The 51,302-nt window shown below is 45.2% G+C and overlaps 3 protein-coding genes across 3 annotated transcripts; 2 read left to right on the forward strand and 1 right to left on the reverse strand.

Moving 5' to 3' along the window:
• The first annotated feature begins 12,311 nt into the window (after window positions 1-12,311).
• MIEF1 (mitochondrial elongation factor 1) lies at window positions 12,312-27,549 on the forward strand. Its single transcript, XM_001362267.4, has 6 exons — window positions 12,312-12,461; window positions 13,085-13,262; window positions 13,381-13,643; window positions 14,232-21,472; window positions 22,550-25,902; window positions 26,486-27,549. The coding sequence occupies exons 1-4, from the start codon at window positions 12,312-12,314 to the stop codon at window positions 15,036-15,038; spliced, it is 1,398 nt and encodes a 465-aa protein (XP_001362304.2). The 3' UTR covers window positions 15,039-21,472; window positions 22,550-25,902; window positions 26,486-27,549.
• On the forward strand, window positions 26,581-27,847 carry ATF4 (activating transcription factor 4). The gene is made up of 2 exons (XM_001366430.5): window positions 26,581-26,806; window positions 26,949-27,847. Exons 1-2 carry the CDS (start codon window positions 26,581-26,583, stop codon window positions 27,761-27,763), a joined length of 1,041 nt encoding a protein of 346 aa, XP_001366467.2. The 3' UTR covers window positions 27,764-27,847.
• Window positions 27,848-30,648: 2,801 nt separating this feature from the next.
• Window positions 30,649-34,194, reverse strand: RPS19BP1 (ribosomal protein S19 binding protein 1). The gene is made up of 4 exons (XM_007503162.2): window positions 34,072-34,194; window positions 33,839-33,934; window positions 33,228-33,325; window positions 30,649-32,408 (listed from the first exon to the last, which is right to left on the reverse strand). The coding sequence occupies exons 1-4, from the start codon at window positions 34,121-34,123 to the stop codon at window positions 32,265-32,267; spliced, it is 390 nt and encodes a 129-aa protein (XP_007503224.1). The 5' UTR covers window positions 34,124-34,194; the 3' UTR covers window positions 30,649-32,264.
• Between the last annotated feature and the right edge of the window lie 17,108 nt (window positions 34,195-51,302).

Below are 51,302 nucleotides of genomic sequence, written 5' to 3' on the forward strand. Positions count from 1 at the left end.
CCAGTGTATTTTACTATGTGCACAGGGAAGGTCATCAGTGCCCAGAGCTACAGGTTGGCCCTCCAGAGATACTCTGTGGAGTAACTAGGTGGTTCAGGGGATTAAGAGCCAGGCCTGGAGGTTCTGAGTTCAAATTTGGCCTCAGATACCTCCTAGTGGTGTGACCCCACACAGTATTGAGTCTAAAACAAAGAAAGGGTTAAAAAAAAACTATAATAAAATAGGAATAATATTGTCCATCTCTTGGTACCCTTGGGAACCATGAACCATGGGCACAGCATTCTTTAGCTAGTTAGTTAGAATAACCTTCTTATAACAGGATTAGTATGCTGCTGACCAGATTGTGAGCCCTGAAGCATGGCTCTGGGCTCTGGTACCATAGCAAGATGTATCCTATTTCTTTTTTTTTTTTTAAACCCTCACCTTCCATCTTAGAATCAATACTGGGTATTGGTTCTAAGGCAGAAGAGTGGTAAGGACTAGGCAATGGGGGTTAAGTGACTTGCCCCGGGTCACACAGCTAGGAAGTGTCTGAGGCCATATTTGAACCCAGGACCTCCTTCCTGTCTCTGGGTCCGACTGTCAGTCCACTAGCCACCCAGCTGCCCCCTTATATCCTATTTCTTAATTGTGTCTGTATCAAAGGATGCCACTGTCCAAAGGAATGTTAACTAATGAAGTGGGCCTTCTGTCACTGGACACTAGTATTTGTAGACAAGTTAGGTTGACGCTTGGTACTAGGAGAGAATAAGTGACTTTCCCCATGGCCTCATGGCCACTGTGTGCCAAAGGCACTTGAATCCAGATATTTACACCAAGCCTGAACTCAGTGCCCCTTGGCCAACTCAGTCAGACTCAGGATCTGAGAAGTTATTGGTATATGTGCATGTGTCTACCCTGGAAGTAGAGAGTTCTTTACCTGTCTCTGTGATGAAACCCCAAATCTTCCCCACTTCCCCAAGTTGGTTACCAGTAAGAGGGCTGGCCTGTCAGGCCTGATACTTCTTAGCTATGGGGACAGGGCTCTGAACCTCTTTGCCCATTTTTAAAATGGGGAGAATGCTAAATTGCCTCTTTTACCAGATTGTTGAGGAGAAAGTGCTTTAAAAATAACTCCCTCTATGGGCAACTAGATAGTACAGCGGATAGAACTCCAAGCCTGGAGTCTAGAGGACCTAGGTTCAAATCTAACCCCAGCTACTCCTAGTGTGTGACCCTGGGCAAATCACTTAACCTCACTTGCTAACCCATACCTCTCTTCTGTTTTGGAACAGATTGATTTTAACACAGAAATTAAGGCTTAAAAAACAACTAACTTACTCTTAGGGGGCTTTATAAATCTCAGAGCACAAAAGCAGAAATCCTTCCCTAATATTTGTTTTGACTATCCTCCCCATTCCCCCATTGTTTCCCTGTTTCCTGCACCCTCCCCTTCCTTATTTAGGTGATAGCAATGGGTAAAGGGTGAGTTTCTAGCCTGGATTACTTGTTGGACCTTCCTTAGCACCTGAGGTGAGGAAGGATGGGGGAGGGTATTGTTGGCTACTTGTGGTTAGGCCATGTTGACTGAGGTGCTCCCAGGCATATGACATTTTATTCATCAGTAAAGTTGCCTTCCTGGTATTCTACTTGCTGCCTCTTCCAGCTTAGTCTTTCCCAGCTTTCAGTCCTTTCATCTGTGTGGCTAGTAGTTATAGTCACATTTTATATAACTGGATAAACAGGTGAAGTAACTTGCCTGAAATTCTAATGACTTGCTTGGTCAGACCTTTCTTCCCCAGATCTTCCTGTGTTTTCAGGTTTTAGGTCATTGGTGCATTCAAAGGTCATCCAGCCCAGCTTCTTCCATACAAATTCTTTGAGACAGCACAGAATTAATTAGGAATAAATTCTACTTCACAAAAGGCAAACTTGACTAGGAAAGGGTGAATCATTTTTGACATTTCAGCTCTCTGGTTGGACTTTTAAAGCTTCTTCCTCCAGGTCACCAGATATATGAAATCACATCTAGCCCAAAGTTAAGGGTATTTACCCTCAAGCAGGAAGAGTTCTTCACAGGCCTGATCTGTTTTCTTTGGATTGTAAGCATAGGCTTGCATTATAATTCTAGAAATCAGGAGGCTTCTCATCTGAGATGGGGAGAAATATAATCTAGAGGCTAAATTCTGGCTGTTGGTTTTCTGGAAGCTAACTCTGTCATAAGATGTTAGAAGTTTTGTTTTTTTTTTTTTAATTATTTTATTTAGGCTTTTTCCATGGTTATATGATTCATGATTTTTTTCCTTTCCCCTTCTCGGATCTGACAAGCAATACCACTGGTCTATACATATATCATTGTTCAAAACCTATTTACATATTATTCATATTTGCAATAGAGTGATCTTTTAACACCAAAACCCCAATCATATCCCCATCAAACTACTTGATCAATCATATGTTTTTGTTCTGTGTTTCTGCTCCCACAGTTCTTTCTCTGGGTGTGGATAGTGTTCTTTCTCATAAGTTCCTCTGGATTGTCCTGGGTCATTCATTGTATTGCTGCTAGTGGAACAGTCTTTTACATTTGATTGTGCCACAGTATTTCTCTCTTGGTGTATACAGTTCTCCTGGTTCTGCTCCTTTCCCTCTGCATCAGTACTTGGAGGTCGTTCCAGTTCACATGGAATTCCTCCAGTTTATTATTCCTTTTAGCACAATAGTATTCCATCACCATCAGATACCACAATTTGTTCAGCCATTCCCCAATCGATTGACACTGCGCCCCCCCCCCCCCATTTTCCAATTTTTTGCCACCACAAAGAGCATGGCTATAAATAATTTTGTACAAGTATTTTTCCTTATCTCTTTGGGGTACAAACCCAGCAGTGGTATGACTGGATCAAAGGGCAGGCAGTTTTTTAAAGTTAGAAGGTTGTTCTTATCAGAGACTCCTTTCTTCTCAGCAAAAGGAACTAAGACCAGAAAAATGCTTCTCTAGCACTAGGTGTCTTTGTACTGGGGGGGCAATAGCCTTCTCCCCCCCCCCCCCCCATACCATCTGTATTTCCAGGATAAGACCCAGGTTGTTGGTGTTTTCGTGCTCTTTTGCCCATTTCACAAATGACGTGTTTTGTTTGGGTGGGGGGATTCCTATAGTTTGTAAACAGTGAAAACTCAGACTTGGAAACTACCAGAGCCATCTCACCATGTTTATTTTAGCTGTGTTGGAGTTGTCTAGGCAAGCTTTATAATGGGTGGAGAGGGCTTGGAAACAGAGTAACACTATGGAAATTCTTGCCTGACCTGTGAGGTAAAAATAACTCTAGTTGGCTTCTTTCCCCAAGTATCCAGCCTAGAATACACACACTCTTAGAGTCGGCCTTCTGAGAGCTCCAGCCCGAGGCTTAGTCCTGCCACATTCAGCAGAATGAAAGCAAGAATAAAGGCCCTTTTCTCTTTCTGTGGCATCTGATCAAATCCCAGAATGTGATTAGCAGCCTTAAACTGGGAGAAGACAACACTGATGACAGCAGAGTTTTTGAAATTATGGAATAGCAAGTTAGCATTTTTTAGAACTAGAAGCCACTCAATGCAGTTCAAGTGAGCAAGAGCATTTATTTATAAATGGTTACTATGTTCCAGGCCCTGTGCTGAGCCCTGGGAATACACAGACTAGCAAAATAATGTCTGCCCTCAAGGAGCTTAACATTCTAATGTAATGGAGAGGATTGTGCAGCAGCTGGAAAAGCAATAACTTGAAGTTAAAGAATGCCACAGCCCAACTTGCATACCAGAGTTATTAACAAAAGGCAAATATTGCTTGTTAAAGTGCTTTTGGAGATATTGGTGGCAGGCAGTAAAAAATCTACCAAGTACCCACAGTATGTCATTCTGATTGTCCTTATCTTATTGCTGGCAAATAGGTCAGCAGTATGAAGAATAATTCTGACCTGAATTTATTCCATCTTGGGACTATTCAGGATACAAACTTGTTTGGGAATTATCCTTGTACCTAAGTATTGACCACATAGACTGACCAGTGAACATTCCTCGTGACCTGAGGACTAGAGACAGGAGACCAAAGCTAGTTGGCATCTTTGATGAGCGAGAGAGGGACTGAGCCGGAATGGCATGGAATTTTTTTTTCCCTTTTCTAGGCATGTCTCTTACTGGAAGTATTTACTCTGATCATCACTATCAGACCTAGATGGACATGTTTATTCTCATTTTTCTTTTTTTCTTTCTTTTTTTGTTATATGTTGTTTTCTTTTTTTAACATTATTTTATTTGGTCATTTCCAAACATTATTCACTGGAAACAAAGATCATTTTCTCCCCCCCCCCCCCCCCTTCCCTCTCCTATAGCCGACGCATGATTCCACTGGTTATCACATGTGTTCCTGTTTCTAACCCATTTCCATGTTGTTGGTATTTGCATTAGTGTGTTCATTTAGAGTCTCTCCTCAGTCCTATCACCTCCACCCCTATAGTCAGGCAGTTGCTTTTCCTTGTTGTTTTTACTCCCACAGTTTATCCTCTGCTTGTGGATAGTATTTTTTAGATTCCTGCAGATTGTTCAGGGACATTGCATTGACACCAATGGAGAAGTCCACTACCTTCGATTGTACCACAGTATATCAGTCTCTGTGTATAATGATTTCCTGGTTCTGCTCCTCTGCATCACTTCTTGGAGGTTGTTCCAGTCTCCATGGAACTTCTCTACTTTATTATTCCTTTTAGCACAATAGTATTCCATCACCAACATATACCACAATTTGTTCAGCCATTCCCCAATTGATGTGCATCCCCTTGTTTTCCAATTTTTGGCTACCACAAAGAGTGCTGCTATGAATATTCTTGTACAAGTCATTTTCCTTATTATCTCTTTGGGGTACAAACCCAGCAGTGCTATAGTTGGATCGAAGGGCAGACAGTCTTTTATCACCCTTTGGGCATAGTTCCAAATTGCCCTCCAGAATGGTTGGATCAATTCACAACTCCACCAGCAATGAATTAGTGTCCCTACTTTGCCACATCCCCTCCAGCATTCATTACTTTCCATAGCTGTCATGTTAGCCAATCTGCTAGGTGTGAGGTGATACCTCAGAGTTGTTTTGATTTGCATCTCTCTGATTATAAGAGATGTAGAGCACTTTTTAATGTGCTTATTAATAGTTTTGGTTTCTTTGGCTGAGAACTGCCTGTTCATGTCCCCTTGCCCATTTATCAATTGGAGAATGGCTTGATTTTTTGTACAATTGATTTAGTTCTTTGTATATTTTTGAGTAAGCCTTTGTCAGAGGTTTTTATGAAGATTGTTTCCCAATTTGTTGCTTCCCTTCTGATTTTAGTTACATCGGTTTTGTTTGTACAAAACCTTTTTAATTTGATGTATTCCAGATTATTTATTTTGCATTTTGTAACTCTTTCTAAGTTTTGCTTGGTTGTGAAGTCTTTCCCTTCCCAAAGGTCTGACATGTGTACTATTCTGTGTTCGCCTAATTTTCTTATAGTTTCCTTCTTTATGTTCAAGTCATTCACCCATTTTGAATTTATCTTTGGGTGTGAGGTGTTGATCTAACCCTAATCTTTCCCACACTGTCCTCCAATTTTCCCAGCAGTTTTTATGAAATAGTGAATTTTTGTCCCAAAAGCTGGGATCTTTGGGTTTGTCATATACTGTATTGCTGAGGTCACTTATCCCGAGTCTATTCCACTGATCCTCCTTTCTGTCTCTTAGCCAGTAACAGATTGTTTTGGTGATTGCTGCTTTATAATATAGTCTGAGATCTGGGACTGCAAGGCCCCCTTCCTTTGTATTTTTTTTTTCATTATTTCCCTGGATATCCTTGATCTTTTGTTCTTCCAAATGCACTTTGTTATGGTTTTTTCTAAATCAGTAAAAAAAAATTTTGGAAGTTCCATGGGTATGGCACTAAATAGATAGATGAGTTTGGGTAGGATGGTCATTTTTATTATATTGGATCGTCCTACCCATGAACAGTTAATGTTTTTCTAATTGTTCAAGTCTTGTTTTAGTTGTGTGGAGAGTGTTTTGTAGTTGTGTTCATATAGTTCCTGTGTTTGTCTCGGGAGATAGATTCCTAAGTATTTTATTTTGTCTAAGGTGATTTTGAATTGGATTTCTCTTTCTATTCTTGCTGCTGAACTGTGTTGGAAATATATAGAAATGCTGATGACTTATGTGGGTTTATTTTGTATCTTGCAACTTTGCTAAAGTTGTTGATTATTTCGATTAGCTTTTTGGTTGAATCTCTAGGATTCTTTAAGTAGACCATCATGTCATCTGCAAAGAGCGATAACTTGGTCTCCTCCTTGCCTATTTTAATGCCTTCTGTTTCTTTTTCTTCTCTAATTGCTACTGCTAGTGTTTCTAGTACAATGTCAAATAATAGAGGTGATAATGGGCATCCTTGTTTCATTCCTGATCTTATTGGGACTGCATCTAGTTTATCCACATTGCAGATGATATTAGCTGATGGTTTTAGATATATACTGTTTATTATTTTTAGGAACGGCCCTTCTATTCCTATGCTTTCCAGTGTTTTTAATAGGAATGGGTGTTGTATTTTATCAAAGGCTTTTTCTGCATCTATTGAAATAATCATGTGATTTTTGTTGGTTTGCTTGTTGATGTGGTCAATTATGTGGATGGTTTTCCTAATATTGAATCAGCCCTGCATCCCTGGTATGAATCCTACTTGATCATGGTGAATGATTCTTCTGATCACTTGCTGGAGTCTTTTTGCTAGTATCCTATTTAAGATTTTTGCATCTATATTCATTAGGGAGATTGGTCTATAATTTTCTTTCCCTGTTTTTGGCCTGCCTGGCTTTGGAATTAGTACCATGTTTGTGTCATAAAAGGAATTTGGTAGAACTCCCTCTTTGCTTATTATGTCAAATAGTTTGTATAGTATTGGAGTTAGCTGTTCTTTGAATGTTGTGACAAGGAAATCACTTTAAAAGACTGATATATATTAATTTAAGGTCGCCAAGGAATTCAGCTATGTAATTCCTAAATGAAAACTCAAGTAAGCCGTCAACCTTTTATAGAGTTTAATTACAAACAAGAGGAAGAAAGGAATTAGAGATAGAGAGAGAGAGAGAGAGAGAAAGGGGAGAGAAGGGAATAGGGCTTAAATACACTTCTGTTTAGGCTGGGCCAAAAGGCCCAAGCCCTTAGATAGCTGGGGCAAAGAAAGGAGATCAGTCCCTATTACTCACGTGACCAAAATGGAGAAACAGTCTCAGGGGCCTCCACCTCCAGCTTCCTTCAGAGCAAGCTTCTCAGAGCACCTCTCCAACCACTCAGAGCCAAAACTCTCCAACCCAACCACCCCTCAGTCCTCAGACCCCTCTCTCTTTAAGCAAACCATCCAAGTTCCCTCCCCTCCATTCTCACATCTACCAATCACTGACCATGTCTTCCCTGTGCCAAAGGTGGCTCTAGCTTAACCCAGGACCGCCCAGAGGTCTGTGGCTTTGCACATGTCTGTTGAAGGTCATATTCTCAAATAATTAAATCTTGATCTTTTGCTACAGCCCTTCCTAAATCCTGTTACCCTGAGTAGGGTAGAGATTGGAATAATTAAATTTTGATATATGCAGCAGCCCTTCCTAAGTCCTGTTAGGACTGAGTAGGGTGGGGATTGCAATTTCCAAGACCTGGTTTTGTCATTCCAAGTATCTCCATTGTATCAATTCTAAAATCAATCATGACTCAAAGAAATTCCTGTTCTATGCTTAAGCATAGGTCAAAGCCCTTTCCATTGTTCAGCAAAAGGTTTCTGTCCTAAAGTAATCTTAAGAAGGGAGGAGAATGACCCTCCCATGCCAATGGGGTTCACATTCCAATAGACTATCAGTAAGAAATTTTCCAAGTATGAAATTTCCTAATGGTGAAATTTCCAACATTTATAAGTCTAAGAAATTTTAAGGTTTACAATGTTTGATAGAATTCACTGGTGAATCCATCGGGCCCTGGGGATTTTTTCTTAGGAAGTTCTTTGATGGCCTCTGTTGGATTTCTTTTTCTGATATGGGATTAAGAAATCTATTTCTTCTTCTGTTAGTCTAGGCAATTTATATTTTTGAAAATATTCATCCATATCACCTAGGTTGGTATATTTATTGCCATATAGTTGGGCAAAGTAGTTTTTAATGATTGCCTTAATTTCCTCTTCATTGGAGGTGAGATCCCCTTTTAATCCTTGATGCTGTTAATTTGCCTTTCTTCTTTCCTTTTTTTAATTAGATTTACCAGTACTTTGTCTATTTTGTTTGTTTTTTCAAAGTACCAGCTTCTAGTCTTGTTTATTAGCTTAATAGTTCTGTCACTTTCTATTTTATTAATTTCTCCCTTAATTTTTAGGATCTCTAGTTTGGTTTTCTTCTGGGGGGTTTTAATTTGTTCGTTCTCAAGTTTTTTGATTTGCATTTCCAATTCCTTGATCTCTGTCCTCCCTAATATGTTAATATATGCACTCAAGGATATGAATTTTCCTCTAAGTACTGCCTTGGCTGCATCCCATAAGGTTTGAAAGGATGTCTCGCCGTTGTCATTTTCCTCAATGAAATTATTAATTGTTTCTATGATTTCTTCTCTAACTAACTGATTTTGGAGTATCATATTATTTAATTTCCAATTAATTTTTGATTTGGCTCTCCATGTACCCTTACCGATCAGTATTTTTATTGCCTTGTGATCTGAAAAGGCTGCATTTATTATTTCTGCTTTTCTGCATTTGAGTGCCATGTTTCTGTGACCTAGTGTATGATCTATTTTTGTGAATGTGCCATGTGGTGCTGAAAAGAAGGTGTATTCCTTTTTGTCCCTATTTATTTTTCTCCATATGTCTATTAACTCTAATTTTTCTAAGATTTCATTCACCTCTTTTACCTCTTGTTTATTTTTTGGTTTTATTCATCTAAATTTGATAGTGGTTGGTTCAAGTCTCCCATTAATATGGTTTTACTGTCTATTTCCTCCTTCAATTCTCCTAGTTTCTCTATTAAATTTGGATGCTATACCATTTGGTGCATACATGTTGATTAGTGATATTTCCTCATTGTCTATACTACCTTTTAACAGAATATATTTACCTTCCCTATCCCTTTTGATCAGATCTATTTTTGCTTTGGCTTTGTCAGATATCATGATTGCAACTCCTGCCTTCTTTCTATCAGTTGAGGCCCAAAAGGTCTTACTCCAACCTGTAATTCTAACCTTGTGAGTGTCAACCCTTCTCATATGTGTTTCTTGAAGACAACATATGGTAGGGTTTTGGGTTCTAATCCAATCTGCTATATTTCTATGTCTTATGGGTGAGTTCATCCCATTCACATTCAAAGTTATGATTGTCACTTGTGGATTCGCTGGCATTTTGATATCTTCTCCTAGTTCTGACCTTTCTTCTTTAGCTATATCCTTTTGAATCAGTGATTTACTTTGGGTTAGTCCCCCTAGTCCCCTCCCTTGATATGCTTCCCTTTCTGGTCCCTCCCTTTTTATACTCCCTTCCCCTCCCCCCTCTCCTTCCCTCCCTTTTTATACTCCCTCCCCCTTCCCCTCCTTAATTTTCCTTTCTTTCTTGCCCTGTTGGATAAGATAGAATTCAGGATCCCACTGGATCTAGATGTTCTTCCCTCTCAGATTTGATTTCACTGAGAGTAAGGTTTAAGTAATTCCATTTCACGCTCTCTTCCTCTTCTCATATGAGAGTTCTTCCCCTCCCCTTCCCATGTGTATCTTTATATGGGAAAGATTATTCTATTGATCCCCCCCCTATTTCTTGAAGTTAATCTTAGTATTATCGTGGTTCCCCCCTCCCTTTTCCTTTCTTTGCCCCCACTTTCCCCAAATCTTCTTAATGCCCCAATCTTTCCCTATGCATGTTTCTTCTAACTACTCTTATGATGCGTACAATTTTTGAGAGTTACACAAGACATTTTCCCCACATATTAATATATATAATTTGATGTAAATGTAGTCCTTATAGAAGAGAGTTTGACTTAAAGAAAAAGATAAGATTTATCTCCTTTTCCCTTTCTTTCATATTTACCTTTTCATGTTTCTCTTGCTTTCTGTGCTTGGATATCGAACTTTCCACAGAGCTCTGGTCTTTTCTTAGCAAATGCTTGGAAATCTTCTATTTTGTTGAATGTCCATACTTTCCTCTGGAAGTATATAGTCAGTTTTGCTGGGTAGTTGATTCTTGGTTGGAGACCCAGCTCTCTTGCCTTTCTAAATATCGTGTTCCATGCTTTGCGGTCTCTTAGTGTGTTAGCCGCTAAGTCGTGTGTGATGCTTATGGGAGCCCCCTTATATCTGAAGCTCCTCTTCTTGGCTTCTTGTAGGATTTTCTACTTTTCTTGGAAGCTCTTGAATTTGGCAATTACATTCCTAGGGGTTGTCTTTTGGGGATTTAGTATAGAGGGTGTTCTATGAACCCTTTCTATTTCTATTTTGCCCCCTTGCTCCAGAACGTGTGGGCAATTTTCTTCAATAATCTCCTGTAGAATAACATCGAGGTTATTGTTTATCTCTGGTTTTTCAGGGAGACCGATAATTTGGAGCTTGTCTCTTCTTCCTCTGTTTTCCAAGTCTGTGACCTTTTCAGTGAGATATTTTATGTTTTCTTCTAATTCATTAATTTTTTGGCTTTGCTTTATTGATTCTTGCTGTTTTATGATCTCACTTTCTTCGAGTTGCTTAATTCTGGTCATTAGGGACTGGTTTTGCTTTTCAGCTTTGTCTGCCCTTCTATTGGATGCTTCCTGCTCTTTCTCTAATTGTGCAGTCTTATCTATCAGACTGCTGATCTCTTTCTCCCATTTTTCTTTCCAGAAGGTTTCCATCTTTTGGGTAAGCTCCAGTTTGAGATCTTCCAGAGCTTGTTGATAGTTTCCTTTTTGGGAGGCATGTTCTGATTTTTTTTGGATTTCCTCCTCATTCTCTTCTTTTCCTTGGGTACTTCCACCATAAAAGTTTTCAATAGTCACCTTTTTCCCTTTCTTCCTGGAGCCTTGATTTTGGGCCATGTGAGCCATCCCTTTGGTGGTTTTATTCCACTTTCTTTTTTGGTTTGAGGTCTGGGTGATGTGGGCGGGTTTTCTGTGAATTTAGGTTGCCTCAGACTAGTTCTTCCCAGCCTCCGAGGTTTCTTAGAGCGCTGGGCCCCTGGTCACAGCCAAACTGCACAGGTGTTCAGCTCCGCCCAGATAATCAGTGCAACCACCCTGAGTACAGCTCCGCGTCCCCGTGCTCAGAGCAGGATTCTCCCATGAAACCGCCCTGAGATGTTGTTTCCTGGCAGCCCCCAGATCCCAAGGACCCTGGAGTGCCCCCCCAGACAGAGACATTCCCCACTCACTCGCTGTCCCAGTGAGCGTTCCGGTAGCTCACTCTGGTTTGGTGGGGGAGGTGGGGGGGGGAAGGGTGGCTCAGTTCACGTTTCTGTGCAAGCTTTACCTCCTTCTTATTATAGTGTGGAAATGTTCAAACCCCACGTACCTTCGCCTCTTTGGGGTACTGGGGAGTCCTTCTGTTCCTCCAAAGGTGATTTTTATGCTCCTTAGATGTAGTCTATTTCGTTCGGTGCTGGGGAGAGGAAGCGTGTGGCGTCTAAATTGCAGCCATGTTTACCTGGAAGTCTATATGTTGTCTATTCTCATTTTTCTGACTGACATACTTATCTCTCAGAACAAAGACTTTGTAACTCAACAGCACCCATAACAGGAGTACCCAAAAATGGTTTTCAGCCTGTTTTGTCTTTTCCACATTTAAGTCCATATTACCCTTCTGTGCCAGTATAATGGGACAACTTTCTTTAAGAGAAATGGAGCCCAACGTAGCCATGCAGATTTTTTTGATGCAGCCAGGTAATTGGAATCAGCTGGACTGTCTGTCATGAGATGAGAGGATATTCATTGAGTTAAACTTCATATGAAGAAAGGGAGACCTTTTCTTTCTATCAGAAATGAGCTCATTCTTACTCCAACCCTCACCTTGCCAACTGTATCAAAAGGCCCAGTTATCTTCCTCTGGAGCAGCAGGGTGAGGAAAGCAGCTTGAGTTGGCTGGTACCCAGTGTAGTGCATTTGCCCATCCAGAAATTGAAGGACAGGCAGGAAGGAAACAGCTGGCTCCATGGGTTGGTGAAGGTATGAGGCATGATGTCAGAAGGGTGATGGGGTTAGTGTGAGCAGAAACAGCCTGGAGTTCTAGAGAGGTTGAGGACTTCACTGGTTAAGCTGTCACTCATTGGTAGCATTGTATATCTTCTTTTGTTCTTTTTTCCCAGGGGAGCAATGGCAGGTACTGGTGAGCGCCCGGGAAAAGGCAAGAAGGATGACAATGGCATTGGGACTGCAATTGATTTTGTGCTGTCCAATGCCCGCCTGGTGCTGGGGGTTGGTGGAGCAGCCATGCTAGGGATTGCCACCTTGGCTGTCAAAAGGGTGAGTGACTCTGGGTCCTTGGTAACATTGGGTGTAGGTGGCACATCTCTGAGAACCAGGAGACTGAAAAGAGCTAATGTCTGCAGAACGCAAACTTGGATCATGTCACTCCTTCCTACAGAGATTCAGATTCCTTTGCCTGGTTTTGGACTTCCTCCAAGCCCTGGAGCTGCTTGGCTTTCCCAAAGCTCACACACATTACTTCAGTGCCTTCTTTTCCTGAACCAATGGCCTTGAGTTCTCCTGCCTCCTATACCTAAATTCATGTTCTCTTTTTTCCTCTTGACCTGCTGAATTCTTCTCCATCCTGGGAAAGTATCTCTTTTGGAGATGGCTTCTCTGGGATCCCCCATGACACTTTTTTCAGAATCTTTCTAATGTGTAGGTATCCATTTTGGGGTTTTAATATACGTTTTGGCATGTTGGTGCTCCAGACTTATAAGTACAAGGAGGTGCCATGAGGAATCCTAGCTTTTCTCTACTTTGTATTTTCCCCCCTGCCCCTAGTGCTGAGCACACAGTAAGAATGTAGCAAATGTTCAGACAAGTAAGGAATGTTGAATGCTCTGATGAATGCCTGGTTGTCCACTCTTCTTCCTCCTGTCTTGGGGGTGGTGTTGTAGATGTATGATCGGGCCATCAGTGCTCCGAGCAGTCCTACCCGCCTGAGCCATTCAGGGAAAAGAAGTTGGGAGGAGCCAAGCTGGATGGGATCCTCCCGGCTACTGAAGCAGGACATGAAGAGCAATCTTAGCAGATCCCTGCAGACTCTGCCTACAGACCCCTCGGCCTTTGACACAGGTAAGAATCTTATTTCTATGGAACCCTCCATTTCCTGCCTCATGGGTCCCAAGGGTGGATCAAATGAGCCATCAGAGCCAGGGGTTCTCATGTGAATTTTTCTTGCTTTCCTTGGCAGATGGTTTCTGCTCCCCCAGACCCAAACCAGCCTCCAAGAGGGGCCAGGCAGACTTGAAGAAGTCCCGACTCCGCCTGTCTCTTCAGGAGAAGCTATTTGCTTACTACCGGACCCGGGCAGCTATCCCCCCTGGCGAGCAGGCCCGGGCCAAGCAGGCGGCAGTAGACATATGTGCTGAGCTTCGGAGCTTCCTCCGGGCCAAGCTGCCTGACATGCCACTGCGGGACATGTATCTGAGTGGCAGCCTTTATGATGACTTACAGGTAACGCACTTTTCACCAAGAACACAGCTGGACAGGAGCAGTTTCTGACCTTGACCTGTTTTCTCATAACATTGGTCATTCGGACTAAAGATGTTCCATGTTTGGGAGAGAACAGCGCCTTTTGCATCATAAACCCAACCCCTTTCAGGACAGATACCCTCTGCCCCAATTCCCTTTTATTCTCTTTTTCTCTTCTTAAATTTGGGACTTCCTTTTAAATCTGTTATCCTTTTAAATCAAGTTATTGAGGGCCTTATATGGATAGGTTCATGGTTAGGCCCTGAAAAAGCTACCAAAGGAAGAGATAGTTCTGTGTGCATGTGTGTGGATGGTGGGGATACCTGCTCTTTCCTGTATTTAGGTCAGGTGTATTTGCTTGGTGAGCAGAGCAGCAGCTCAGTGTGAAGGGTTGTAGCCTCGATCTCTCTCTGATGTATCCCCTTGAGTCTCCTCAGTGGCCATAACCAAGCATTCCACTGTAGTCAGCCACCCAGGGAAGAAGGAGGCAGCTCTGAGTAGGAGAGATTCAGTGGGGCTGGAGCAGTTTGGGGCATCAGCCCCATTTGACTTGGTGTCTTTTCTCCATAGGTTGTGACTGCTGATCACATTCAGCTCATCGTGCCTCTGGTCCTGGAGCAGAATCTGTGGTCCTGCATCCCCGGGGAGGACACGATCATGAACATCCCAGGCTTCTTCTTGGTCAGGCGGGAGAACCCAGAGTACTTTCCCCGGGGCAGCAGTTACTGGGACCGCTGTGTAGTTGGTGGTTACCTTTCGCCTAAGGCTGTGGCAGAGACATTTGAGAAAGTCGTAGCTGGCTCCATTAACTGGCCGGCCATTGGCTCCCTCTTGGACTACGTGATACGTCCAGCTCCACCCCCTGAGGCCTTGACCTTGGAAGTGCAGTATGAGCCACAACGGCGGCTTGTCATTGACTTTCTACCATCAGTGACCTTGGGGGACACCATCCTTGTGGCTCGGCCTCACCGGCTGGCTCAGTATGATAACCTATGGAGGCTGAGTCTGCGCCCCGCTGAAACTGCCCGCCTCCGTGCATTGGACCAGGGTGACTCGGGTTGTCGAGCTGTGTGCCTCAAGGTCCTCAAGGCCATATGCAAGTCGAGCCCAGCTTTGGGTCACCTCACTGCCAGTCAGCTCACTAACGTCATTCTCCACTTGGCCCAAGAGGAGCCTGACTGGTCTCAGGACATGCTAGCTGACCGCTTTTTGCAGGCCCTCAGGGCCTTGATTGGCTACTTGGAGGCTGGAGTCCTACCCAGTGCCCTGAACCCCAAGGTGAACCTATTTTCAGAGCTTACCCCTGGAGAAATAGATGAATTGGGGTACACCCTTTATTGCTCACTGTCTGAGCCAGAGGTCCTGTTGCAGACGTAATAGAGGGCAAAGCCAGCTGTGATGTGTATTAGGTGGTCAGGCCTTGGAGATTGTTGGAAACATTCTCTGGGCTCTGCTGCCGAGGCAGTGCCTCACTGGGTTCCTCGGTGCCTCCAGTCTTGCTGGTCATCAAGCCCAGGTCGATACCTGCCAACTAGAATGGCCTTTTCTTGCCCTGCCCTCCTTTTTTTCTGTCACTAAACACTGTGCCTCCCCCCTCCCCTTTTTTTTCACTGTCCTAGCAAGGCCAACTTCCATAAAGTGCAGCAGGAAAGGTGACTTCTGCTGCCCCACCAGGCCCTACTTTTAAAACACTCTGTGTCTTTTACTGTTGCTCCCTCTGCCCATCTAGCTCCTTTCCCTGGAGCACATCTGCTTGACCAAGATACTGTCTCATAAGTGAATGTTGCTCTGTAGCAATGAGTGAATATTTATGAAATGCATTTTGCATGGTGAGTGAATATCCAGGATCTGTGGGGGGGCTGCTGGGGCTGTCCCGAGAGCCATGTTCCTGTCTGTAAAGGCAAAAGACAGGCAGGCTCTTGGGGGTGGATGGGGGCCTACCCCACCTCCCACCTTCCTCATTTGGCCAGGGAAAGCTAAGATCAGGTAGATTGGGAAAGGTGGAGAGCATCTCAGATGGAAAGTTCTCTCTTCTGGGAGGGATGGCTCTGGAAATTGGGTTCCAGGTTCTCTTCTGTGGCTTTCTCTGAGAGGGTAGAGGAGGTACCCAGAGGAGGAGCCTGGAGGTACAGTGACCATCCTGCCTTGGTGCTCAGGAGGCTTGTGGTAGCCCTTCCTCTGTACCAGCCCCACGGCTGTCCAGCTCTGGAGTTGACTTTGACCAAGTGATTCAGGAGAGGAAGGAGGGTCATAGGCCCCTCAGGTATCGCACATTACTGAGGTTGCTGTGTTTTCCTAGCCACCCTGCTATAGCAATTAGCTGTGGTCAACAACAAGTGGTGGGTGTCTGGTGAGAGGCCAGAATGCTTGCTGATAGGGGCACCAAAAGAACCCCTCCTGGCTTCATGTTTGTGCTGTGTCCCCTTCTTAGCTTCTCATTTCAGCAGGGGCCAGGCCTGCCTTGAAGCTTCAGTACCCTTGGAAAAGGGAATTGGACTGTCAAAAGGATGCTTCAATCCTGCATCTGCCAGAGGCTGCTAGAACACGCACATCCCTTCCCTTTGTCCTGTGTCTGTCAGATAGCACCTGGGGAGAAATAAGGGCCTTGTAGGGGAAGATGGGGGTGAGGGGGGATCCTACTTTATTCCCCCTCTCCCCCCTTGTTCTTGTTGCCCGCTGTTAAAAATGCACTATTTATTGCAATGTAAAGTTGTCCTGGGAGGGAGGGAAGTGTTTAATACATATTGGCAATATGTCTTACTGTTGTGTGTTTCTTTTTCTGTTTGTGGTAAGGGGCTATCAATGGCCCTGTTGCTGGCCTTCTTATCCAGCATTTTGTATTCCCACCGCCAAATCTTAGTATTTTGCTTCTGCTTTCTCTACCTCCCCACTCAATGAGATTCGCTGTTCCCTGGATTTCAATGGTGAAACAGTCAGGAGACAGGAAACAGAAAGGAGACCAGATCCTCAGCTTCCAGGATTTCTAGGAGGAGACACCTATGTATTTCTCAGAGCCTGGGAAATGAAGTGGGAGAGGGGGGTTAATTTAGAGAATCCCTGCCTCTTCCTCTTCTTACTGTTGAGGGAGATTTGATGGGTTTGTGTCTGTCTATGGGATTCTGATTGCTCATAGAACATGCCTTCAGGAAGGAGACTGGGAAGGTCTGCCCAACAAAAGTGTTTTAAAATCTGCAATTTCTCTAGCTTGCTCTCCAAACCTCCTATACATTAGCTCCTTACCGTGGAATATGGAGCTTAAAAAAAAAAAGTAACCATATATCTCAGAGGGGAAAAGTGAATTGAATTAGGAAGAATTATTCCAGAATAGCTTCAAATTCAAACAGGCTGATCTTGCCACACTATGAGGAGATGGAGCAGTCCATAGAATCAGAAAGTATGAGAGGTATTAGGTAGCTTAGTGGATTGAGAGCCAGGCCTAGAGATGGATTCAAATCTGGATTAGATACTGCCTACCTGTGTGACCCTGGGCAAGTCACTTAACTCCATTGCCTGGTCCTTACTACTCTTTTGCCTTGGAACCAATACTTTGATTCTAAGGTGGAATGCAAGGATTAAAACAAAAAAATGGCCCTAGTTTATGGCTCCTTTGGACACAAACCTTAACTGATGCAAAGGATGGGCAGCAGAATTCCAACTTTTTGGGGGAGAGATGAGGTGCTCTCATCTCTTTGCTCATTGATCTACACAAACATCAGATCCTGAAAAAGTCTTTACTGGCATAAACACCTCCTTTTAAAAGTATCAGAAACCAAATTGGTCATTGAGGTTTTGGGATTCTTATTCCCCCAACAAATTGGGATTTCCCCCCCAATCCCTATGTTTAATTGGGGTATTTTTATTATTAAAGGAAAGAAGTGACTGATGTTTTTTTTTAAGTCCAGGCTCCTACCCAGCCATTCCCTGGCCTGGCTCCTTTTTGATATTTTTGTTGCTGCTTCTTTTGAAAGGGCAAAGATGGAATGGAACCTAGTGAGTAAGCCAGTGCCTACTATGGGCATTAGGGGAGGACTGAAGGGAGAGACCTGTGTTGGAGGCTCCCTCACTCCTTCCTTTGAGGCTGTAGACTTGGCCCTGAACTTGGCTGGATAGTCTCTACCCTTTCTGACCTAGGAGCCAAAATTGGGAGCAGGATGTATCAGGCCAGGCTTCCCCAGCTTGGAGCATCTTCCCATCACTGCTGTGCTGTGTGGTTATGAGCTTAGTGGTGATAGCTGACCAAAGGCCTGGGAGTGCAGGGATTGGGGGTGGGATTATCTTGTTCCCTCTCTGTGAAAGCTGGTTTGTTCTTGGACTTGCAGGGGTTCTGACCAAGCTCCCAAGCTGCCCTTTGCTATGTGTGTTGTCCTTGATCCACATGCATTCTGAGCTGGACCACAGATGGCCTGGGCAGGCTTTGAGGGTGGGACTGGGTGCTTGGGTTCTGTGTTCTGGTCAGTTCTGCTGAACTCCAGATCCAGGCAGCCTGCCCAGGACAAGCACCGGGACAACCTTCCTGCTGTCTTTTTCTCCTCTAAGACATCGAAGCCAAGGAGTCCGTGACTTAAAAGAGTGGGAACATAAAACAATAATAATAATAAAAAAAAAACCTTTGCACCAGCTTTGGCTTCTGTGTTTGGTGTGGATAAAATTTTCTTTCCAAGGACTGGGCTGTTTGTTTGGAGGCTGCTGGTTAGGGTGGTGTGGGCCTTCCCTTTCACCCCAGAGGAGTTAGAGATACTTCACTGAAGCCTCCAAGACTAGGCAGGTGATGTTGGGCTCACCTTAGTCTTGTGCTTTGCATTTTAAAAATGGGCGTGAAGACAAAGGCTGGAAGTAGAGGAATTAAAGGAGAGAAGCCTTTACTTAACCATTTATAGTGATCATTTTTCTCCTGGATTATTCTAGGGCTTTCATGGTAACTCACAAAGATCACATGCTTTCTGTGGTTCCTGTTCCCAAAGTGGGCATGGGCTTTCATGTTTCAGGGTCTTTGTGTGTCCACACACAGAATGATTTTTCTCTGCCGCTATGTTATTTATTTTAGCCACCCAACCCCCCCTAAAAACAGCAGCACCTTTTTTCCCCATAGTCAGGAATAGCACTGGGCACCATGTCTTGGTCTAGATCAGGACCGGATTAGAGGAGCACTCTTGAGGCAATTGGTGACTTATTGCTGGCTTTTTATAGACAATAAACCACTGTATTGTTAATGTAGACATGACTTTCTACCAAAAGGGTTCTTAGGCCATTAGGGAACCCAAAGCACTGGGCCTTTCAGAAGTTTAAGAAAAAAGTCCTTGCACTTAGGCTTAATCTAACAGTCTGCTGTGGAGATACTAAAACCTGTTTGAAAGGATGATGCTATCAAGCTATCTTGGATCACTTTGAGGAGAAAAAGAATTCTCAGTCTTGGACAATGGGAAGAATTAGGTAAGCCTTCTTGTAAGGCTTCTGGGTCACCCCAGAACTGAACTTTAAGGGGAAAAGGTTCTGAAAAGCAGAGAAAATGGTGGCATGCTTTCCCAAGCATGGGTGTTGGGGGTGACTCCCCTCCTCCCTCCATGTGCAGAGATAGGGCACATGATGGATTGGGATATAGCCAAAGTAAAATTTTTTGGCAATATTGCCTGCATCAGAAGGATGTCATTGTCAAAATGGACTGGTCACTCAGATATAAGTCTGGAGCATCTCTGATGCCAGGATCAAGGATCTGAAATTTAAAGAAGCCAGCAGCCAGAGAAGATTGCTTCATTTGTAAAAAAGAAGAGTTGGACCTAATTTGGGGATCTTTGTTAAGTCCTGGACCTCTTAGGCTGTCCAAGCTTCTGGATGAAACTTTTTGGAATTTTTTTTTTAACTTCTGTCTTAAAATCAATACTATATATTAGTCTAAAAGCAGAAGAGCAGTAAGGGCTAGGCAATAGGGGTTGTGACTTGTCCAGGATCACACAGCTAGAAATTACTTGAGGCCAGATTTGAACTCTTGATCTATCATCTCTAGGCCTGGGTCAATCCACTAAACCACCTAGCTGCCCTCCAGAATCATTTTGAAGAGCACAGAATAATCCATAGGACTACAGAGCAAATCAGATATATTAAACTATCAGAACACAACATTCCTGGACCCCAAGTTCAGAGCTCTTAGAGGAAGTCATGAAGGTACTTTCTGGCTATCCAAGAAGAGAGGAAAATTTCTGATTTGTTGGTCTGGATTGTCTGGGTATAGAGATATAGGAAAGAGGAAAGTCATAGGACAAACCCTGCTGCAGGTTGTCAACAGCTTTGTACCCGCTTTCTCAACTGGGTGGCCTTGGAGACATGAAAGAGTTTAGTTACTTTCCCAGTCACTCAAAAGCCAATATTTCAGAAGTGGAACTTGAACCCAAGGCCCAGTTCACTGGAAGCTCACTTGGCGATTAGACCAGCTGTTGGCTATTTTTTTTTATACCTCAAGTTAATGCAGGAGCAAGAAAGCAGTCATTAAATGTTTACTATATGCCATTTGCTGGGGATGCAAAGGAATGGGAGAATAGGCCTTTCAGGAGCTCCTGCTAATTGGGAAAACAGCTGCAGAGCAGATGGGAAAGGCCCCCAAATTTTAGGGGATCTGATAGCATGATGCAAACCCCCAAGAACCTTAGAGGGTACTAACAGGCTAAATGAGGGTGCCTGGGAGGGTCTGGGGAATGTAGAGGCAGAGGCTGGGCAGATAGTATAGCCCAGAGGATCATAGGTGCTTTGGTACAACAAGTGACAAGGTCCAATGATCCTCTCAGTGGAGGGACTCTGAATTGGTCCCTCCCAGTACTTCCAAGCAGTCTAAGCTGCCTCTGTCAGGTGCTGACATCAGGGAAGAAATGGGAAAGTCATGGTCTTGGCAGCTTGGGAACAAAAGAAATTTAGAGATGTAGAAGCCTTTTCAGGAACTTTTTTGGGTAAAGGCTTTGAGCATGCCTTTTGCATCTTTTACCATTTCTAAGACCTATTTTCTCTCTCTTTTTTTTTTAACTCACACCTGTCTTAGTATCAGTTCTAATACAGAAGAGCAGCAAGGGCTGCTAGCTAATCAGGGGTAAGTGACTTGGCTAGGTTTACACAGGAAGTGTCTGAGGTCAGATTTGAACCCAGATCTTCCTGACTCCAAAGCCTGGCACTCTATCCACTGTGCTACCTATCTGCCCCTCCTCCCCTTTCCCCTTGGGAGAGTTGCCCACATCCACCGTCCTGACAATGGCTGCTCCATTTATCTGAGCCTGAAAGCTTTGGGTTTTATGTTCTATCTCTAGCAATAAGGCACCCTGTCCAGGCTGTTTGGGAAATGGATTTGCTGACCATGTTCTTGTGTTCAAAATGGACCCCATTTCAGAATCATGTTTTTAACATGCATAAAATACACAGGATTACAAAGAAAAAGGAATTTTTCTGAAATATAGTTGCTATTTTTTAACAAGAAAGTTCGTGCACCTTAGGTTAAGACCACTCCTGTTCCCTTGTTGTCTAGATGTCAGAAGCAGGACCTGAACACAGGCTTCAAAGTTCCAAGGCCAGCCTTTTCAATTCAGAGAGATGCTCTGACATTCCAAGCCCCTCTGTGGAGTAAAATGATCAGTACAAATTCGTATAGTGCTATACAGACTAAGCCTTCCATTCTGATGGCTCCCAGCAGCATGGAGAAGACCCTCTGTGACTGGAGGCCTTCCTAGGGAAGTGTGAGTTCTGATAGGTTCTACCAAGCTGGTAGGGTTTCACGTTGGCCCTAGAAATGGCCAAGAACCATGAAGTTTGGAGACTAGCAGCAGGTTGGTTTGCTGGTGAGTTTTCTTTTTTATTGGCAATTCACTCATGGAAGATTATTAATATTGTTGGAGCTAGAAAGAACCTTAGAGGTAGTCTAGTCCAATATTCCTTTTCTTTCTGGTCCTTCCCCATATACCCCCCTCCTGACTTTTAGCTAGGCTCTGAGAAGGCTTACCTAAAGTCCCCTATTGCCGTAAAGGCACAGTCAAGACTAGAATCACTTTTCTGGAGTCCTAGTCTATTAAGGCATAGAAAAAAAAAAAGTATTAAGATGGGGAGAACTTTAAATCAGAGATCCTATGATGGGGCCAAGGAGCCTCAGGTCCTAGGGGAAGTAAGGGTAATAAAAATGGAGGGAGGTAGGGGAAGAAGTAATTATCTCTTGCAGATGTGATGTGATAGGATTAACCAATTTAAGTATGCCATTTTCTCTTTTTTAAAAACACTTTAATATGTTTTATTTCCCCCATATCTCTTTTCTCCTCTTCCAAGAGCTACCTATAGAGAATAAATTTTTTTTCAGACAAAAAAAAAGGAAAAAAAACTGATCAATACAGAGAAAAAAATCAGATCATATATAGTGTGCCACAGCTGTAAACCCACCACCACCACCGCTCATAGAGTTCATTTTCTGTCTGAATAAGCTGAATCCAACCCGAGTTTTTATTTATAAAGAGCAAACCATTCAGATCACAGATTTGGGAACCTCAGCTAGACTAATGGGCTCATTTTACATCTAAGGGAATGGAGGTCCAGAGAATGAATTGATGTGGCTAGGCCAGGATTTGAACTGTGATACTCTTCTGTATCATATGGTTTCCTAGATGGAAGTTGGTTTGTAGGTTTTAGAGCTAGAAGAGAACTGGCTCCTCATTCCTTACTGGGATATTCAGGGCCCACACTAGTGGACAGAGGAGCAAACTGAGTCCTAGAGATCAAGGATTTAGGGCTAGCAGGGACTAAAGAGGTTATTTGGTCACCCTCTTAGACCCTTGTGAAGGGCACACTGTTAGCAGCAAGTTTGGGATCTGAAACCAACTCCTGGCACCAAACCAAGTTCTCTCTGCTATTCCATTTTGCCTCTTAACTAGTGGAAGAATGGATATCTGAACCTGGGTTGTTGGATTCATGGAATTTCAGAATGCAAAGAGACCTTAGAGATCAGCTGGGGCTTCTAAGGAATGAAGTGATGGCTCTAGGTCCTGGAGAGTAATGGCAAAGCAGATATCAAAGTCCAAGGTGAGTTCCCACCCTACCTGTACCACTTCTGACCTTGGGCAAGTCCTGTCCACTCTCTACTCCTCTAGTTTCTTAATCTGTTCAGATAGACCTGTAGACTCTAGGGAGATGAACATGACATGTTTTTAGCAAAGTTTGAAGATTTTTATAGAAGAGATGGGTCTGGGAATTCAGGTTTGCCTTCTATTTTTCTGTTGACATAATATCTATTTTTCTCTTGTTCATAATATCCTTGGGGACAAGATGGAGAGAGATAAGGGGTAAGACAATAACTGGAAGATTTGGAAATGGATGCCTGATAAGTCAAATTAGAGGTTGGTAGCTTGCTGGTAGAATGTCCTCAGGCCTTTTTTTAGGCCCCACAGTGATTATTTATATCACTGACCTGGATAATAGGTAGCAATGTTTAACAGAATTGCAGATGGGAAAGCTGGGAGTGAACTGACAGGCAGAAGGACAGAATCTAAGTCCCCAAAGATCACCACAGCCTCCCATGGTGGGCCAATTCTAGTGAAATGGGATCAGAGTGAAGGGCTTACATTTGGACAGCTGCACAGGACAGGATGGGGGAGGCAGGGCCCAGGCAGTTGCTGTGAAAACAATCTGGGCAACTTAGTGAGCGTGAGTCAACAATAAATCATGGCAGCCTTTAAAAAGCTCATGTAAACTGAGTGCATTCATTAAAGGAGGCACTATGTTCAGGACCAGGGAAAGGATTGTCTTGCTGTCTTCCCTTCTGACAAGTCTATTTCTAGGTGGCCCAGTTCTTTTTTTTAAGAAGAGCCTTTGGCAAACTGGATTATAGGCAGAGGAGAGTGACCAGGATGCTGAGATGACTGAGGAACAGGCCAAACCAAGATCAGTTGGTGGAAGCAGGGAGTATTTAGCCTGAAGAAAAGACGCAGGAGGGTTAGAGTAGAGGAAGGAAAAAGGAGGGGACGTGATTCTATTTAATGGGTTTTCCTATGGAGGAGAGACCAGATTTATCACATCACAGAAGTTACAACTAGGGGTCATGAATGGATTGTTGGTAGGCTCATTTTTCTGCTCAATTTGAAAGAAAAACCTTGTGAAAATCCCAGAATCACAATCTCCCAGTTTGTTGTTGTTCGGTCTGGCTCTTTGTGACCTCATTTGGGATTTCCTTAGCAAAGGTCCTGGAGTGGTTTGCCATTTCCTTCTCAAACCTTGTTTTATGGATGAGAAACTGAGGCAAAGTTAAGTGACTTGTCCAGGGTCTCACAGCTGGGAAATGTCTGAGGCTGGATTTGAACTAAAGGTGAGTCTTCCTGACTCCAGGCCTGGCACTCTATCTACCTAGCAACTCTCAGAGTTGGAAGGAACCACCTATGGCCATATAATCCAAGCCAGCCCTAAACAGGAAGCCTCCTTACAAGACATGACCAAGTGGGCAACCTTGTCCATCCTTTTCTGTCTCCCCACTATTAGTCTGGGAGCTCCTGAGAGCCTGGTCTTTTTTTGCCTTTCTTTAATTATTGGTGGTGGTTAATCAATGCTTGTTGACTGTATCCACTTCAGCATCTCTACTTTTGAGTAGGAGGTTTTGGTGAAGTTTCCATTGGCCTCATGTCCGGTTACTCTCAGTTCTGCCCAAGAGCCATCATCTGAGATCTCCTAAAACAGGCCAAGAACACACTTAGTTGGATTCCTCCTGAGCTTGCTCTTCTTGACCTCAAGCCCTTTGATGCTCCTCCTGGGACACCATCATTTTGGATGCGCTCTCTCAAAAACTGGGGGGTAGGGCCCAGTAGGACCACTCTTTCCCTTTTATTTACACCCAACTTACCTACACCCTAGGAGTGAACTGGCATTTTTAAAATAACCGTTATTTTCTCTCTTTGTATCAACACTGTGTATTGGTTCCAGGCCAGGAGAGCCGTAAGGGCCAGGCAATGGGAATTAAGTGACTTACCCAGGGTCCCACCGATAGGAAGTTCCCGAGGCCAAATTGGAACCCAGGATGGCCTATCTCTAGCCCTGGCTCTCCATACAATGAACAAACTATGAATGAATTGGTTTTGCCTCCCTCAGTCACAGAGGGGTTCCCCAACCCTCCCTCCCTGGATAGTATTGGGTTTGCTGTCTAGCCAAGGATCCTCCAGCTGGATGGTCCCTGAAGAGTCAAGTGAACGCCTTGACACTGATCTCTTCAATTTCACTGTATCTATTTCAGTCCACGTGATTCATCAATTTTTCCAATAAGTGAAAAAGAGCCCCGTGGGGCATCGGTCTTCGGTCTAGAAGGGTCGAAGCGGGGAATGGGTAAACGGTCAACCAGGCTCGGAAGATGGGGAGCTGCGGGAGAAGAACCCTGGATCTGTAAAATCACGACCAGGACACGGTGGGGGACGGCGGGGAATTGGGGGTGGGGTGGCATTTGTAGGCCACTTGCCGCGACCCTCGCCTACGCTGCTGAGCGCTGAACCGTAGGGACCATCTCGACAACCTTCAGGTTCTTGCCCAATAAGAGATTGAGCTAGGCGTGAGTCATCAGTTGGAGCCAATCAGCACTGTCCTCTTGCCCTAGCCCTGCCTCTAACGCAGTCTCGCGAGATTTTCGCGTTTCCTCGAGACATCACATTGACGCAAACCGTCCCAGGATAAAAGAGATTTTACTGCTCTGCCTCCCTCGCCCTTCCTGGCCCCTCCCTTGTTCCCGGATATGGGAGTGACACGAAATTTAGATCCCTCCGCGAAAAGGGAGTAAAGTTGTATAAAAATAGTCCCTGCCATTCCACCCTTTTCCGGGAGATTTTTCCAAGGCAATCGCCTCCTTCGTTTCGTTGATAACCAGAAATCGTGCTCGGAGCTCAATGAAGACAATAGAATGGAAATGAATACGGCACCTCGTTTTGGGGCGGGGAGGTCACGTGATCTGGGTGGAAAGATGCTTGACGCCTGCGGAGGAATACCGCGTCACGTATGGCGCGCACTATAAGAAGCTCGCTTCAGGCGTTGCGGCCGCCATTTTCATTTCTGCTGTATTTGGAGGATAATCTCTTTTGTTGCGTTCGTTGCCGCCCTCTCCCGCCCCGAGTTCGGCTCGCCTTAGTCCACCCCCCTCCCCCGGCGCCCGCCATGGCGTTCTAAAGGCGGCAGCGACCGCGGCAGCATTGGCCCTTGCAGCGGCGGCGGCAGCAGCTCCGGGCTCTGCAGCGGCAAACTCTAGCGGCGAAGCCATGGCGTAAGTAGAGGAGGGGTGGTAGCGATGCGGGGGGAGGACCCCAGGCCTTTATACGCCCAGGCGTTTAGTAATCGCTTGTGTTTACGTGTTAGGCCGTTTTCTGGGCTCAGCAAACAATGCAGAGGGGAGCAATGACTCGCTGCTTATGTTCTATGATAGAGGATATTTGTCTTGTATGGTCTAGAAACTCTGGAGAGATCAAAGGTCCCTAGCTTGTTCTGAAAATATCCTGGTGGGGCAGCACTTTTGTAGAAGGCTAGCCGGGCCGGGTCGGGCGCATTGCCCACGCTCAACGTGGCAGAAAAGGAAGTAGATAAAATGGCGGACGCTATAGTGTGGGGGTTGGGGACGCGAAGGGGCCGCGGTGGCCTCGGAATGAGTCATCCCCTTCGGGCCCCCTGCGGGCGGGGCGTCGGCCCCGATCCTTATATGGGCATGAGAAGGAAGAGAAAGAGGAAAAGAGAGCCTTAGCCCCGGGCCCGGCCCCAGTTCGGCCATTAAAGCTTGCTTTCCTGATATAAATCCAATATGGGGAGAAATGGGGGATGGAAAGAAAGGACTCACGCCCCAGGATTTCTTGCAGGTTTTTCACGGCATTCAGCAGCAGCATTGCTGTCATCCAAGAAAAAGACACCCAAGACTACTCTGCCTTCCTGAAACCGACAAAAGTCCGACAACATGACCGAGATGAGCTTCCTCAACAGCGACTTGTTGTGGGGGGATTTGTTGTCCCCCTTCAACCAGTCGGGTTTGGGGGCTGAGGAAAGCCTGAGCCCCTTAGATGACTACCTGGAGGAGGCCAAGCCCTTCAAATCGCATGGGTTCTCCAGCGACAAGGCTAAGGCAGCCTCTTCTGATTGGCTGGCTGTGGACAGTTTAGTTACTGCCACAGACTTTGGCAAGGGTAAGAAATAGGGGGTTTTTCGGGGAAAATTTTGGGGGGGAGGGGTCAAGGCCATTGTCCTTAAAGTGGGTCATTGGGGAAATGGATAGTGATTGATAATTCTAGCCCAGGATGTTTGGTGACAAAGTTATTTGTCTTGCAGAGGATGCCTTCTCAGGCATGGATTGGATGGTGGAGAAAATGGATCTGAAGGAGTTTGACTTTGATGCCCTCTTGGGTATGGATGACCTAGAATCCAGCTGCTCTGAGCTTATGGCCACGTTGGAAGGCTCTTGTGATCTATTCGACCCCCTGGCAACTAATGATAAAGAGACCCCATTAACAGAAAATTCAATTGGCCAATTCCCAGAAACTTCACTTGAAGCTGATCATGTTGCCCCCCTCCCCTTCCATCAGTCTTTTCCCCTTTCTCTAAGGCCCCTGACCTCCACTCCAGACCATTCTTTTAGTTTAGAACTAGGTAGTGAAGTGGATGTCTTGGAAGGAGACAGAAACCCAGAACTTGGTTATGTGATGATGCCCAAGGGTATCAAAGAAGAAGAAGCTCCTTCAGATAATGATAGTGGAATTGGAATCTGTACGAGCCCAGAGTCCTATCTCAGTTCTCCCCAGCACAGCCCCTCCACTTCCATGGGCTCTCCTAATGAGAGTCAGCTCTGCTCAGATCCCATCTTTCTCTCTGCCCACCCCAAGCCATATGACCGCCCCCTTGAGGACAAAAAAGAGAAAAAGGTAGATAAAAAGCTAAAGAAAATGGAGCAGAATAAGACTGCTGCCACCCGTTATAGACAGAAGAAGAGGGCAGAACAGGAGGCGTTATCTGGGGAGTGCAGAGAACTAGAACAGAAGAATGAGGCTCTGAAGGAGAAGGCAGATGCCCTAAGCAAGGAAATCCAGTATTTGAAGGACTTGATAGAAGAGGTCCGTAAGGCTAAGGAGAAGAGGAAAAATTCTTAAGTTGATGGGTAGTCAGATTCTTTTGTTTTTGTGTGTATATAGGTGTCTTGTGCTGTTAGTTCAATAAATTATTTTGTAGTAAAAGTGTGTGCATGTTTCATAAGGCCCGTAGGGCCAAATTGTAAAACTTGCTTTCCCCAAAAGAACAGCAAATGCTTTTTGTGAATCTCCTTCCATCATGGGGAGTGACTGGGCATAAGACTTCTGGTTTAATAGGAATGTATCACCTGCCTGCAAGGAGCAAATAGCCCCAGCACAAGAGTGGAGCATCTGGAAGGCTTTACAGGTTTGTGGTAAAGTAAAGCTCTAAAAGTAGCAAATGAGGAATTAGTATACATAACAGGTGGTATGCAAATGTGTAGAGACAAAATTCAGTCAAATCTGAAAACCATGTGCTTTTTAAGGGCAATAAGAATTTAGAAAAGCTTTTCTTGTGGAACCACACATTTCTGCCTTTGACCCTTTGTGTAATGTTCTTACAAAAAACACTTAACCTGTCAACCTACCCCAATATGCATCAGGCTCCACCCATGGTTTTTGAAGCCTGTGGTAATTGCCGCCTTTCACCTACATCTTTGGGTGGTAAGAGTGACTTGTAATTTCCTTCAACTCATTTTGCAGATGAAACCCAAGGTAGGAAGATGAATTCCTGATTACAGACTTGGAACCTGGTTGCCCTAAAACCTAGTCATAGAAAACATCTGCAGGAGCCTATTCTCTGGAAGTCGGCTTTTCTCCCTGATAGCTTTTCTGAATCGGGGGAGAAGGGAATTTGAGAATCCTGTGATGGCTGCTGTCAAAAACATTGGTTTTAAGAGACCTAAGACTTAGAATGAGATGAAGCTGTTGAGAAATGGTGAGGCTTTTTGAAAACCGTAATCTGCACTCTTTGGTGCAGTTATAGGATGCAATGGAGCTTAAACTTTTATAAAACAACTAAACTAAGAAGTGAAGTGGGTGAAGGGAGTCAGGAGGTGGGAGTTGAGGGTGGATGGGATGAGAGCCTACTGACCTAATCCCAGTGGAAACATGCTCCATTCTTGACAGGGAGAGAAGCTTTTGATGGGAAAGGGCAGAAGGCAATAGAATAGGGAGGACTGATGGTCAGAAATAGGAATGTCCATTAGTGAAGAGAGCACTCTGCTGCCCTGATGAATTTCATCCCCAGGCCTTGAAGGAACAGGCAGAAGGGTCTGTTGGTGAAGTAGACAAACTAGGGAATGAAGTACAAGAGATGAAAGGGAGGAAGGGAAAATGTTCTAGTGGTCCAAAAAGGGAAAAGGATGATGGGGAATTACTTTGGCCTCAAGGATGGAAAAAGGACAATGGCTGCTGATTATCAAGAAAGGGCGAATTTAAACTAGGAATTAGAGCTTTTTTTTTCTTTCTTTAAACTGATTCACCAAATCGGAGGCCAATCACAGGGAGATCTGGTGTGGAATTATCCTAGGTTTTAGCAAAATTTGGTAAGATGGAGAGGTCTGGGCTTAAATGAGAATATTATTCAATAGATTTAGAACTGAGTGAATGGCTAAATCAAGACTAGCAGTCATTGGAGGCAGCTGGGTGGTTCAGTAGATTGAGAGCCAGGCCCAGAGGCAGGAGGTCCTGGATTCAAATGTGGCTTCCGACACTTCCTACCTGTGTGACCCTGGGAAAGTCACTTAACCCCCATTGCCCAGCCTTTACCTCTCTTCTGCCTTGGAGGCAATGTGAAGTATTGATTGTAAGATGGAAGGGGAGGGTTTAAAAAAAAAAGTAGCAGTCAGTAGTTCAAAGCTTACAACTGAAACCTGGTCTCCAGTGTAGCACCCCTCAGGGATCTGGGCACCCTGGGCCTGGTTCCATTTAACATTTTTAGCCAAGATTTGAATATACATGATGGTATTATTCTTACCAGATGGGCAAGTAATAAGCGCTGGAAGTGCTAATACTTTGCAATTAAGCCTCTCCCCATTCCCTACCCACCCTTCACAAAGGCTAGAACATTGGGCTGAATTTAACAGTGGGGAGGCATGATCTGATAGTATTGTCTAAAAAAAAGAGCCAAGGAGATTTTACTGGTTAAGTTCAATGAATCGACCAGAAGACAGGTATGTGTAGCCTGGAGAACACTTGGGCACGAGGGCAGGGGCAGACAAAAAGCCAGCAATCTTCATCAATGGGAAAGGGATTACTTTTCCTGGTTTGGCCCCAGAGGGTCAGAATCAGGAGACAAATTTAGGCTTGACATCAGAAAAAGCTTTCCTATAATCAGCTGTTCAGAGATGGAACAGGCCATCTTGGGGAGAGACCTCCCCTTCTCACTCCTAGTGACTGTAATTGTAGGGATTACTTTTCAGATATGGTCTAGATGGCCTTTTCAGGGTTCCCTTCCCACTTGAACACTCCGCCTCTGGGAATGAGGACCCAAAAGTGAAATGAACAGGAGGCAGCAGATTTTGACTTGGGCCCAAGTTTTCCAATTCCCCGAGAACCTCAAATGTCCAAGGGCTAACTCCAACTAGCAAGAATTGGGCAGACTCCAAAATCCAGCAACAGGGAAACCCATTTGCCTAGCTTCCAATTTCTCTGAATTGGATCCAAGCTACAGTGTGCTCTTTCCATTCAGGATGAACGTTCATCCTGGGGGAACCCTGACAGTTCCCAGAAGCAGCCTCTCAGGGAAGACAACCCTCCAGGGGACTTGGAGAAGTTAAACTTGTATTTCCTGGAACACTTTGCCTTCCAAGGATCTTGGAGGGATAACCTCTGGACCTCAGGATGGTCAGCTTATACTGAAATTGCTTTAAATTCAGATTACTCTTTCATTTTAACATTACTTCCATTTCCTAATGCTAGACCCTGGCATCCCTTCCCATTGAGCCAGTTCTTATAGTCAAGAAAACAAGAGGAAATGATTTTATTCAGCAAAACAGAACTGAACCACTTTGGACAGCATCTGAGATGTTTGGCAATTGCACCCCTCACCTCTGCTAGAGGGAGGGAGCATAGTCAGCAGGCAGGGAAGAGGGAGATTTAGTCCCTCCTTCTAGCTCTCACTGGAAAGAGGGCAAAGGGCAGGTGGAGGAAATGGCAGTGACTCTCAAGCATTTAAGTGCTTACTATGTGCCAAAGAATGTCTATGGATTGGGGGGGGGGGGGGTCACAAATGTTAAACTGAAGGAGTCTGCTCTCCCCAGGAGCTGACTATTGGGGGAAGACACCACATAAGTTTCTGACAGAGCTCCCCCAAGGGGAACTGTAGTAGTCGGAAATCACTGGCTGGGAGCAGGAGTCAGCCCAAGTCCCCTTTGATGCCAGCATCCCATGATTCTAACCTTGGAGGCTACTCCACTGGGAGAGGCCTTACCCCAGGGTCTGAGGGGCCTCACTTCCCTTTGTGCCCAAGGATCCTATCTAGGGTGGCTCCAAAGCTAGAGCTCAGAGATCCCAGCCTCCACAGCAGGCTTTTATTTTTTTTTTAAACCCTTACCTTCCATCTTAGAATCAATACTGTGTATTGGTTCCAAGGCAGAAGAGTGGTAAGGGCTAGGCCATGGGAGTTAGGTGACTTGCTCAGTCAAACAGCTGGGAAATGTCTGAGGCCAGATTTGAAACCAGGACCTCCCATCTCTAGGCCTGGCTCTCATCTACTGAGCTACCCAGCTGCCCCCATCATGGCAGGCTTTGCAACCATACTGCTCGATTTATCCACATTGACTGGCAGAAGAGGAGGGCAAAATTAGCCCCATTCTTCTGACTCCAGTGACTCCGTAGGAGCTTTCTGAACTGTGGACCAGCTGTCAGAGAAAGGCTCTCATCTTGGCCTTTCTGGAGGTGCTCTTTGGCAGGCAAGGCAGAGTATGGCCCAAGAGGAGAGAAAAGTGAAGGGCCTTTGTTTTGAGCTTTAGAGGAAGTAGGAGAGCAGGAAGCTGAGCGTGGGAGGGGGCTCAGCACCCCAGCAGAGGCCTGTTGTTACCAAAAGGTTCCTTTCCCTCAGATCTCATGCCCTTGTCTGTATGGAGGGTAGCCTCAAGCTTCCAACAGCCCAGACCCCAGGCTCCCCCATATGACTCCATGGTTGCAAGCCCCCCTCCTTCTGTTACCCTCCCTAGGGGGCCTCTCTAGGGTGGGAAGGTGCCCCAGGCTGAGATGAGGCTCACTGGAATCCCAAACAGGGAAGTTTTCATTTTTATTTATGGGGCAGAGCAGTCCCCAGGCCCTGGTCCAACCTACCCCTTCTGTGTGGGGGCAGCAGTGCCCTCTGGTGGCTGAGTCTCAAACAGCAGTCCTAAGGGTGGGGACTCCTGAAGCTGGGAGTGGGGAGAAGGGAGCCAGGCCCTCCCCTCTACCTGCCACAGTCCCTCAGGTTCTCAAGTCTCTTGGCCCCAGGGACTGCCTTGTTCTGAACCAGGAGACTTGGTCTAAGACCAGACTCGCTCTCCTTGTCTCCATATGTCGGCTTCTTCCCAGGGAGTGAAGACCACACCAGTCCAGACTTGGGGCTCCTTCCTCTCCATCACTTTGTTCCGGAACTCCCAAAATATTCCTCCTGGAACTTCTGGAAATCTTCCTCAGTGAACACAGTGCCCTGGGACTTCTCCTTCTCTGGCTTAGTGGCTGGTCGGTCCCTGGCTTTCCTGCCTCGGTTTTGGAGAAGGATCTGTGGGTGGCAGAGGCCAGAAGTCACTAGAGGAGGGGGAGGCAGACAGAGGCCCCCCAAGGAGGGGAGAGGTTGGGCTTGGCTAGAGTGAGTGGGTTAGATGAAGAAGGTTGGGAAGGAGAGCCGGTGTCTCAGTCCATATCTGACCTGATCCTTCTCCAAAGGACCCCTGCTTTGCCCCTAATGACAAGGCACCTGGGACTTGGGGGTCACAAAGGTCTAAAAGCTGAAGAGGGGAGTTTAAATCCTCAGGTCTGCCTCTAGGAAAACCAGAGAGCCTCTCCTCATCCAGAAGAATTCCTCCACTCCAATTTACCTGAGAAATGAGAGCTTTGGACTAGGCCATCTCCAAGCTCTCTCTGACTCTGAACCCACAATCTAGTCTTTGCCTTGTAGCCCTTGGGGAAGGGAAGCTCAGCTACCTCCCAGGGCACCCCAGCATGCTCTGGTCCAGATTAGGAGGTCTCTCCTTCCTTCCTTTGGTTCTCTCATATATTCCCTCCCCTGGTCAGGGCTCCTATGGCCAAGCAGACAAGGTTGTGCCCCCCCCCCTCCCCCCTGCCGCCCAGTTGAGCCTTTTCTTCTTTCTCTAGGGCCCCTCCAGGTGGAATTAGGTGAATGAGAAGATGAACTACCTGCCATCTAGACTGATGGGACAAGCTCTTGATGCTTCCTGCCTTGGGGATGGTGACAAAAAGCTGAGACTGGTATCACCTGAAACTAGTCCTAGATGACCCCAAGAGTAGAAGTTTCTCCCTCTCCCAGGCCAGAAGAATCCCAGGCAATAAGACAAGGGGGTGGATCTGCAGCAGCCCTGACCTTTGAGGTGACCTTTGGGTCTGCAGCCACCCGTTTCTGCTTCATGAATCTCAGGTTCTCCAGCAGGTGGTCCTGATTCTGTCGCTTCTGGAACTCCTCTAAGTGGAGGCAAAAGAGTAGTTAGAAACAAACCCACAACCATACCAATTTGATTTCTGGGATGATGCAAAGGAAGGGGAGTTCCACGGCTGGGGTTCAAATCCAGCCTCCAACACGTATGTGACCTTGGGCAAGTCCCAGGTCTGATTCCTTGTGGACTCTTGCTATAGCCTCCTCCTTGGCTTCCTCTGGGACCAGCCCCACATCCAGCCTAATGTGGTTCAAGTGAACAAGGGCAGCCAAAGGGGGAGGGGAGCCTCCATCTCTACTTCTTTACAGGGCCCTGTACACATTTGGCGCCTAATAAATGCCTGCTAACCTCGGAGTCCATACCAGATAAAGGGGGAGCCCCGCTGGGCGCTCTGAGCAAGGGATTCTGTTCTGGGAGCTGGAAGCGGAAAGGGAGGACGCTCCTGGAGGTGGGAATGGCTGGTGCAAAGGCTCGGGGAAGGAAGAGACAGGAGCAGTGGGGGCGCCACCCCCCCCCCCACCCCCCCGCTCCAGCATCTTACCCAGAGCCGACTTGGTGACCTTCCCTTTGACCGTGGCTCCGTTCTTCCTGGGAGGCCGTTTCCCCGGGGGCCGCTTCTGGGGTCCAGCCCTGGAGCCTGGGAGAGGGAGGGGGCACTGTCAGGGCCGGGCTCCGGGGTTCCTCCCTCCCAGCCCATTCCGCTGACCTGCAAACAGAGGCCTTAGTCCCCCCTCCCCCCGCAGCGTATTCGTCGATCCCCTCCCTTAGCCTTACCGGTAGGCTCTCCAAGGAGCTCCAGGCCTTTGCGCAGGAGCGAAGCCGACATGCTGCAGCTGTCGCTCACGAGTTCCGCCCCACCACTTCCGCTTGGAGCCCGCTTCTAAAGAGTCCGGCCGGAAGCTCGAGCTTCCGGGAAAGTTCTGGGAAGGCAGTCACCGGGTGCTCTTTAAGACGCATGCGCAGAGAACTATCGGAGTTAGTCCTTTCAGTCGCTTCTGACTCCTCCAGACTGCGTTTTGTATGTTCTTGGCGGACTCTGGAAGGATTTGCCATTTCCTTCTCCTGCTCATGTGACAGATTAGGAAACTGAGGCAAACAGGGTCACACAGCTAATAAACGTCTGAGGTCAGATTTAAACCCAGGCCTTCCTGATTCCATCCACTGTGTCCCGAATTGCCCCAGGATAATGAAAGGGTGGAAGGAAGGAGTGGGTTGCCAAGAGCTATAGATAACTTCGAGAGAGGATACAGGAATCCAAGGGGAAACAGGCCCATATAGGGAAAATTACTTGTCCAAAGTCACACAGCCACTACCAGGCAGAGGTTGGATTCAAACATTGTCCAGCCTCCTGTCATTGCATCAATTCAACCCTAACTTGTCCAGATTCTTCTTGTCCTTCCAGGCCATTCACTTGTCTCTTCTACCAAAGGGACTGACATTCACCTTGAAGAGAGCTGGCTCAGGGCCTCCTTCTCTCTCCCTGCTCCTTAACAATCTGCTCCTCGGGGCTCTGCATCCTAACGTGCACAACCCCTAAATTCAGCTTTAATCTCTCCTCTCAAGTCTTATTCTTGGCTCACAGAAGACACTTAATGAATGTTAATTGACTGCTTGATTGAATTACAGAAATGCAGAGATTTGAAGGACCTCAGGAGCCATCTAGCCTACCCATACTCCCCTACAAATGGACATCTGGAGCTCATCCTCTTCCCCCCAGTCCTAGCCCATCTCTTTACTGCCCCGGTCTGGTTGAGGGAGCCCCCATCTTTCAGATTCCTGACCTGGGGTCACCTCTTCAGGGCCATCCCTAACTCTTCCCCTCTTCTCACATTCTGGGAGTGGCCACATTTCCTTCTGTGCATATTCTCATCTATCCCTTAGTCTCTCCCAATTTAACCAAGACACCATTGTAATACGCTTAAAAAAAAGAACTCTAAACCCTCACCTTCTGTCTTAGAATCAATAGTTTGTATAGGTTCCACAGGGAAGGCTCGACGTAGGAAGTAGACCTCCTGTATCTGTGTGATGGGGACAACAGTAGGCCTCCCTCCCAGGCTGTTGTGAAGATGAAATCATATTTGTGAAGTGCTTTGCAAATAATAAATTGCAATTATGATTATTACGATTAATCCAGGATGCCCGGTGGGCACATGTGAGGCCCCAGACCACTAGATGGCACTGCAGGGCTAGTTTTCCTTATCACCAGGGCAGGGAGTGAGTCTTCAGATTTCACTGATTTTCACTAAACCTGAACAGATTCCTTCACCTTGGGCTGGTGAGGCAGAGAAAGGGGGTAAAATAGGACATGAGAGTTAGTGTGATGAGGTGGTTAGGGCCCTGGGCCTGGAGTCAGGAGGATCTGGGTGTGAATCCTGCCTCAGACAGGAGGGAGGGAGCCCTTTGATCTCCAGGGACTGCAAAGTGTGTGTGTGTGTGTGTGTGTGTGTGTGTGTGTGTGTGTGTGTGTGTGTGTGTGTGAGGGTGAGGATAGGGCACAGCTCTGGGAGCTCCTCCTTCCCCTCCTCAGGGCCAGTCTCTCCTCCATCTCTCTTTCCCAGTCTGGTACCAATAACCCTGGAGGTCACTGGGATATTGGAAGTTTTAATCCAGGCTACAGTGAAGCATCTAAATCATCCTTCAAGGATTGCCAAGCACTGATGCTCCTAACAGCAATGTGCCCTATCTTATTTATTCTTACCAGGACTATTTTATTGTTTTTCACCCAATTATACATAGAAAAAAAATTTGACATTTGTTTTCTGATATTTTGTAACACAAATTCTATCCCTCCCTTCCCTTTCCCCTCTGAGATTCTCCCCATTTTATAGATGAGGAACCTGAGGCAGGGAGAAGTGAAGTGCCTTGTCCAGTATCATACTAATAATCGACTGGAGTAAGGTTTGACTCCAGGGCTCCCACCTAATGCCCATCTGCTCTAGTACAATGAGGCTTTATAGAGTCATCCCCAACATCTGTATCAATTCATACTCAAAAGAATAACAACCACGGCCTCTTGCTTTCCCTGACTTCCACTTGGTCCGTATCTTGAGTCTGCCTAGTTATCTACACATTATTTCTCCCATTAGACTGCAAGCTCCTGGAGGGCAGGGATTATTGGTGCTTTTCTTTGTTCCCTCAGAGTTTAGTGAGAAGCCCTTATTGATTGATTGAATGACTCAGAGGCCATCCACTCCAACCCTCTCATTTTGTAGAAGAGAAAACTGAAGCTTAATGAATCCAACACCATCCAGATAGTCAATGTCCCATGATCCCATGAATGGAATAATGGTGGCTATGTCATCTAAATCATCAACTTCCTGTTTCCTCTTTCTTGGTGTCTGTCTCTTTATGACTTTATCTATGTAGCGCTGAGCTGCCATTTTTCTCAGTTTGCCCCAGGTCTGTGAGATAAGAGAGATCAGAGTCTGGTCCATAGCACCCCCTCATTATCTTTTTTGGGGCTACCAACCAACAGAGATCCTGATGACCAACTTAAGTCTCAGGAGGATGGGAGAGGAACAAAGAGAAAGGCCTTGGTGGAGTGGGAGGTAATCAGAAATGAGTAGGGGTCTTTAGCAAGGGGCTCATTCCAGGTTCAGGGTCCTTTTTAAGCTGTGAAGAGCTCTTGAAGAAGGAGTTATCCTTTTTCTAATTGAAGCTGAGACCTAGAGAGATTGCCAAGTTATTGAGGCTTGCCTCCAGAGATGGACATGAGGATACAGCTCAGGGCCATAGATAATGTCCAATGGATAGTCTCTGCTCTTTGAAATTGACTTCTCTTTAGGCAGAAGTCAGCTTGTCCTTCTCCACTCTAGCCTGGGGCTTATTCCTTTCAAGTCCTGGTCTGGGAGACTGAGGCCCCTCTGGGATGGGGATCAGGGTGTCAAGAAGGGAAATGGGGAGTGGCTGGTGCTGAGGCATCTGGAAGCCAATCCTGTCTCTCTCCCATTGTCTCCTCCAGAGCCCCTGGCAACCTCCCAATGAAAAAGGCCTAAAAGAAACTTCCAGGCAGTTTCTCCCTCCGTGCCAGAGGGCTGCTGGCTTATTTCTGGGTCTTTTTCTCTCATTATTAATCTTTTACCTTTGTGTCCTCTTTTCTTCTCTACGATGCTCATTCCTGCCAACTGAGGTCTTTGAAGTGTGTTTTCTTTTTTTAAAATAATTTATAATTTTTTTTATTATTCTAAAAGGGTATTTTAAGAAGGCCCAAGGGAAAAAAAAAAACCAATCCATTTGTCATTTCCCCCTGTCTTCCTCTGTCCTCTTTTCTGTATCTGTCTCTCTCTGAATGTTTTTGAGCCTCAGGCTCTCTTTTTTTGTTCCACTCTGTCTCTCTTTCCTTAGGATCTCTCTCATTCTCTCTGTGTCTTCTCTTTTGTTTCTTCCTCTGAGTTGTCTGTCCACCTCTGTCTCCTTGTTACTGCTTTTCTCTCTCTCTCTCAGTCTTTCTCCCATTCTCATTGTCTTCTGATTGGTTGTCTCCCTCTCCCTCTGGGTTGTGTGTTTCTCCTTTCAAGCCTGTGTTTGTTTCACTGTCCCTTTTGATTTCTCTGTCTCTCATTCTCACTAAGTCTCTCTCTTGGTCTTGTCCTCTGATTATTTGGTGTTCTCTCTGTCTCTGTCTATTTCTTTCCCTCCCCCTCTCTCTTCTTCCTTCTCCTTTCTCTCCCTTCCTTCCTCTTCTACCCTATATCTCTCCCTCTTTTTCTTCCTTTCCTCCTCCTTTTCTCTCCCCTCCCTCCATCTCTCTTTCTGCATCTTGTTCCCTCTCCTCCCACCCCCACTTCAGGAAGCAGTCAATTCCTTGTCTTTGAAGGTCTTAAGAAGGAACCAAGATACCTATTTTTTTTGGGAAGATGCTGTCAGGGGGTTTCCTGGGCTGGTCGTTCCTTCTAACTGATGATAATAACAGACAGCATCTGTAGAGCCCTTTATAATTTGCAAAGCACTTTACACATGTGATCTCATTTGCTATTCCACTATTTCCAGTGTTGGCACCCCCCCCCTCCTCTCTCTCTCTCTCTCCTCCTCCTCCTTCTTCTCTCTCTCTCTCTCTCTCTCTCTCTCTCTCTCTCTCTCTCTCTCTCTCTCTCTCTCTCTCTCTCCCTCTCTGTCTCTGTCTCTGTCTCTGTCTGTCTCTCTGTCTCTCTCTGTCTCTCTCTCTGTCTCTGTCTCTCTCTCTCTCTCTCTCTGTCTCTCTCTCTCTCTCTCTCTCTCTCTCTCTCTCTCTCTCTCTCTCTCTCCCCCTCTCAAATAAACAGAGATGTATTGGGAAATATTTTCCATCTCACCTCCTCCAGCCCTCTCTAAACCATCCCACCTGTCCCCATAGTCTAGGAAATCATTAGCCAAGAAATTTTCTTTCATCAAAAATAAACCAAGAAGGGCAGAGACAAGAGGGAGGAGAAAAGCAGACTGGAATGGAAGAGGTGATACCTGAGTGTAGAGCTAGTGGGGTGGGGGTCAGTGGCTAGGCCAAGGACATCTGCCCTGTCTGCCTACCTGTCTCTTGGCATATCTGAGCTCAGGACTCCTAAACCCTGTGATTATGAGCAGAGACCTCTTACTCCTATTTGGTTTGGTTCTAGCACTGATGCAGTGGAAAAGGGCCCTGGCTCTGGAATCAGAAGATCCAAATCCCATCTCTGATGTTATTTCCTGTGTGTCAAATCTCTTCACTTCCCTTGGCTTCAGTCTCCTCATCTCTAAAATGAGGGTGATGGACTAGCTGACTTGTGGAGTGTGTTCTAAGTATTGTCAAGGAGAATTACAGAATGGAAGTGACCTTAGAATCCAGAACAGTACAATACAGAGAAAATGATGTGGGATCTGGGCCAGAGAACCTCCATCTGATTCTCATATTGGCTATCTACTGTGCTTGGGTGATCTTGAGCAAGCTTCAGCTCTCTTAGGGTACCCAGTGATTTCATTGGCAAATGAGGGGATTGGACTACCTCAGGGGTTCTTCACTTTGCTTGTGTCATGGATCCTTCTGGGAGCAAGTGTGGTGAAGCCTGCAGACTCTTGCTTGGAATTATGGGCTGTTGCCCACAATCATCACTGAAAGAAATGCTAAATGTCACTTACAGGTTAGTGGAAATGAAGATGTCATTTTTTCCTCAAGCAAGATCACGGACCCCTGAAATCTCTCTGTGGAACTTCTTTTGGGGAGTCTGTGGACCTCAGGTTAAGAACTCTGGGGCTAGATGACCTCTAAGACTCTCCCAGTGCTAAATCCCATGATAAGAGCTAGAAGAAGCCTTAGAACAGAAATGTTCTGTTTTATCTTAAAGACCACCCCTTCCCCTTGGAGTTAGTTAAATGACTCAGTGGATAGAGAGCAGGCCTGGAGATGGGAGCTCTTGAGTTCAAAATTGACCTCAAATACCTCTAACTGTGTGACTCTGGGCAAGTCACTTAACCCCCATTGCCCAGCCTTTACCATTCTTCTAACTTGGAACCAATCAATACACAGTAGTAATTTGATGATGGAAGGTAAGCATTAAAAAAAGAAAGAAAGAAAGACCTCCCCCTGCAAAGTCTGGAGGAATTCTGATTTGTGACTGGAGGGGAGAACCCATTTAGATGAAGTTACATGGAACTTTTAGGTCCATGTGGAAGTGGACCCCTACATGGGCAGTTCCTGTCTACAAAGCTTAGTTCTCTGGGAGGCCACATTTCCCTCTTTGGGCTAAGATCTCAAGTGTATTTAGATTCTTACTCAGTCTGAGAATTCTTGCATAGATAGTCAAGGCCATGAGTTTTATTTCTGCTTCTCTTTTAGGATATTGCATCCAAGGGTCAGAGATCTTTGATATTCTCCTTCCTGCTACTCTGGGTGGTTTGAAGCTGGTAGATAATAGGTTAAGATGGTCTCAGAGGCCCTTAGTCCAATGTGTGTTTGAACATTTAGATTTTGCTTGAAGAATACTAGTGACTTTTGTTGTGGTTGTTCAGTCATTTCAGACTCTTTTTGATCCCATTTTGAGATTTTCTTGGCAAAACCATTGGAGTGATTTGTCATTTCCTTCTCCAGCTCATTTTTACAGAGGAGGAAATGGAGGCAAACAGGGTTAAGTCACTTTCCCAGGGTCATAAAGCTATTCTGGGTCTGATTCTGAATTTGAACTCAGGTCTTCCTGACTCCAGACTTGGGGTTCTATCCACTGTGCCAGCTAGGTGCCCACAGTTCTGGGAAGTAGATGCTATTATTGTCCCTGTTTCATAGATAGGGAAACTGAAGCCCAGAGAGTTGGTGACTTACCTAGGGTCACATAGTTAGTTAGTGCCTGAGGCATAATTAGAACACCAGGTTTACAAACTCAAAGGTCCAGAGCTCTATCCACTGCACCCTCCAATTGCTCCTACTATCAGATATCTCTCTTCTTTATGAGCCCATGCTAGAAGGATCATCATGAGATGAACTCACAATTCCTGCAGGTTTATCCAGTCTTTCCCTCACCTAGCCTAGGATGTGGCCAGGATCTTTTCAGCTTAAAGTCCTCTTGGTCATCTCAGTGGAGTTCAGACCCCACAGATCTTTGATCCCACCTTTTCCCAGCAGACTCAGAGACCCAGAGAAAGCACCTCTCTAGCTGAGGCTGGGGGATGGAGGGAAAAATGGGCCTATGTGGGTGCTAGTCTGGAGCTCTGGGTATGGTTATAGAGAATGGGTGCATCAGGGGGGTTTAGAGGTTGGAATATAGGTATATAAGAAAGGGGGAGGGCTTTTGGGGGGTTTAGGGTTTGGGATATAGGTGTATGGGAAAGAGGGAGGGATTTGGGGGGTTTAGGGGCTGGAATATGGGTGTATGGGAAAGGGGGAGGGCTTTTGGGGGTTTTAGGGCTGGGATATGGATGTGAGGGAGTCTGTGCATGGGATAGAAGTCAGTGGGGGCTGGGCTGGATTTGTGTCTGTGATGAGGCAGAGGCTCTGTGGGGTGAGATGATGCTACCAGCCTTGGGGAAGGGCTCCCCAATGTGGGAGGAGCGTCAGGCTAGGAGCTTACACGTGATGGGGCCTGGGTCCCCTAAGCAAAAGCTGTTCTGTTTTATCTCAGTTCTAATTGTGTCCCCATTAAAATGCAAATTTCCTCTTAGACTCTGGCTTTGCCAGCCCGCCTGTATCGTCATAGCAACGAGAGGGGGGTGGCAGTGGGGCTGGGAGACCTGCCTCTCCATGGACTCCCTGGCCAAGCCCACTAGGTTCAATGCCACTTCTCTTCCCCACCCCCTGTGCCCCAAGGAACTAGAAGCTGGGCCCTGGGCAACGTAGTCATTGGATGATATCTCCACCCCCCCCCTCCCCCCAAGCCCAAGGCACACTGCTCCACTATGACTCAGGGTTGACCAGATTTCTGTTTTTTGGTGGGAAAAGCAGGACTCTAGAGTTAGAGGGAGACGAGAGAGTAGGGGCTAATGGCTTGACTAAAATCCGGGAGATTTGGGTTCTTAGCCCAGTTCTGCCATTGTGTGAACCTGAGTAAGTGCCTTCTCCTCTCTGGGCCTCAGTTTCTCTATCTGTAAAGAGAGGTAGTTGTACTCCATTCTCTCCAAGGTCCTTTCTAGGGCTGTCAACATTCTTCTTAGAGGCAGAGGGAGGCCTCACTTGGAGGGAGAACCGCGCCATGGAAATCCCCCATCTTGTAGGTGTGTGACTGCTCCCATGGAAAGGAGCAATGGCTGCCACCTAGTCGGAGACCAATAAATGCTTGTTGTTGATGGGTGTAGAACCTGAAAGCTGCCATACACATTCCTATTGGCCTGGAAGCTCCAGGAGCTTCCAGAGCAGGAGTGCGTCAGCACCAAGGACAGAGCCCTGCATGGCCCCAGGCTTAGGGATGAGCTGGAAGGAGAGGAGACCGAAACCGAGGTGGAGAAGGGGGGAAGAGAGGGAGAGAGCCAGAGGCAGCGACAGTGGAATGAGTCTGGCCTGGAGGAGCTGGGCTCAAAGCAGCTAAGCTGTGTTCCGGAGAGAAGGAGGGACCCGCAGGTCCCCTTCATAGAAGTCTTCCAAAGTAGGTGCTGCTATGATCCACGTTTTACAGTCAAGGCAACTGAAGCAGGCAGATAAAGTGACTTGCCTAGGGACGCACATCCAACAAGTATCTGAAGCCAGCTTTCAAATCAGATCTTCCTGACTCCAGGCCCAGTGCTCTATCCACCGCACCAAACTCAGAAAGACTTGAGTTCAAATCTACCCTACGACATGTACTAGCTGCGTGATCCTGTGTCAGCTAATAACAACACTTCCCTCCCAGGGTCATTGTGAGGATCAGATGAGAAAATATTTGTAAAGCTCTTAGCACAGGGCCCTACACAAATGCCAGCCCTTATTGTTATTGTTGTTATTAGAGTTACAACAATGATGTCTTGCCTCTGACCAATCTTGGCTGTGTGACTTGGTGGTGGCCGGCCCAGGTAAATCTTCAGTCTGTTCAATGCCCCAGGAAGCTTCCCAAGACCATAAGATGCAGGTGAGTGGTGATCTGTTTAGGGGAGACAATTCCCTTTGGCAGTGAAATCCTAGGCCTAAGTTAAAAATCTATTTAGTGGAAGGTATATGATTCTTACTTCTATGAGAGGAGGCATTAAGTTCATGATTGAATGAACTCATGAATGTGCTGGAGCTCTTTCCATGATGCCACCATGCCCTTGGGATAAACAGCTAGGCCTTATCAGAGACAGTTTGGTTGGATTAAATGACATCTAAGGTCTCTTCGGTCTTATTTCACCAAAATAGTGACCTTGCTATCCAGAGCCTCTGTCTCCTTAGTATGGGATGGATGTCCTGGGGTTTCTCCCACAATGAGGTGAAATCTGAAAGCCCCTCAAGGTGAATGTGCCCTGGAGTGCCTAGTTACAGCTCTGGATAAACAATTCTCTATCCTGTGGTCAATGAAGCCCACTGATCCTAGAATGACAGGTAGGACACCCAATCCCCAGATCTCTGCTCCAAGCCATTGCAATTTGGTGAGAGCTGTGGCAACTTGGGCTCCCCTGGCCCAGCCTCCAGAGCCCAGGGTCATTCCAGGATATAAGAGGGGCTTGAAGAGAGTTTTCAAATATCTGATGGGTTGATCTGGGGTCCAGGTTTGGCCATCCCTGACATAACTCCAGAGGGAATAAACAACTGGTTAAATGTTACAAGGAGGCAAGATTTCACACACACATACACAGAGATGATCACTTGCATTTGTGTGACTTCAACATATTATATTAAGTATAATATATTATGATATAATATAATATACTGTTATATATGATATTATTCTATATTATATCATAGAATAATATACTGTTATATATGATATTCTATATTATATCATAGTATAATATACTGTTATATATGATATTATTCTATATTATATTATATCATAGTATAATATACTATGTTATATTTTTTCATTATATTAGCTGGTGGTGCAGTGTGAATAGAACACTGGGCCTGGAGTCAGGAAGATCAGAGTTGAAATCTGGCTTCAGATACTTGTTGGATGTGTGACCCAAAGTAAGTCACTTTATTTCTATCTGCTTCAGTTTCCTTGACTGTAAAATGGGAATCATAACAGCATTTACTTTGAAGAACTTCTGTGGGGATCAAATGAGATAATATTTATAAAAATGCTTAGTTCCTGGCCCACAGTAGGAAAGGGGAGAGCATTTATGTGGCACCAAATTCTTCTTCCCTTTCTCCTCTGTCATCCCTCCCACTCCCCACAGAGAGAACCAACCCTTTAACAGAGAATTAAAAATAATAATGAAAGAAGAGAAAAACATGAGCAAAACCAATCAATGAAGCAAACAAGCCAACAACAAAAAGGCCTTAGCATTGTATGCTGTGTTCTCCACCCATTAAGGAGGGAGGGAGAAGTGCCTTTTCCTATTTTTTCCTTGGAGCACTGCTCGTTCTTTATATATTTTCAACATTTATAGTCTTAAAAAACTCTTACTTTATGTTTTAGAATCAATACTGTGTATTGGTTCCAAAGTGGAAGAGTGTTAAGGGCTAGGCAATGGGAGTTAAATGACTTATCCAGGGTCACACAGCTGGGAACTGTCAGAGGCCAGATTTGAATGTAGGTTCTCCCATCTCTAGACCTGGCTCTATAACCACTTAGCTACCTCTTTGCCCCCATATTTTTAAAGTATCTGTGCTACTGAAGTGAGCACCCCTATATTCTTTTAAAGAATAAATCTTTATTGATCTCTTTTTATATGACCCAAATCTCCTCCAGTATTCCCCAGCCCCTTCCCTATGAGGGATCCATCCTATATAACAAATAATATTTTAAGTCAAAAGAAAAAGAAAAACCCAGCCAAGTGTATTGATACATTGAGAAATTCTGGGAAGCTGTGCAGCATTGAATACTTGTGGCCTTCCCATCCCTGCCAGGTCAGGGGCAGAGATGGGGTCTTCTTATGTATCCTCTTGGGAGCCAGGCTTGCTTTTGGTGAATTTGTAATATTGTCTTTTGATTCATGTCTGTGGTTTTTTCCATCTGTGTGGCTGTTGTCATTGCTCTCTTAATCCCGATGATATGACCCTGCATCAGTCCATGGAGATCTTTCCAGGCTTCTCTGTGTTCATCACATTTGTCAAGTAATAATATTCCTATATTTTGCTGGGATATCAGGGAAGACCTAATAATTTGTTATCTGACAGCAGAGAGAGCTGCCTCCTATGGTAGTGAGTTCTTTGTCATTGGATGTATTCAAGCATTTGCTGGATAATCAAGGGTAAGAGTCAAAGGTTAGACTAGGAAAGACATCTTTACTCTGTCCCAGTCATGTCCCATGAGGTGGAGCCCATGGACTCTTTCTGAGAATCATGTTTCTAAATGCATAAAAGAGAATACACAGGATTACAAGAAACCAATAGAATTCTCAAAATATTTTTACAAATACAAATACAAGACTCTAGGTTAAGGAAACTCTTGCCTGGATGACCCATGTACTTTGAAGATTCTGGGATTCTGTCCCATAGAATAGTAACAATAAACCAGCAGTACCATCCTCCTTCCCCTTTGCAGACTGACACAGTATCTTAAAGGAAACTGTAATCAGGTGGTCTTCTCTCTGGGCAGATGGAATTGCTTCTGTTTATTGAGACATTAACAGATAAAGGCACAAAGAGAAATGAATTCTGGGTCTTTATTAGTCCATGCTTTATGAGAGGAGTGGTGACCTTTAAAAGAGGATGAAAGCAAGGATTCCCTGTAATAATCATGGGATGGAGTCCCCTCACAGCTGTTTTCCTGATTGCAGACCCAGCACACTTTCCATGACATTAAACTAGAGAGGAGCACAGACATTCCCTTGGCTTGCCTTTTAAAAATTTTTTTTAATTTTATTTGGTCAATTTCAAACATTATTCCTTGGTTACAAAAATCACATTCTATTCCTCTCTTCCCTCCCCCTGCCCTTCCTGTAGCCGATGAGCAATTCCACTCTGTATTACATGTGTCCTTGATCAGAACCTATTTCCATGTTGTTGGTGTTTGCACTAGGATGTTCAGTTAGAGTCTACATCCCCAACCATATCCCTTCAACCCATGTAATCAAGCAGTTGTTTTTCTTCTGTGTTTCTACTCCCACAGTTTTTCCTCTGAATGTGGATAGTGTTTTTTCTCATAGATCCCTCCAAGTTGTTCAGGATCACTGCATTGCCATTAATGGAGAAGTCCATTACATTCAATTGTACCACAGTGTATCAGTCTCTGTGTACAATGTTTTCCTGGTTCTGCTCCTTTTGCTCTGCATCACTTCCTGGAGGTTGTTCCAGACTCCATGGAATTCCTCCACTTTATTATTCCTTCGAGCACAATAGTATTCCATCACCAACATATACCACAATTTGTTCAGCCATTCCCCAATTAAGGGCATCCCCTCATTTTCCAATTTTTGACTACCACAAAGAGCGCAGCTATGAATATTCTTGTACAAGTCTTTTTCCTTATGAACTCTTTGGGGTACAAACCCAGCAGTGCTATAGCTGGATCAAAGGGCAGACAGTCTTTTGTCACCCTTTGGGCATAGTTCCAAATTGCCCTCCAGAATGGTTGAATCAATTCACAACTCCACCAGCAATGAATTAATGCCCCTACTTTGCCACATCCCCTCCAGCATTCATGTTAGCCAATCTGCTAGGTGTGAGGTGATACCTCAGAGTTGTTTTGATTTGCGTCTCTCTGATTATAAGAGATTTAGAACACTTTCATGTGTTTATTAATAGTTTTGATTTCTTTAACTGAAAATTGTCTATTCATGTCCCTTGCCCATTTATCAATTGGAGAATGGCTTGATTTTTTGTACAGTTGATTAAGCTCTTTGTAAATTAGTAATTAGACCTTTGTCAGAGGTTTTTGTTATGAAGATTGTTTCCCAATTTGTTACTTCCCTTCTAATTTTGGTTACATTGGTTTTGTTTGTACAAAACCCTTTTAATTTAATGTATTTTGTGACTTTTTCTAAATCTTGCTTGGTTTTAAAATCTTTCCTTTCCCAAAGGCCTGACATGTATACTATTCTGTGTTCACCTAATTTACTTATAGTTTCCTTATTTATATTCAAGTCATTCACCCATTCTGAGTTTATCTTGGTGTAGGGTGTGAGATGTTGATCCAAACCTAATCTCTCCCACACTGTCTTTCAATTTTACCAGCCATTTTTTATCAAATAGTAGGTTTTGGTTCCAGAAGTTGGGATCTTTGGGCTTGTTATAGACTGTCTTGCTTAGGTCACTTACCCCAAGTCTACTGATCCTCCTTGGCTTGCCCCTTTTTCCCCTCATGAAAATGAAGACTTTCTTCCTTTGCTGTCTTTTCCTCTGTCATTCTCTCTCTCTTTTCTCTGTTGTTCACACTTCCATTATGTCCATGAGACATTTGATTCTCACATCAATCCTCTGAGAATGCCACAGCTGTAATTATTATTATTATTTTTTAAACCCATACCTTCTGTCTTAGAATCAATACAAAGTATCATTTAAAAGGCAGAAGAGTGGTAAGAACTAGACAAGTGGGTTAAGGGACTTACTCAGGTTCTTACAGCTAGGAAATGTCTGAACCAAGGACCTCCATCTCTAGGCCTGGCTCTCAATCTACTGAGCCACCCAGCTGCTCCCCATAACTATAATTATTAACCCTATTTTCCAGGAAATCAAATGGAGGCCTTGAAAGGAGAGGTAAGTTACCCAAGGTTACACAACCAAGAAATGCATGAGGTTGGATTTGAAAAAGTAGGCAGCTCAAGTCTGTTGGATCTTCCTTCCTTCTTCCCTTCTCTTCTCTTCCCTTCTCTTCTCTTTCCTTCTCTTTCTTTCTCTTCTCTTTCCTTCCCTTCCCTTCCCTTCTCTTTCCTTCTCTTTCCTTTCTTCCTTCCTTCCTTCCTTCCTTCCTTCCTTCCTTCCTTCCTTCCTTCCTTCCTTCCTTCCTTCCTTCCTTCCTTCCTTCCTTCCTTCCTTCCTTCCTTCCTTCCTTCCTTCCTTCCTTCCCCCCTTCCCTTCCTCCCCCTAAAACTCTATAACATAGAGTTTAGGAGTAAACTGCCTACTCTTTCACAGATCTGGGCTTAGAACCTGGGTCTTCTCACAGCTGAATTCCTCTGGTGAACTCCAAGGCTGTAAAATGATTGTTCCTCATGGGGAAGGGGGTGCTTGGAGGCTGTCATTATCAGATTCTCATGATCTCTGATGAAGACATGCCCATGAAGATGGCTAAGGGTCCAGAAAGAGGGTCGAATGTTAACAAAGAGGAAGGAATGCAGAGCTTAGAATCAGGGGTCCTGCACTGAAATATCGACTTTAATGTCCCCAGGATTGTCTGGGCCTCAGTTTCTCCATCTATGAATTGGGGAAGGCACACTAACTGGCCCCTTTGGCCTTCTTAGCTCTAAATTTGTGATCATAGGAATCCTGGATCTATATCTGGAAGGGACCTGAGAGATCATCTAACCCAATCCCCTCAGTTTACAGATGAAGAAACTCAGGCCTGTGGCCATTGGGAAAGTATCTTGCCATCTAGAATTTAAACCCAAGTCTCCTGATTCCAACTCCAGGGCTATCCCTGTCCATTTTAAACCTATTTTATTCCCTATTTTAACCCAAACTCTTCTTTTTACAAATGAAGAAACTGAGGCACAGAGGAAGGGGAGTAGTGAAACTCTGTCTTGTGAGGGAGCTATAATTTAGGAAATAGATCTTAGGTTATAATCTAGAACTCAGAGAAACATGAAACAACTTGCCCAGGGTCACAGAGCAAGTAGGCATCAGAGCTGGGATCTAATCTAGGTCAAGCACTTGACTGACTTTCTAACTCCTCTTTCCTGGTGCCCATTTCAGGGATAGGGAAACTTGAGGCCTTCCCAAGACAAAGTGGGTACATGGGGCAGAGCAAGGATATTGGCAGGGTCAAGAGTTCTGCCTGCCTCCAGCTCTCTTTCTCCCCATCCCACCTGAATGAACAGGCCAAATGAGAGTAACAAGAGGAGACAGCTAAGGGAGGGGATCAGCTTGTGGTGGATTGAACCCCCAGGCCAGGAATGACTCTGGGGAGAGAAGGACACGTGGTCTGGGAGGCTCTAAATGCTTCTTCACATGCACTATAAACCCCAAACTGGATTGCCTCTGCCCAGACTGGGATGGTTGGTGGCTGATCCCTGAAGCCCCCAGCCTGTCGTAAGAAGGAAGACAGAGAGACTTGCTTTGTCACCTCAATAGGAAAAGCTCAGCAGCCCAGAGTGGGCAAAAGTCCCGGATGCATACCTGGGGACCAAGCTCCAAGATGCAGCATAAATACCTTTCCAACTGGCTAAGCAAGCGGGTCGAGTTGGATTGGACTAGATGCTGCTGTCCAGAGCGTGACTCAAATCCTGACTGGAAGGAAATGCAGTGCCTTGGAGAAGGCTTAGGCAGAAATGGAGCAGGCAGCTGCCTACACAGGATGCTTTCAGAGCTTCTGGGAAAGATTTCCTTGCCTCCTCCCATCCCCAGGTACCTACGGTGGAAACCTGGTTTCAAATCTTGCTTCCAATACTTAACCTTTCCATATAACCTAGGGGAAGTCTATTTTTCTAGACCTTAGTTTCCTTATTTGTAAAATGAGGGATTGACTTAGATGTCTCTCAGGTGCCCTCATCACTAGGTCTAGAATCCTTACATTCTACCTTTCCCAGAATTCTCCTTTCTAGTCTTCTGGAAGGGTGGGTGGGGAGAGTTCCAGCTTGGATGGACCTGGGACCAGGTGCCATCCCTTCCTGCTCAGGGGTGTCCCTGGCAGCAGAACCTTTACTGAGGACAGTATCATTCATACAAGAATCAGTGCCAATTCTGGCTGCCAATAGTAATGGCTGGCATCTATTGGCACAATCTTCTCCATAGGTTTTCCTGTCTGCCCCAAATGACCTTCTTGAGAGACAGCCCCTCAGGTCTAGACTTTAGACATCATCTAGACTTTAGACAAGGAGGCTGAGTGACTTGCTCATGGCTTCATAGCTTAGTGCCTGAAGTAAGATTTGAAACTCCATGTTTGTTCTGAACTGGAGACCCAGGGCTCCTTCCTTCCTTCCTCCCTCCCTCCCTCCCTCCCTCCCTCCCTCCCTTCCTTCCTTCCTTCCTCCCTTTCTCCCTTCTTTCCTCCCTCCCTCCCTCCCTCCCTCAATCCCTTCCTTCCTTCCTTCCTTCCTTCCTTCCTTCCTTCCTTCCTTCCTTCCTTCCTTCCTTCCTTCCTTCCTTCCTTCCTTCCTCCCTTCCTTCCTCCCTTCTTCCCTTCTTCCTTTCCTCCCTTCCTCCCTTCCTCCCAGGCTCTCTCAATACTATAAATAAATATATAATAAAATACTACACATAAAAGAAATAATATATAATTAATAAATAAAAATACTCCTGCATTTCTTTTCTTTTTTTGGTTACAATACTCACTTTATTTCCCTCCCTCCCCTCCACCCATCCTTCCTGCAGCCGATGTGTAATTGCATTGGGTATTACTTGGGTCCTTGATCAGAACCTATCTCCATGTTGTTGTTTGCAATAGGATGTTCATTTAGAGTCTCCATCCTCAACTATATCCCTTCAACCCATGTATTCAAGCAGTTGTTTTTCTTCTGTTTCTACTTCCGCAGTTCTTCCTCTGGATGTAGATAGCATCTTTCTCATAAGTTCCTCTGAATTGTTCTGGATCACTGCATTGCCACTAATGGAGAAGTCCATTACATTCAATTGTACCACAGTGTATCAGTCTCTGTGTACAATGTTCTCCTGGTTCTGCTCCTCTTACTCTGCATCACTTCCTGGAGGTTGTTCCAGTCTCCTTGGAATTCCTCCACTTTATTATTCCTTTTAGCACAATAGTATTCCATCACCAACATATCCCACAATTTGTTCAGCCATTCTCCAATCGAAGGGCATCCCCGCATTTTCCAATGTTTTGCCACCACAAAGAGCTCAGCTATGAATATTCTTGTACAAGTCTTTTTCCTTATGAACTCTTTGGGGTACAAACCCAGCAGTGCTATGGCTGGATCAAAGGGCAGACAGTCTTTTAGTGCCCTTTGGGCATAGTTCCAAATTGCCCTCCAGAATGGTTGGATCAATTCAAAACTCCATCAGTGATGCATTAATGTCCCAACTTTGCCACACCCCCCTCCTCCCTCCAGCATTCGTGACTTTCCTTTGCTGTCATGTTAGCCAATCTGCTAGGTGTGAGGTGATACCTAGGAGGATTAATTTTTTGTTTTTAAATATTATTTTATTTGGTCATTTTCAAATGTTATTCTTTTGAAACAAAGATCACCTTTTTTTCCTCCCCCTCTCCCACCCCTCCCCTAGCCGATGCACGATTCTACTGGGTATCACATGTGTCCTTGCTCCGAACCCATTTCCTTGTTGTTGGTATTTGCATTAGGTTGTTCATTCAGAGTATCCCCTCAACCCCTTTAGTCAAGCTGTTGTCCTTGGTGTTTTTACTCCAACCATTTGTCCTCTGCTTGTGGATAGTGTTTTTTCTCCT

This window comes from Monodelphis domestica, chromosome 5 (genome assembly GCF_027887165.1).
Source record: "Monodelphis domestica isolate mMonDom1 chromosome 5, mMonDom1.pri, whole genome shotgun sequence".
Lineage (NCBI taxonomy): Eukaryota > Metazoa > Chordata > Mammalia > Didelphimorphia > Didelphidae > Monodelphis > Monodelphis domestica.

Coding starts and splice junctions, on each gene's coding strand:
- ATF4 (XM_001366430.5), top strand. CDS start 26,581: ATGACCGAGATGAGCTTCCTCAACAGCGACTTGTTGTGGGGGGATTTG. Junction 26,807..26,948: donor TGCCACAGACTTTGGCAAGG/GTAAGAAATAGG, acceptor TTTGTCTTGCAG/AGGATGCCTTCTCAGGCATG.
- RPS19BP1 (XM_007503162.2), bottom strand. CDS start 34,123: ATGTCGGCTTCGCTCCTGCGCAAAGGCCTGGAGCTCCTTGGAGAGCCT. Junction 33,326..33,838: donor GGTCACCAAGTCGGCTCTGG/GTAAGATGCTGG, acceptor GCCTCCACTTAG/AGGAGTTCCAGAAGCGACAG. Junction 32,409..33,227: donor ACCCAAAGGTCACCTCAAAG/GTCAGGGCTGCT, acceptor TGCCACCCACAG/ATCCTTCTCCAAAACCGAGG.
- MIEF1 (XM_001362267.4), top strand. CDS start 12,312: ATGGCAGGTACTGGTGAGCGCCCGGGAAAAGGCAAGAAGGATGACAAT. Junction 13,263..13,380: donor CCCCTCGGCCTTTGACACAG/GTAAGAATCTTA, acceptor TTTCCTTGGCAG/ATGGTTTCTGCTCCCCCAGA. Junction 13,644..14,231: donor GCCTTTATGATGACTTACAG/GTAACGCACTTT, acceptor TTTTCTCCATAG/GTTGTGACTGCTGATCACAT.